General features: G+C 43.8%; 1 protein-coding gene across 1 annotated transcript; it reads left to right on the top strand.

Moving 5' to 3' along the window:
- The first annotated feature begins 49,465 nt into the window (after positions 1-49,465).
- On the top strand, positions 49,466-65,059 carry LOC129339594 (vomeronasal type-2 receptor 26-like). The gene is made up of 4 exons (XM_054994176.1): positions 49,466-49,695; positions 49,850-50,044; positions 53,287-53,300; positions 64,149-65,059. The coding sequence occupies exons 1-4, from the start codon at positions 49,466-49,468 to the stop codon at positions 65,057-65,059; spliced, it is 1,350 nt and encodes a 449-aa protein (XP_054850151.1).
- The last annotated feature ends 7,030 nt before the right edge of the window (positions 65,060-72,089 follow it).

The raw sequence follows: 72,089 nt of genomic DNA, 5'->3' as shown, positions 1-72,089 counted from the left end.
AATCCTGAATAGTTTGAGTATCTTGCCTGGGGAGGGGGAGAGGAAGAGAGGACATGGCACCACTCAGTCAGTTCATGTGCCAACAAGGGCAAACAATCTAAGAACTAAAACTGACCTCTTTTGGAAACCATGTAGACTTGCACAAACACACTATTGGTAGCAACAATTCCTGTTTAAAAAGATAGATGAAAACTTGATGATTTGGATCAGTTGTTTAAGAAAATCATACTATATAAAAGGCTAAGCATGTTCAAGACAACTATGAGGCAGCCAGACCAGCGGAGAGTGTGCCACAGCAGGAAGCCCAGGCTGAAAACAGGAAGGGCCTTCACCCACCTGAGATCAGGAGCGGAGCAGGTGGCAATGCCCATCTCCCACTTTCACCCAGCTAAGATCAGGCAAAGAGCAGGTGGCAATGCCTGCCCTCCTTTTTCTAGACCCCGTTGTATTTTCCCCCACAATGGGCTTTTCCCCCACAATGGGCTTTGTTTCTAGTCAACCCTAGCCCACTAATCATTGCTTAATGTATCCATTTAGGGGTACTGGTACTAAAGAGAAATATCCTCAGAATATAAGTATTGAAGAACTAAGAATGGCCATTTGTTTTCCTAACAAGTTGCTCTCTGGTGTTCAGCTGACGCCTCACTAAAATAATGTAGCATTTGGGGAAGAAGATGCAGCCCAACAGCCCAGCACTGGAGGCCAAGATGGAGAAGATCTCCATGGCCACCATGAATTTCCCTTTGGTGCTCAGATATGATGGGACAAAAGACACCCAAACACTGCAAAAGACAAGCATGCTGAAGGTGATCAGCTTGGCTTCATTGAAACTGTCAGGCAACTTTCGGGCATAGAAAGCCACAGTGAAGCTGAGGATGGCCAGAAAGCCCATGTAGCCCAGGACAAGATAGAACATGATCTCTGAGCCTTCGTTGCACTGCACTGTGATCTGGCTGATCTGGGAGTGCATGTCCAACTCCGGGAAGGGGGGAGAGGTGGCTATCCAGGTGGTGCAGATGCCAGTTTGAAAGAGGGAACAGAAAATAATTACAGATGTCGCGAGGCTCTTCCCTGCCCATTTCATGATGCTGTTTCCTGGTTTGGTGGCCATGAAGACCAGAACCACGGTGATGGTTTTGGCCAATATGCAGGAAACTGAGACAGAGAAAGTGATGCTGAACACGGTTTGCCTCAGAAGACAGGTCACCTTCCCAGGCTGGCCAATGAACAGGAAAGAGCAAAGGAAGCTGAACAGCAGAGAGGCCAGGAGGGTGCAGGTGATGCCCCTGTTGTTGGCTTTGACGATGGGAGTGTCCCATTGTGTTTTTTCCCCTTCATCTTGAACTGTTTGCCAAGATTTTATTTTCTTTGTTTATCTGTCATCTTATACTTATAGGTTATATGGTCTATGTTCTTTCTTATACTGTTATCAAAATAAACATCAACTGAGGATGTCAATAGTGAGATGGGACCAGCCAGTTTGGTGTAGTGGTTAAGAGCACAGACCTTTAATCTGGAGAACTGCGTTTGATTCTCCACTCCTCCACTTGAAGCCAGCTGAGTGACCTTGGGTCAGTCACAGCTTCTAGGAGCTCTCTCAGCCCCACCCACCTCACACGGTGTTTATTGTGGGGAAATAATTCTATAATTGTTTCCGATGCGCTAATATCAAACTCTGCTACCTTATCTCTTTTATAATCTCACCCACCAACAAAGAGTCTTCCCTTTAAAACATATGCACATGTTGGCTTGGATCCCACCTACAATGCCCATGAGCATAAAGGGGGAGAGCAATTTTGGGCTCTTCTGCCTTCCTGCACAAGACATCTGATTCCCCTCACGCTATTTGTTGGGTCTCCTGTCTTCCAAGATGAAGAATTCAGAGGGCCTTTTGGGCTACTGTGGGAAAGAGAAATCAATGAAAATCACCACTATACCATCCCACAAAAATAGAAACACATAAACAGAAATTTCAGATGGGATCCAAGATATTATTCTGTTGTCTGACTTGGTGTTACCTTTTTCAGCTCAGTTGCAGGCACCGTGGGTTCTCTCATATCACGAGTATGCAGGCTGCTTTGACACTCTACTGACCCCTGGGTCTTCCTGCATGCTTTAGCCTTATGAGAACATCTAGGGTGTTAACTAGGGTGCCACCTCAGTAGCGCCTGTATCTTCTCTTCAAGATATCAGGGTAGTCATCTTAGCCAACTCTAGTCTTCTTTTACTGGAATTACAGTTTCTGCTTCTTGATATACTTCAAAACCATCAACAATGGGAACACACATACAAATACCTCCTACTTGTTTTATGAATGAATTTGTGAGTTGGTTTAACTAGTTTTTAAGAATGGGTGTTAATCTGTATATTTTTAATTTGTTAGGTACCCTAGTGGCTTTAACAGGGAAGAAAGGTACGGTTAACAAGCTCACTTCGGGTCAAAATGCAGTTCAAAAGTATCAGTTCTTATAGTCACCCATTGCTAGATTGTTTTGGTTAACTGCAGGCTATGAGGAACAAGAGGATTAAAATGTTGCTGAAATCACACCAGGAAGATGCTGTTATCCTGGTGCGATTTCGCATGAGAAGACCCTCTCTTCTGGGTCTCTCATGTGATTTTCCAGAGGGAGATAAGAAGCGTGGAAACGGCCAGTGTCAAAACATTGCCTGTTGACCTCAGCAGTTCTTCAGTCATTGCTTCTCAACAGAGAAATGTCAGGTAAATGAAAGTTTTTCACACAGAAATGTTGGGTTTTTTTTCAATATGGCTGGCCCAGCTGGGCTAAACTCAAGGTACATGAACCTTCTCATTCTAGAAATCACAGCACCAAATTAACAGTCAGGACACGCTTTCATCCTCAGAGAATTAACTGAACCCTCTTACTGTTGTGATGAAGAAATAAAATGGTCACATTGGAACTAGACATGGGCACGAACAGGGGGAAAAATCCGAACGGGCTGTTCAGTGTTCATTCCAGACGATGAACACAAACAGATGAACAGAACAGAACATGGTTGTTGTGGATTTTTCGGGCTGTATAGCCGTGGTCTTGGCATTGTAGTTCCTGACGTTTCGCCAGCAGCTGTGCCTGGCATCTTCAGAGCTGTAGCACCAAAAGATAGAGATCTCTCAGTGTCACAGTTTGGAAAAGATGTTGGCAGGTCATTTATATCTACTCAGGAGGGGTGGGGTCGGGCTGAGTCATCCTGTAAGAGTTTCCCAGGGTGTGGAATGCTAATGGAGGGAGGCTTCACTGTATCCTGAGGAGGTTCTTTTGCATATGGATTGGTGTTTGATGTGCTAATCTTCTCTGCAGGGCTATTGTCGGGTATAGAGTGTTTTGTTAGCCTGGTGTTTTTCAGGACTGGAAACCATGCTCTATTCATTCTTAAAGTCTCTTCTTTCCTTCTTTCAACAGGTCCCGATGTAAACTTGTCCACAGCTGCAGGGTATGCGGTATACTCCTGCAGAGGTGAGGGGGGTCTCTACTGTCTTCTGCTGATCGTAGCACCTGTTGTATTTTCCTGGTGGGTCTGAATACTCTTTGTAGGCTGTGCTTTTTCATAAGCTCTTCCATCTGATCAGTGATTCCTTTGATATATGGCAAAAACACTTTTCCTGTGGGAGAAATTCACATTGAAATTCATAAACATAAGCACAATTTCAACAGGAAAGAACAGGAAGCAGACAGAGTGTCTGATTATGCAGCAAGTTGGGTGATGACTGCGGCTGCCAGGCCTGGTGAGCACGGGGAGGCAGTGGAGTTTCACTTCCCCTCAGGGGGCAGGGGGTCTGGCCACTCGCCAGTGGCACCCCCCATGTGCCCACCCACAAGTCCTCCAGGTCGGAGGGGGACACATTATCCACTTATGCAGCAAGGTGGTTAATGATTGCAGCCGCTGGGTCGTTAGATAGAGGAAGACCAAGGGGTCTGGGCACAGCAATGAGCCTCACCTGGAAGATCCTGCAAGGGGGGCAGGAAGAACCCGAATCCGTGGCTGCAGGCATCACCCACCACCCTGCCATCACGGAAAGGAGGGGACGGGGTGATGCAAGTGGTGGGGAAGGGACTTGTGGCAGTACTCAAGAGAGAGAGGAGGAAAGAGGGAACACGAAATGGTCGAGGGAGAAAGGGGGACCAAGGGCTTCCGGCCACAGCGACAAGCCGTACCTGAAAAATCCTGTGACATTGCTTGGACAGGTCAGAGTGGTTCCAGAGAGGGAGAGAAAGAAGTGAGGCGGAGGCAGCAGCTGGCATTGGCCACCTTTCTGCCTTTGCGGAAAGGACATGAGTCGAGGTACTCATTCCCTCCTGCTCAGAGGGCACAGTGTTTGCAATGGATAGGGCCACTGTGTGGCTCAATTACATGTGCAACAGCTCCTGAGCTGTTGCACAAGTGCCCAAAGGAGGCTGCCACCAGCATCACCCACTTTCCTGCCTTTGCAGAAAGGAGGTGTCATGATGATCTGGCTATGCCAGGAAGGCCTAGCAAAGCCTCAGAAGCCTGTTAGCAGTGGGTGTAGGCCTGCCTAAACCTGAGCCAAACGTGCCAGCCCTCATTCAAGATACCCGCTGAACTCAACGGTCAAGGGTGTGCAGTGACAGCATGGAAAACCAGGGGGCAAAATGTTTTAGTATCCTGAGGAAGCCCACACACTCCATGATGGATAGGGGCAAGCCATATAGGGTAATCGTCTCTGCCAAGATGCGAAGGCCTGCCTCCTGAGCCCTCAAACTCACAGTTCTAAGCTGCACTGTCCTAGACCCCGAGGGAACAACCTCCGTGAGTGCAGCCGGCCTGAGCGCTCCGTTCCCACCAGCGTCACCCTCAGGGCAAGGATTCTTGCTTGGGGTGGCTTCTGGTGACCCTCCCACTTATCCCCGCTAAGAAGAGATGGTTGCCTCCTTTTTCACTCCAATGGATGTTTCGCTGGGCAAGGATGGAGACCACAGACTCGGGTGGTGCATCTTCAGGTGCCAAGTCAGGGCCATCGATGACAGATGTTTCAGCGTTTTGCCCCTGTGCACCAGGACATCAGAGGCACCACTCTGCACCACACAGGGGTCATTAGGAAGGGCCCGAAAATGCCTCCATATGGAGGCATTGAAACATGGACCGCTAACTATCCCAGGGGAAGGAGGACGAACAGTTACAGGCTGCACAGCGGAGCTGGCTATGGATGATGGAGTGAGGGGTGGACTGCAGGCAGGGACACCACCGAGAGTTTGGGATAGGGACGGGAGGGATGTTTCATAAAACACGAACCATTCATCCAGGGATCCGTCACCCACCCCCTCCTCAAAATGATGAGAGAGATCCTCTCCTCCCAACAGAAAGACCTCTTTGGCCTCCTGCACAGCCCCCACAGGTGAATTTGGGGGAAGTGGGAGGACTCTCTGCTGCCCCTGGGACATACCCAGTACTGCTTTCAACAAGTAAATCAGGAGGACTGCCTTTGAACTTCACCCCACGACCACCCATGGCGGCCACCACAACATGAAGACTCATTGTGCCACCAAACTAGAATTAAGGAGGACAGAAAAGACGAGAACACTGTGAGTCCTCAGCCATGGTGCCCACAGAGCCTGGCCCTGTAATTATCAAAATCACTATGACCAAAACTCTGCTTCCCATGTGGAGCCTGATGTCACCTGCAAAATTAATTACAAAGAAGAGTCAAATTAACTTCCACATACTGTGAAAAATCAAACTAATCTCTGGGTCACATTGCTCCAGCAGAGTATCTTGAGGAAGACACAGCTCTGTACGATTGAATCTTGATATTAGGTCTTACATGGAAATCCAGAAGGAAACATTAACCCTTGATAAGAACTTGATTTTCCTTAAACTCTGTGAATAGCCACCAGTCAGCATGTTGGTCACAATGCAGGTGGTTAGCATGAACTGGAGTAGAAAACTGCAAACATTCAAAAGGCTTTTTTCTACACTATTCCTCCTTTTGCTTCCTTCTCATGCTTTCAGCAGAAATTTGAGTTCCGAGTGTGGTAAACATACATTGGAGTCACATATGACCAATTATAGTATCATTGGTATGTTAGGATTCTTATTCACTTGCAGTTGTAGAAATACTCAACTTTACAGAGCAGAAAAAATATGTTGGACAGTACAGATAAGAGCACCTTCATTGATTAATCCATATGCAATATTTCTGAATTATTAGAGAATTCAGGGTTAACCCTTTTCTAAGACAGTGACAACGAAAAAGGCTTCTTCACAGATGCATTTCCATGCCAGTCAAAAATAGTTGGGATGGGTATAGTTTATCTGGGTGCAGAAAAATTTGAACACCTGGCAGATTTATTTACTATCAGTCTTGATCATGTACCTTTTAGAGGACAGGTATGAAAATTTGCCCTATTCTGTGGGGAAGGATTGATAATGCCTGTAAATAAGGCATCACAGCTCTAACATAGCAATTAAAACTTCCCTAACATCTCGGGCACAAGGCTTTTCCATAGGGCCAATTCAAACCTTAAGGCATCATGACAGAGTAAAGGGAAAATGTATTTATTTATAATATGAACCCATATTAATACTCCAGATATTTCAGGTTTTTTAACGGCAGTATAGAGTGTCAAATAAACTGGGTAACCTCTGTTTTCCACTGGATAAATCTAAAGTCCAATTATCTAGCCTCCATTTTGGAAAATGTGTTTGTACTTTTCTTTGAACTCTTAAGTCACACCACAGTTTTGAGTGGCTTGTAAGGCACAGGGTTTCCCCTCTTTCTGAGCAAAATCAGAGCAGATCAGCATCCAAACAATGAAAAATCAATTTTTCTCTTCCCAAGGAAAAGCCCCAAGTCTCTCAAAAAAGCTGTGAGAAATTTGGTTCTAGGGTGTATGGAGAGAGAGGAGGCTAGAATATAAATCGTCCTGAAGCAGAACACAGTGTAGAAGCACAAAGCAAACAATGTTTGGAAATTGCAACTATCATAGGCATAGACTGGACAGATACGAAGGATATTCAGAGTAGACATGGGCACGATCCCCCCCTGCCCCCTGCCAGCTGGTAGTTTAAAGGGACCTACCGCTTGCAAGAGGCAGGAAAAGTTTAAATGCCCCTTTAATACGAACCAAATGAACCAGTAGTCCAGCTCGTGGAAGTTCATGGAAATGAGCTTCCATGAACCAATGGTTTGCAAACCCAAACCGGGCTGGTTCATGTTTTTGGGGGGTTCGTATTTAGGTTCAACCAACAGGGAGACTGCAATGAAGAAATCAGAAGAAGATTGAGACTTGGAAGAGCAGCTGTGAAGGAGCTAGATAAGATCCTTAAAGATGTCTCTCTGGGAACCAAGATCAAGATGATCCAAACTATGGTATTCCCTGTTAACGATGTATGGATGGGACAGTTGGACAGCGAAGAAAGCTGACAGGAAAAAAATTGATTCATTTGAAATGTGGTGCTGGAGGAGAGTTTTGCGGATATCATGGACAGCCAAAAAGACAAATAAATGGGTACTAGATCAAATCAAACCTGAATTCTCCTTAGAAGCTAAAATGACAAGACTAAGGCTATTGTACTTTGGTCACATCATGAGAAGACAAGATTCTCTGGAAAAGTCAATAATGCTAGGAAAAGTGGAAGGCAGCAGGAAAAGAGGAAGACCTAAAATGAGATGGCTTGAGTCAATAAAAGAAGCCACGTCCTCCAGTTTGCAGGATCTGAGTAGGTCTGTTAGAGATACAACGTTTTGGAGATCTTTCATTCATAGGGTCGCCATAGGTAGGAGACGACTTGCCGGCACATAACATACACACATACATTTAGGTTCGTACCCATCTCTAATTCTCAGATTATGCAGAAAGTGGCTCTGATGTGGTCCCTTTGGGACAATTTAAACCAGAGTGAAAATTTGAAGCTGGAGATTGATTGACTGTCTGAGATGGTATCACACTTAGACACCCAGTCAGGGATACTAGAGCCTACCATAGGGACACCCCCACATAACATCAGAGATGCAGTAGTGATATAGAATATTATAGTTACAAGCTACCAGGCAGCCTCTTACAGAATTGTCGTGGGACACTAGACTAAATATCAGACTGTCATTTAAAAGTAAGGTTCAAAATGGATGCTGATGCCGCAATGTCTGCAGCTAGAACTACTTGGTAATAACACTATTTTTATTCACTGTTACGCATGAAAATCTGTTTGTAGGGTAATCCCTAAATACTTCCAGCATTTCCTGGCCTTTGTTTTTGCTATGAATGAGATCAACCGGAATATCCAGCTCTTACCCAACATCTCATTGGAATACTTGGTGGGTGACAATCAGTTCAATGCCATCTCAACAAGTCTGAACACTTTAAGATTTCTGTTTAGGCTGCAGCGGAATCCCACCAATTACAATTGTAACAGCAAGAAGGACATGTTGAGCATCATAGGTACTCTCTCCTCTGAAAACTCAATTCTGATGGCCAGCATGTTAACAAATTACAAGATACCACAGGTATGTGTCCTCAGAGGAATGCATAGTAGTGATTTGTAGCATAGAAACTCAAGTGATCCTCTAAAACTATGCTTTTGTCCTCATTAGAAGTTGTAATGTTCCATACGCAGAACTTAAAATTTAATTTACTTTTCGTCCTGCAACGACTTTTGAGGACTACAGCCCACATCTTCTCGTGTTCTACAGTGTGTGCTAACTAGGCAAACTACCAAAGCTGAAGTTGGTTCCCAGTTCCCAGTTCCTTGTTGGCAGTTCCTAGTTTCTTACTGGCAAACTATGACTCCTCTTTGGTATATTGGAAGTCCCCTTTTGGGAACTTCAAGCACACAAATCTCACAAGATCACATTCTTCCAATCGGACTTTACCTAAGCCCCATATTTCATATTAATATCAATAGTGTTGAATTGTTCCTGCTGATATAATCAGATATGGATAACAGTATTTGTTCAAGGATTAAATTCATTCCCTCTAACATGTAAATATTAGTTGTGAAAACCAAGTGATGCATTTCTTGATAACAGAAAATAATGTGTGCCACATCTGTAAAGTCAGGGCAGTAGAGGCATTCCAGCAAAAGGCTATGGAGATTTTGGCTGCTATGGGATCAGTATGTCTTAGCAAGGCTTACTTTTAATTTGAACCAGACGACATCAACTAAAGCCCTCTCTAATTTCAAGAAAATTTGGTTGCCAATTTTAACTTATCTTTCTGAACAGAAGGAGATTCCAAAGGAACTATATTATAGTTATGTTTAGTATATGTTGTTACACACTGGCTGCTTCCACACACGTTGGATAATCCACTTTCAATACTCTTTAGTGAACATTTGAAACTGATTTTCCATGTGCGGAACAAAAAATCCACTTCAAAAGGATTGTGAAAGTGCATTGAAAGTGCATTATTCAACGTGTGTGGAAATGGCCAAAGTGTAATTAATTGATACATTCACAATTTATCGTCATCGTCTCTATGCTTTTAATTTTAATAAGAGCTGTATACATTTGTTTAAATTTATTGGTGTTTTAAGAGGTATAGATATATATTTTATGTATTGTTGTTTCTTTTATGCTCTGTATTCAAATATTTTTTTAAAAAAGAAGAAGAAAATAATTTATTTTTTCCTCCTTCTATCAGCTCAATTATGGCTCCTTTGATCCAGTGTTGTGTGATAAAATTCAATTCCCCTCTTTGTACCGGAAGGTTCCAAATGAAAATGTTCAGTATGTGGGGATAGTACAGCTGCTTAAGCATTTTGGGTGGACGTGGGTTGGCCTCATCACATCAGACGATGAGAATGGAGAATTGTTTCTGGAGACCCTGAGACCCAGGCTCCTCCAGAATAACATTTGTCTCGCTTTCACACAAATGATGCCAATTTTATATAATAAGAGACAAAATGATATCTGGACAGTCCTGACAGGCATATATTCTTCTCTCTGGTTGAAGAAAGTGAATGTTTTCCTTGTCCATGGGAATTTTCTGTCTATGGATGGGTTACAAATAGTTCTATATTGGTATGAAGTTAAGGACCTGCATCCGATGGAGGGAGTATGGATCATCACTGCTAAGTGGGATTTCACAACTGTGTTTAGAAAGGACATATTCACACCACAGTCCCTCAACGGTACCTTGTCCTTCATCCAGCACAGAAAAGTGGTGCCGGGATTTGAGGACTTCCTAGACAGCATCAATCCAGTCACATGGCCCATGATCCACAAGTTCTGAGGAGAGGCATTTAATTGTTCTTTTCCATCTGTGAAGCACTTATTGCCAGGCCTTCCTCTCTGCACTGGGAAGGAGAAGCTGAGGAGCCTTCCTGGACACTTTTTTGAAATGAGCATGTCTGACCACAGCTACAACATCTATAATGCTGCTTATGCCTTTGCGCATGCTCTCCATGTGCTTCATTTGTCAATTGTCAAGCAGGCAAAAAAGAGGTGTGGAGGCAGGAGGGAACTTGGGAACACGCAGCCGTGGCAGGTGAGGCTCAGTGCCTCTCAGTCATACCTCGTTCTACTTTTCACAACACAGAAGTGACAGGTCAATCTGGGGTCCGATTTAGTAGAAACTGGCCCAAAATGTAGTGTTGGGGCTGATTTTTACCAAATAAGTTAGCTACGTAATTTATGAGAAAAGTTAACATGACTGCACTTCTCCATCCCCCATTTTGACGCTGAGGGGCCTGGTAACTCAAGTCACACCTCATCCTATTTTTTCCTTCAGAAAATAGTTTCATTAAGGATTTTTTTTTCAAAAGCAAGTTTGCTTCATTTGATACATTTCTCTGAATTTACTTTGTTTAGGTGTGCACTGCATACGTATTTCCTTTTGTGTTCAATCCGTATGGTATCTGAACATCCATAGGACTTTGTTAATGAAACTCCTTGCCCAATTGTGTGCCCTGTGCATGCCTAAAGGGGGAATTTGGGATGCGTTACCAGAAAGTACACTAAGAGAATTTTGAAGCTGTTCTGTCTGGTGACATTGAGAATGTACTTTGGAAGGACTTTTTCCTAAGAATGATTGTTTGGGAGAGGCATTCTGAAACATACTCAAGTGAAATTTTGTGTGGGATCTCTTTGTTCCATCCTACTCTTAGGATATGAATACATGTGGAAATTTAATGTGATTAATATACTGTGCATTTACAAATCAAGAATCAGGTCATCTTTCTTGGGTTAATCCCCTTCGCAACATTTTCTTCATTTAATTTCAAAGGGAATGAATTGGGGATGTAATAGCTTTCTCCTCGAACCCCAAGGAGGGGGGCATAATCAGGTAGGCCTTCTTTTGACTGGTCAGGAGGCTCTTCCAAGCTCATGCCCTTTTATGCTGTCATTCTCTCATGTTGCTGCCCAAATCCATCCAATCTTCTGCCGGCCCCAGGCCCTAACACTGTGTTGTGTTTTCAGAAGGGAGCATTCTGGGTTAGGTGTTTTCTCAAGTTTCTCTTGTTGGTCCAGTTCTGATCAGGACCATGCTGCCTGGAGAAACAGGATTTGGAACAGCCACTGATGATATTTCCCCAACTACAAACAGCTTGGGGTGGGGGGAGGATTGCAAGCAACATAAAAATGTCTTCAGTGGCCCCCAACAGAGAAATTATATTTTCCTTGGGCCATGCCAGGAAAAGGATGTGGGCAGAGAGGCACTAGGACCATTTCACTGTGCACTGTGCTCCTGATCTGAATTGGGCCCCATGCGTCTTAGAAGTGCACAGCTTCAAAGCCCACCTCACCAACCAATCCAGGAGGTTCCCAGGGAAAACAACAGGCAGTCTGCAAAAGAATTCCTCCGGCTTGTGTAAAATACAAGAGAGTGATGAGCAGACTTTACAACACAGAGATCAGAATTCTGCACATTCTAGCCTTACGAAGTGCAATCAATGTGCCCCCTCTCTCCATGCATTTTTTTCTCCTTGCCTGTAAAATTTTCTCTCCCATCTAGCTGCACTCTTTTCTGAGGAAGGTTCGCTTTAACAATAGCGCTGGGGATGAAATTGTCTTTGATGAAAATGTAGAGTTGTGTGCTGGATACGACATCATCAACACAATTCCATTCCTTAATAAATCCATCTGGAGTGCCCAAGTTGGAAAGGTGGACCCCCGAGCTCCTGGAGGCCAAGAATTCACCATTAATGGAAGTGCGATTGTCTGGAATCCCAAGTATAAGCAGGTTTGAATTCTTTGAACTGAAATTTAAATATTAAGGTCTGAGAAATGTTCTGTAGAATCCATTTTAACTTTATTTCTCCATGAAAAGACACCAAGCAACTTACAAAAATTACTTACTTTAAATAAACAGAGAACCCAACTGTATCTTGCAGCCCGTCCTGAGTCCAATGGTTCAGTTTGTCCAAGACCACAGGGCAGAAGCCATAGGCTAAGAGCCAAGAGCCCTTGAGACAAAAGGCAAGAGCCTTTTGACTCATGCTTAATCTTTACTGCTGAAGTTAGGAAACCAAAAATTCTACTAAAAACAAAGCATGTGGCTTGGGGCTTCTCTTTGGACTCCTTAAGAATATAAGGTGAATGAGACCCATGCTAGGGGAGAAGTTGTGATCCCACCACCATATGGTGTGTGGTGTCCCGCAGGGGGCAGTACTCTCCTCATTGCTGTTTAACATCTATATGTGCCCCCTTGTCCTGCTGGTGTGAAGCTTCGGACTTGGGTGTCATCAATAAGCAGATGACACCCAGTTATATCTGATGATGGACGACCAGCCCAACTCAACCCCAGATGCCCTGGAGTGTGCTTTTGAAGCTGTGACTGGCTGACTGAAGCAGAGTCACTTGAAATTAAACTCTACAAAGATGGAGGTCCCATATTTGAGTCACGGGCATTTAGGTTCTAGACTCTGGTTCCTGACCCTCAATCGGCACTGCTTCCACCAGTTCCAATGGTTAGGAGCTTGGGGGTGATCCTAGATGCCTCCATGAAAATGGGGGCACAGGTCGCAGTGGTTGCCAAGTCCTCTTTTTTCCATCTTTGACGGACCAGGCAGCTTGTCCCTTACCTTTCGACCCATGACTTAACTACAGTGATCCAAGCAATGGTCACCTCTATAGATTTGGGCCGAGTTGCCATAAATATGCAGATGGAATGCATCTCTATCCTACATTAACAACAGTTCCCAGGGAGGCTATGGAAACCACAAACAGGTGCCTGGAGGTAGTTCTGGGATGGATAAAGGCTATGAGGTTGAGCCAAAACACACGTTAAGAAAAACCTAGGTTCAGCACGTGTTCTCTTACCTCAAGGTTTGCCGGGATCTGTAGGAGTCCTGGAAGCTTAAAGATCTGTAGGGGTCCTGGAAGCTTAAAGTCCTGGAAGCTTAAAGGATCTGTAAGCGTCCTGGAAGCTTAAAGGCGTCCTGGAAGCTTAAAGGATCTGTAAGCGTCCTGGAAGCTTAAAGGCGTCCTGGAAGCTTAAAGCTTAAAATACAGGCGCCTGTATTTCCCTTTCCCTTTTTGCTGCTCTGTAAATGCTAAACTTTAAGCTTCCAGGACGCCTACAGATCCCAGCAAACCTTGAGGTAAGAGAACACGTGCTGAACCTAGGTTTTTCTTAACGTGTGTTTTGGCTCGTTGAAACAAAACCAAACAGACAAAATAGAGGTGCTGCTGGTGGGGGGAAGGTTTGACCTCCTAAAACAACAGCTTCATAGCATGGAGGTGCTGCTGGACCCAGGCCTCCTATTGGAGAAACAGTTGGCAGTTACACCCAGGTGTTCCTTTCACCGTCCCGAAGCTACAGGTCATACGGAATGTTGAATGGAGTGGGTTGCAGGAACCATATAAGAACATAAGAGAAGCCATGTTGGATCATTCTTGTTTTCTTCCCATCTATACCGAGTCCCTATTTATGGCAGTTCAAGTTGTTGGTATTTACCTTTGGAGCCTTATCAAGTTGGGACCAGTATGATTTAATGACCCCCCCCCCCCAATATAATCCTATGCATACACTTTTCTCATGTTTGGAGGGGATGCTTCTGGTGCCCCCATCATCTGAGCCCAGGTGGTTGGAAACCCAAGAAAGGGCCTTCTTGGTTATGGCACCCAAACTGAAATTTACTCCTCAGGGAGATCTGACTGTTTCCCTCTGTCATTCTTTTCCACCAACGGGTGAAGAATTCTTTGTTTCATTTGGCATACCTCCAGTAAACACCTACTGGCTCTCTCTTAGATTGTGGTTGTTTTATGAATGTTGTTATTGCAGGATCCTCTGTTTTGACATTGGTTCTGTTGTCCTGTGAGGGTTCTGTTTGCATAAAGGGTCTTTTGGTCATTGGATGCTCTGTTGGCAAAGCCTTCCTGTGTCCTAGAGAAAGCCCTGGAAACAATGGAGACAGGAGGCAACTTATTCAGGAGCTTGTAGAAGTGGACCCTTTAGTCCAATTACATTGAAATGCTGAAGATCCTTAGTGGACATGAAGAACTAGGTTTTCACTAATGTTAGTGTAGTTTGTCTATAGATGACCTGCCCCCCCCCCCCCGCAAAATATTTTCCTTTACGTAATAATGAAGTCAAATATATTTGGAGTTCCAAATAAAACCTGAACCCCATTACTATACATATCTTTGGATCAGAAAATCAGGAATACCAAATATATGCAGTATTCAACATATCAAAATCTGAATAATACTTTGTGTGTGCGTGTGTGTGTGTGCACCCCACATGATGCTGGGAGTTGCAGTGCCCAAAATGAACTGAATTAGGGCACCCTGGCCCAGATTCTCTCCCGTAGCCTCCCAATTCTATATGCATTGGAAGCAATGTTCGTTTGGGGCAGGCAGATTTCATCCGAAAATAAAGCTAGGAGCCTCAATATGGATCCTTAATGGCCAAGTTCTTTATGTTACGATATTGCACAAGTGTGCTCTCTTAGCATTTAATAAATAATCTTGCAACTGAGTAGCAAAAATGTATTCAGGTCATTGTTATCCTACCTTTCACCCACAGATTAGGGTGGAGTGCATAGTCAGCGCAAGATAGCAGTTACCACGTAGGATAGCAGGAGGAAATGGAGGAGAATGATGAAAGATCCTTTGGGTCCCGTTTAGGGAGAATGGCAGGATATAAATGAAGTAAATGAAAAAAACACAGTTGCCAAACTTCAGGAGAGGTGAGGAGTTCTCTTGGAATTATAACCGATTGACTACAGAGATAGTTCTCTTCCATAGGATATATAGAGTCTAGCAGAAAAGTAACTCATAGACTCATTAAAGTGATGGATACTCTAGGATTGAAAGGGGCTGGCTTGAGTTCTCCTATGGGTCTTCACGTTGGATTTCTCCCCCCTCCATTTAAAACTGTGAAAAAAATTGAAGGCAATTTTTTAAGGTATTTGGTTGAGTCATACAAGGCAGGACATGTAAATTTAAGAGTGGAAATGACCTCACAGAAGGGTGAGGAGTTGGAGGAGCTAATCTTTGATGGGGATGTGATATCAAATAATATGACATCACAAGATGTAAAATCATACATGAACAGAGCTGCCTCCCATGCACAAACCTTATTTGTGCCTGCTGTTAGGTGGTGCCAACTTCAACCTGTGTCAAGAGCTGCCAACCTGGATCCAGCAAGACTGTTGTGGAAGGGAAAGAAGTCTGTTGCTATGGTTGTTCTCGGTGCCCTGAAGGGAGGATTTCAGTGCAAATCGGTAAGGAAACAATAAACGAATGATTGTTGTTGTGGGTTTTCCGGGCTGTATTGCCGTGGTCTTGGCATTGTAGTTCCTGACGTTTCGCCAGCAGCTGTGGCTGGCATCTTCAGAGGTGTAGCACCAAAAGATAGAGATCTCTCAGTGTCACAGTATGGAAAAGATGTGGTGCTACACCTCTGAAGCATCATTCTCCAGCCGTGAAAGCCTTCGACAATACAAATGAATGATTATTTGAGAAAAGAAGACAGAGCTTTATATTTGGGCTGAGACTATGGTCATTTCCACATGCTGTTAAAGAGATGGGCTACTTACTGAATGCAGGCATTTTTTTCAGAGATTCCAGGCACCTCGGATTTCAAAGTGTTAGCAGGCAGTTTCACTTTCATTTGTTCAGCGTCTTTTGTGAGAACGGGATTTCCCACTCTTTCCTGTGCCGGGTAAAGGATGCTGAACAAACAAAAGCCAAACTGCCTGCTTCCGCTTTGAAATCAGAGGCGGCTGGAATCAGTGAGAAAAAACGCCAGCATTCAGTAAGTAGCCTGTCTCTTTAACAGCATGTGGAAATGGCCTACCTTGGCAACAGTTGTACAAATGGACATTCTAAAATGTTATTTTTTGAACCAAGAATGAAAGTAGGAAGCCCGTGGGTCACATCAGATCTAACAAAGCCTCCCCCCGCCATGCCATTTTCTTCCTCTTCTTTCTGTACTTATTGCACATTCATGCAAGATCTTTTGAGCATAGCTGTGATGGTTTGCACATGTTTAAGGAAGCTTGGTAGGACTGGTTATGCACACATTTGCAGTCCTGTTAAAAGTTAATCCTTCTCAGAATCAGAGAGCTGTGAGTGGCAGGTTGATCCAAGGCTTCTGATTGGGTAGCTTAGCTGAGAAAGGAGGGTTTTGAGTCCTGACTCCTGGCAGAGAGAGATCTGAGGGCCAAGCTATAAGTGACAAATGACACTTGAACAGCAAGTGGATCGAGTGGAGGGCAAGTGAACAGGGAGAAATACACTTGCCGTACAAGTGTCATTCGTCACTTGTAGCTTGGCCCTGAGTGAGTGGGAAGTTGAGAGATGGAGTAAATAAATACTTTAGTTATTTTTGAGTTTTAAACATGCCTCTGGTGTCACTTCTGTGGTTTAAGGACAAGGGAATGTTGTAATAAAACTAGAATAAAGGAAAGTAGCAAATGAAATTCCTATAACAAGTTAACCTCTCCACCTGAATTCTACACACAGTGTCAAAATCTATGACCACATTAAAGTTGTAAGGATTTTGTTTAGGACTAAGCATCCAGAATATCTTTGTCACTAAGATCTTTCTTGTTAATTTCAGATGCTGACCAATGCCAGAAGTGCCCAGAGGATCAGTATCCAAATGAAAAGCAAGATGGATGCATTCCACGAAGCATCACTTCCTTATCCTATGGAGAGCTCTTGGGAGCAGCCTTGGCTTCCTTGGCCCTTTTGTCTTCCTTGGCCACCGTCATGGTGATGGGGCTCTTTGTTCTGCACAGGGACACTCCCATAGTCAAGGCCAACAACAGGAGCATCACCTGCACCCTCCTGGCCTCTCTGCTGCTCGGCTTCCTTTGCTCTTTCCCGTTTATTGGCCAGCCTGGGGAGCTGACCTGTCTTCTGCGGCAAACCGTGTTTGGCATCACCTTCTCCATCTCCGTTTCATGTGTGTTAGCCAAAACCATCACTGTGGTTCTGGTTTTTTTGGCCACCAAGCCAGGAAACAGCATCATGAAATGGGCAGGGAAGAGGCTGGCAACATCTGTAATAATTCTCTCTTCTCCCATTCAAACCATTATCTGTACCCTCTGGATAGCAACCTCTCCTCCCTTCCCAGAACTTGACATGCACTCCCAGGTCAGCCAGATCACAGTGCAGTGCAATGAAGGCTCAGAGGACATGTTCTACACTGTCCTGGGCTACATGGGCATTCTGACTCTTCTCAGCTTCACTGTGGCTTTCTTTGCCCGGAAGTTGCCCGACAGTTTCAATGAAGCCAAGCTGATCACCTTCAGCATGTTTGTGTTCTGCAGTGTTTGGGTGTCCTTTGTCCCAACATATCTGAGCACCAAAGGGAAATCCATGGTGGCTGTGGAGATCTTCTCCATCTTGGCCTCTGGTGCTGGGCTGTTGGGTTGCATCTTCTTCCCCAAATGCTACATTATTTTAGTCAAACCTCAGCTCAACACCAGAGAGCAACTCATTAGGAAAAGGAATGCCCTCATTTAGCGGGATTCTCTGTGATAGCAGTCGACCTTAAATTTAGACCCATAGTGTGCTTTCTGGAATTCCTGAGATGAAAATATACATGAAAAATATATTTTTTCCTGGATAATTACCTTAATTTTCTGGAATGGTTACAGGAATACAGGATTCTTAGGCATTCTGAACCTTACACCCCCTCCCCCCTGTGTAGTTTTTTCCCTCTTAGGATGCTTCCCATCTGCAGGTACAGCTATTTTGTTTTTATCTGATTCTCCAAATTTCCCTGGCCATGGCCCAGGGAAGATGGATCTGCCGGGTCTATGTCAAGGACAAGGTCCAACAGATCTGTGGTTCTATCTCACTCTTTGTTTTTTTCTGCAAAATGTATGCAGGCATAAATAGAATGCAAAACCTTGGTCCAGTTTACTTGATCTTTAAGTGATCTTCAGTAGACAGCATTAGCTTCCCTGAAATTTTGGTGCTGTTTCGTTCTTAAAAAGGTATTCCAGACACTGCTAATAAAAGCTCTCCATGGGTTATGTTTGTGGTACTGCTTTTTTAGCTTGCTCTTTCTTGCTCGTTTTGTGAAAGGAAACAGAGACCACAATAAGAAAGGATGGCAAGCGTAGAAGTTTCTTTTTTTAAAAAAAAAAAAAAATTTATTGGGTTAGAATCCATTATTTCCACATTTACATTCAATTTTCCCCAATTTTTTCATCTCTAACCCCCTCCCTTTCCCCCCCCCCTTTTTGTTGACTTCCAACAGCTTTCCAACCCTTTGTCCCCTTTCCCTTACTTTTATTAGCTTCCTCTATCTAAAACAAATATATATTCTCCATTATTCTAAGCAGTACATCCTTAACTATTTTTAACATTATATGCCCAAACTGTAAGCCTTTGTTTCCATCTTAGATAAACAATTTATCCCAATTTTTCAATTTCAGGTATTTCTATATATCATAAACCATATAGATCATACATTCGTTTATATCAAACAAATTGACTTATTCTCTATATATATTACTCATTCTATCTTTTTATAATAGTTCTATATATCTCTCCTCACGTAGTCAATCAATTTGACCCATCTATATCTTCAGACATTCAGTTTGGTACAAAACTTGTCAGAAAAAAAAGAAAATATTGTTAGTTAATCGCTCCTTATATTTAGTCCTTATAATTAATTATTTTCTCTATGTTCTGTTTGTTAACCTATATATATCTATATATATGTCAATCTATTAATCTGACTGCTTATTAATTCACATTTATCTCTTCTCCCCCCGGTAAAGTCTCCCCCCTCTACTTCAATACTTCAGTAGTTCTCAAACTGCCACAGTTTTCCTCCCACCTCCCATTTCTTCTCCAGGTATTGTTTCAGCTTCTCCCAGTCTGTGTTGAACTGCCCTGAGTCCAGATCTCTCAATTTTCTTGTCATCTTGTCCATTTCAGCCATATACAGCAATTTGTAAGTCCAATCTTCAATAGTTGGCACTTCTTGTACTTTCCATTTTTGCGCATACAAAAGTCTAGCTGCTGCTGTCATATAAAATATCAACGTCCTGTGTTGGGCTGGAATTCCCTCCATTCCCAAGTTCAGTAGCAGGAGTTCTGGGTTCTTATTAATTTGAAATTGTAAAATTTCACTCATTTCTCTTATTATTTCCCCCCAGTACTGCCTGGCTACCTCACACGACCACCACATATGATAGAGGGAGCCCTCATGCTTCTTACATTTCCAGCATTTATTAGAAGTATTCAAATTCCCTAGCGCAATCTTCTTTGGTGTCATGTACCAACGATAGATCATTTTATAAATGTTCTCTTTGATATTAATACATGTCGTTGTCTTCATTGTAGTTTTCCACAAGTATTCCCATGCCTCCATTGTTATTTCTTTATTAAAGTTTATAGCCCATTTCACCATTTGTGTTTTAACTATCTCATCCTCGGTATACCACTTCAACAGTACTTGGTATACCTTGGATATTCTTTTCTTATCTTCTTTAAGAAGGGTCTGCTCTAGTTCCGAATTCTCTATTCGTATACCTCCCTTTACAGAGTCCGAATTATATAAGTCTCTGATCTGTCCATACTGGAACCAATCGTAGTTAGGTGATAGTTCCTCTTGTGTCTTTATTCTAAGTTTGGATGCTTCAGTTTTAGTTATTTCTTTATACGTTAAACATTGTTGTTCATTATCAACAGCTCTCGGGTCTATCACCTCATATGGAACCACCCACAAAGGGGTTCCTTCTTGTAGATAAATTCTGTACTTCTTCCAGATTATGTATAGACTTCTCCGAACAAAGTGATGCAGGAACATCGAGTTGACCTTTACTTTGTCATGCCATAAATATGCGTGCCATCCAAATATTTTTTTATATCCCTCTAGGGCTAATAGTTTCTTGTTCTTTAATGTCATCCATTCTTTCAACCAAACTAGGCAGATTGCATCATGATAAAGTCTCAGATTGGGCAGTTGCATTCCGCCTCTTTCCTTTGCATCTTGTAAAACTTTCACTTTCACTCGAGGCTTCTTGCCTGCCCAAACAAAATCTGATATTTTCCTCTGCCATTTTTCAAATTGTTTGGAGTCTCTGATGATTGGTATTGTCTGTAGCAAAAACATTACTCTTGGTAACACATTCATCTTAACTGCTGCAATCCTGCCCAACCATGACAAATTCAATCTATTCCATTTAATCAAGTCTCTCTCTATCTGAGTCCATAGTTTTTCATAATTGTTTTTGAATAGATCTATGTTCTTTGCAGTTAATTCGACTCCCAAATATTTCACTTTACTTGTTACTTCACAATCCGTTGTTTCCATTAACAATTGTTGTTTCTGCTTAGTCATATTTTTGCATAATATCTTTGACTTCTTTTTGTTAATGAAGAAACCTGCCAAGTCTCCAAACTCCTTGATCTTATCTATCACTCTTGGCATGTTCTCCAATGGGTCCTCTACAATTAACATTATGTCATCCGCAAATGCTCTGACCTTGTATGAATAGTCCTTTATTTTTATTCCACGAATTTCATCATCTTGACGTATTTGTATCATCAGAATCTCCAATACTAAAATGAACAACAATGGAGATAACGGGCAACCTTGTCTTGTTCCTTTACTTATCGTCAATTTCTTGGTCAATTCATCATTCACCACAATTGCTGCAGTCTGGTCTCTATAAATTTCCTTAATTGCTCTGATGAATCTTTCTCCCAATTGCAGCTTTTCCATAGTGGCAAACATAAAGTCCCAGTTTAAATTGTCAAACGCTTTTTCAGCGTCAACAAAGAAGAAACCAACCTCTTTGTCACAACGCTTGTCATAATATTCAATAGCATTGATCACTATCCTTAAGTTGTCTCTTATTTGTCTGTCTGGCAAAAAGCCTGCTTGTTCCTCCTCTATGACTTCCGAGAGCCACCCCTTCAATCTCTCCGCCAATATCTTCGCAAAAATTTTATAGTCATTGTTGAGTAGCGATATAGGTCTATAATTTTTCACATTAGTCAGGTCTTGGCCCTCTTTTGGGATCAATGATATATTCGCTTCACTCCAAGTTTCTGGAATCCTTTGATCCCTTAAAACCCCATTCATCACCTCTTTTAGGAATGGTGCCAGTTCATTAGCCATTGTCTTATAGAATTTAGCCGTAAGTCCATCTGGCCCTGGCGCCTTTCCTAGATTTGCAGATTGTATTGCCTTACTTATTTCCTCGTCAGTTACTTCACTATTCAACTTATTTCTCCAAGCTTCCGAGATTTCTGGAAGTTTGGTTTTCTCCAAATATGACGCTATTGATTCTTTGTTTACTTCTTTTTTATTATACAGCTTAGCGTAAAATTTATAAAAGGCTCTACTAATGGTAGCCTGCTCCAAATACGTTTTGTTATCTTCGCAAATTTTATTTATTATCTTCTTTTCCCTTTTCTTCTTCAATTGCCATGCCAGGTACTTCCCAGGTTTATTAGCACCCTCAAACGCTTTTTGATTCAGTCTTTTGAGATTCCACTCCAATTCTTTATTGCTCATTGCTGTTAGCTGTTCTTGAAGTATTTTAATTTCCTGGTATACCTTCTTTTTCCCTGGTCTCTTTTTTAGCTGTATTTCTTTGGCTTTTATTTTCTCCTCAATCTCTTGTCTTTTCTCCTCTTTCTTCTTTCTTGCTCTACCATTTAAGTCCATTAGTATGCCCCTTACAACCGCCTTGTAAGCATCCCAAACTTTATTGGTTGGTACTTCTTTATTCACGTTGTATTGTATAAAAAACTTTGTCTCTCTTCTCAGTATTTCCATATTCTCTCTTTCCTGTAACAAGTCCTCATTTATTCTCCATGCTTTCCTTTTTCTCTTTTTTCCAAATTTCCACATAATTGGGTTGTGATCTGAGCCTACCATAGGCATTATTTCTACCTCCTTAGTCCATAATGCTAAGTCTTTTGAGGCCCAGATCATATCAATTCTTGATAATGTAGAATGCCTTGCAGAATAAAAAGTAAACTGTCTGCTTTTAGGATATTCTCTCCTCCATACATCTTCAAGAGTCTCTTGTTGAATCAACTCAAAAAAAAGCTTTGGTAATAGTCCTCTTTTCTTTTGTGCCGTTGTAGTCTTTTTGTCTAGTTCCAAGTCTGTCACTCCATTGAAGTCTCCAGCAAGAATTATCTGGTCGTATGCAAGATCGTCTAAATGCTTCCTTAAATCCTCAAAGAAGCTTTCTTTTGCACCGTTAGGTGCATAAAGTCCGACTACCAACACTCTCTTTAAATTCCAAATACATTCCACTGCTACAAATCTAGCTTCCACATCTCTCATAACAAATTTTGGCTGTAGCTCCTCTTTTATGTACAACACCACTCCTCTTTTTTTCTTGTTGGAGGCCGCTACATATTCTTTGCCCAATTTTCCAGATTTTAAATATTTTACATCCTGCTTTCTGATATGGGTCTCTTGCAAACAAACAATGTCACATTTTTGTTTTAGTAGCCAGTGAAAAGTATTTTTCCTCTTATTTGGTGAGTTTAGTCCATTTACATTCCAAGATAATACTTTACACTCCATACTCATGATCTTGTTGGTAAGTCTTTTTCATTGTCCTTAATAAATCGCTCCATCTCTCGCTCAGATCTGATGCGTTTTTTGGCCCCTCCAAACTCAAAGGACACTCCTTCCGGTAACTCCCACCTGTACCTGATTTTCATGTCCTTCAAAATCTGAATTAGCACTTTATATTTTTTTCCGGTCCAGTAACACTGATCTGGGCAGTTCCTTCATTATAATAATCGTCTTGCCATCAATCTCCAATGGATCTTGAAACTGTTTTGTCACAATCCTCTCTTTCATATTTCGTGTTGTAAACTGCACAATCACATCTCTTGGTAGTTTCCTCTGGGTTGCTATTCTCGAATTCACACGGTATGCCACATCTAGGATAGCCACAACTTCCTCCTCCTCCTTCCCCAGGTACTCAGCCAACACCTCAGTCATCTGTTCTTGCGCTGACTTTCCTTCCACTTCTGGCAAGCCACGAAAACGTAGCTGCTTCTCCATATGTTTAGTTTCTGCAACTGACATTCTCCCCTTCACCAATCTCATCTCTGTTTGTTGCGTGTCTGCTAAATTCTCCATCGCGTCTTCTACTGTTTTAACTCTCTGCTGCGTTCCTTGTAATTCACTTCGTATTGTTTCCATACCTTTTTTCACTTCTGACAGCTCCGATTATACTGTCTGTGTAACCTCTTTAACCTCTTTTATCAGCTCCAATTTCGTGTCCTTAAGTTCTTTAATCATATCTAAAAGTTTTTTGTCCAGGTTTTTATCCAGGTTTTCTATTGCCGATTGCCACTCTTTTTTTGACATCGTGGGGCTTGCTTTAGCTCGCTCCCACGAATCCGCTCTCTTCCTTAACTCCGTGACGTAAAATTTAACGTTTTTCTATTTTAAATGTCCCGGTCTTCTTATAGAAATTAAATTTTAAAGAGTCCAAAATGTCGGGCGTCTTTTCTCTATGGTTTCTCTATGATTTTGTAATCCAAGATGGCCTACTTCCTCTTCTGCTGAAGCCGCGACCCTTCCCCTTTCAAAAATGGCGATTCCCTACTTCCTGCCCTCCAGCAAGGGCCGCTTCTCTCCAGCCACTCTATTGTTATTACGCACTTCCTGTCTCCCGTCTTCCCACAGCAGATCTCGCGATGGTGTCTTTTTCTCACAGCTCCAAAGCCACAGGTATTCAAAACAATAGTCCCATTTCTTTAATAACTTCTTTAAACTTAGTCTCTTTTTAAATTCGATTCCTGCCGAGTCTTCCCCTCCTTTTCACTAGTCTGTTGCAGTTTAAAAATCTACTTTTTTTCCTCTCTGTTTTTATCAATCTGTCCCGTCTCAGAAGATAATGATCTTTACCTTCTCTTCACTTTTCTCGGGTTGTAATCGCTGTTTCGATTTTAAGTTCCCCTCTCAGCTTCTTCCCCCAATCGATGCTTGGGTATGTAGGTCTTATGCCAGCCGAATTGGCCCCAAAACTGCCGCAGAGATTATAGCCGACCCGTCGCAAGGTGGGACCTCAAGGATCGGGGGGAGACTCGTTGTATAGAGCCCCCCCTCGTCCGAGATCTAGCTCACCCTAGGGTCTTGAGCGTTCTTTGCCTGCTCCCCGCCTGAGAGCAGTCGGCCGCGGGCTATTTTCACCCCGCCGGCCGGTTAAAACGGCAGTCCGGTCAGCTCCGCAAGTGGAGCTGCGTTAGACCTCCATGGATCCCAAACAGGAAGTCGGCAAGCGTAGAAGTTTCAGTGCAGAGGGAAACATTTTTTATTGCCAGTCATTGTAAGAGCAGAAAAGTGAAATGAATGCATGCAGGGTGTAAAACAATAACACTGTTGTCAGGTGCCATGTTTCCTAACAAGAATCAATGGGGATGCCTGACAATATTCTCAATAAAGCACCTCCCACTTTCCGTAGCCCCTAATTGAGACATCAGACAATCACTGTGGGTTGCTGCTAATGGCAGTGCACTGAGTCTCCAACAGGGGGCAATATTAACTCTGACTTTCTTTACACTTGTTTACACACAAACTGACCAGAGAGGTGCCAAACCTCCAACCCCTCTAGCCCCCAGCAAGCTGCTCAAGGATTTAAGGGTTTTGTTGATGCTGTTCAGGGGGGTCATGGCATGGGGATAATTCTTCATTTTTAGATTGCTCCAGGTGTTTCCCCTTTGCCCTACCGGTATTCTTTTACCCCAGACTGGTTATGGCCTAAGCAGAAGATTCCAGGCTGATTTATATCCCCACCTCCAAGAACAACATGAAGTAGGTGTCAAAATAACTTGCCCATTGGCCAATTTTATTAGATCATGAAACATTTTGTAGCAAGAGGCCATGTTTTTGAATGCGTTCAATACAAGGAAGATGGTATAAGCTCTCTAGGAGGAGGCACCATTGAATTTTTTTATTCCTTGAGTTGGAAATCAATTGCGGTTAAAAATCAAGCAGGCAAAAGTTGCCCTTTTCATGTCTCTGAGAGGAAAGGTGGACACATCCCTTTTCCAGATGTTTAATCAAAGTGTGTCATAAAACGCTAGCCCTGGAGAAACTCGAGTGTGTTAGCTCAACTCTAACATGCTCTAAACATATGCCCCACCCCACCCTCATTCAGTGACAAGGTGTGCTTTTGATATTTTCATCTTTCATTAGTCTAGGGGACATGAATGAATCAGTATCATCTTCTACACTAGCAGAAAAACATATTCTTGAAATCGTTCTAATATTTCTTTTCCTGCTTTCCTGTGTTTTCCCATAAACTACGTAACTAGATTAAAAGGATCTATAAAATTTGGAATGTTTTCCTTCCTGAATCCAACGTCAATCTAATTTCCCCATAAATCTGCCACTTATTGACATTTGTCCATGTTGCTGTCATGAAACATTTACCCTGACACTTACTAACCTTCATCAAATCCCCCTCCTCCTTCTCAGGGTGGTGTGGAGGGTGGCAATCTGCAGTTGCAATGCGACCAGCGCATGAGTGAGTTGCAGCACCTGGTCTTGTAGTGCAGTGAGGCTCTCTGGAGTTGCCACATATGTATCTATGCCGTGGAGATTTGCGGTGGAAGCAAACTGGGGGTTTCCAGGCCAGGGGCAGCATGGGCTGTGTTGCCAAGAGTATGGAAGAGACAGGAGGGCTAGTTCTAGCAGCGTGGTAAAAGTCCAGTCCTAAATCAAAAGTACAGAGTCTAGTCCAAGGGTCAATCCACAAAGCAAGGTCAGGTGTGCCAAGAGTCGTCTGTAGTCAAGTTCTAGGATTAGGAAACAGCAGAGTCAGGGCTGGTCCAAGAAGTTGGAGGAAACAAGGCAGGATCCAATGCAGGAGTCAAGGGGTGGCAACTAGACACGGGCACAAACCGCATTATGAACGCTAAAAACCCACGAACAGCCTGATTGTCTGGTCGCGATCCGGCAGTTCATGAGTGTCCACGGCCAACGAACCAGCATTCGTAAGAAGCCTGGTGGGTTGCATCTGTCTGCGGTTTGTGAAGCCAGACAGGTGCCATCAAACAATTCCCTTGGAAACGGAGCTGGGGGAATGCCTGAACTCTGTCTGTACTCCTTCTGTCACCCTGGAAACCTGAATCAAAGCCCAGCTTACCTTGATCAGCAGGTCTTCCTTCCAACCATGGAGCTGCAAAGTGGTTACAGCTTGGGAGAAGACACCCAGGGGAGGGATGGGGGTGTTCTGTAGCTGTGGGCACTCCAATCTCATCCCTACAAACTCTGATAGGCAGCTCTGATGGCAGCTCCTGTGTTGCTCTATGGGACCTGTGCTTATAAAAAGCACTGGGCTCCCAGGCTGGGTTTCACTTTCAGCGAGCAGTGGAGTGTGACAGAGCTGTTGCTTGCTACTTGCTAGACTTTGGGGAGAGAGACAGAGAGAGTATAATTGAGCTTGGATATTTGAGATAGGGCTCTATCTCCTCTGGTTCCAGGGCTGCTGCCAGGCCCTGGGGCCAAGCTCAGTGGGCACCTCAGCTGAGGGCTCACACGCTATTATTAGTGCCTGATCGGGTCAGGTCTGTGGGAGTGGTAGGCTCGGGCTGTACCCCCCTCCCCCCCTCTGGTTCCAGGGCTGCTGCCAGGCCCTGAGGCCAAGCTCAATGGGCACCTTGGCGGAGGGCTTACATTATTATCAGTGCCTCATCTGATCAGGCTTCTGGGAGTGCTGCTGGGCTAGGGTTCTAGACCCAGCCTATGGTTCAAGGGCTGCTTCCAGGCCCTGGGGCCAAGCTCAGTGGGCACCTCAGCTGAGGGCTCACATTATTATCAGTGCCTGCTCTGATCAGGCTTCTGGGAGTGCTGCTGGGCTAAGGCTCTGCTCCCTTCCTCCCTCTTGTTCCAGGGCTGCAGCCAGGCTCTGGGGCCAAGCTCACTGGGCATGTCGGCTGAGGTCTCACAGTGTTCTCTCCTTTTCTGTCCTCCTTAATTCTAGTTTGGTGGCACAATGAATCTTCCTCTTGTGTTGGCCGCCAAGGGTGGTCGTGAGGTGAAGTGCAAAGGCAGTTCTCCTGGTTTACGTGCGGAAAGCAGTACTGGGTGTGGCCCAGGGGCAGCAGAGAGTACTCCCGCTCCCCCAAATTCACCCGTGGGGGCTGTGCAGGAGGAAAAAGAGGTCTTTCCGCTGGGGGGGAGAGGATCTCTCTCAACATTTTGAGGGGGTGGGCAATGGATCCCTGGAGGAATGGTTTGTGTGTTATGAAAGATCCCCCCAGTCCCCATCCCAAACTCTCAGTGGTGTCCCCTCCTGCAGTCCACCCCTCACCCCATTGTCCATGGCCAGCTCCGCAGCACAGGCCCTGAGGCCAAGCTCACATATAGTTGAGCCATACAGTGCCCCTATCCATTGTAAACACTGTGCCCTCTGAGCAGGGGGGAATGGGTTCCTTCGACTCATGTCCTCCCCGCAAAGGCAGGAAGGTGGCCGATGTCAGCTGCTGCTGCTGCTGCTGTCCCGTTTCTTTCTCCCCCTCTCAGGAACCACTCTGAACCATCCAAGCAATGCCTCCTGTCCTGCCCATCCCCTACTTTCCACAAAGGCAGGACTGTGGGTCATGTTACCCGCTGCTTCATGAGAGACTATCCTGTTACTGCTCCCTCCTTGGTTACACAGCTCGGTTGCAATCACACAGCTGATTGTACCATATCAGGATACAGTCAGTTGCACAGAGTGGCAGCTCCCCTGTCAACGGGACTGACGGGACCCCTTTCAGCCGGGTGGGAATGTGTTCCGCGACTCCCATCCTTTCCACAAAGGCAGGAAGGTGGGCAATGGCAGCTGCTGCCCCTGTCTTATTTCTTCCTCTCCCTCTCTGGGACCACTCTGACCCCTCCCAACTACCTCTTGCTTGGGAACTTTCCAGTTCCCAATCCATACCTCTCCCTCCCAGGTACTGCCATGAGCCCCTTCCCCACCACTTGCACCACCCCGTCCCCTCCTTTCTGTGATGGCAGGGAGGTGGCTAATGCTAGCAGCTGCTGAAAGATCGGGGTCTTCCAGTCCTGTTGCAGGATCTTCCAGGTGTGGCTGGTCACCGTGGATGGAACCTCTGGGTCCCCCTCTCCCACCCTGACCACTTCATGTCCCCTCTTTCTTCCTCTCCCTCTAGGGTACTGCCACGAGTCCCTTCCCCAACACTTGCACCAACCCATCCCCTCATTTCTGTGATGGCAGGAAGATGGGTGAAGCCAGCAGCTGCTGATGGATTGGGATCTTCCCATCCCCCTCACAGGATTTTCCAGCTGCAGCACATCACCATGGCTGGAATCCCTGAGTCCCCTGTGGGTGAGGCCCCGCAGTTGCTGGGGGATCTTTCCACTTCCCCTCCAAATGACATCTCCTCTCCCTCCCTTCCTTTCCACTAAGGCAGGAAGGTGGGTGATGTTGGCTGCCTCCAGAGAATTCCTCAGTGGGACCCTCGGGTGAGGTCTCGCGGTTGCTGGGGGTCTTGCCACTTCCCCTCCAAATGACACGCAAACACTACAAATAGATACAGTTAGACAGAAAAAGGTAGACAGATAGAAAGATGGATTGAAAAACAAAAACAAAAACAGTAGGAAAAGATCGATACACAAACATACATATAGATGAAGATAAAGGTATGTAGAAAATGATATAGTTATGGAAAGAGAAAAAGACAGCTAAGGATAGAAAGAAAAAGGAGTGGGCAGATATACATAGAAAGATATAGATTCAGATAAATAGTAGTGGAAAAACATAGAAAGAAACAGATAGAGATAGAAAGTTATGAACAGACAGTGAGAGAGAGATACAGAGAAACAGATAGAAAAGGGTTCACAGATATCAACTGTTCTAGATCTAGAAACAGAATGTGAAAGCAACAAATAGATAAAGAATCGAACAGAACACGATACATACATAGATAAAAGGATTGAAAATCAAAAACACAGAAAGATACAGACAGAGAATGTATAAGTATAATGAACATACACTAGAATATATGTACATACATTAGAGAATGTATGTTAACAGTTAGAGAATGGTATATAGTTAGAGAATTGTATGTAGAAAATGATAGAGATAGAAATAGAAAGAGAAAGAGAAGGGGCATCAGCCGCCTTCCGGCCTGCACCGGGAATAAATGCGTGCTCCTCTGAGGCCCTGTGATAGCTGGGGGATCTTTCCACTTCCCCGCCAAATGACATGTCCTCTCCCTCCCATCCTTTCCACCAAGGCAGGAAAGTGGGTGATATTGGTTGCTGCCGGAGAATTCCTCAGTGGGACCCTTGGGTGAGGCCCCGCAGTTGCTGGGAGATCTTGCCACTTCCCCTCCAAATGACATGTCCTTTCCCTCCCATCCTTTCTGCCAAGGCAGGAAGGTGGGTGATGTTGGCTTCCGCCAGAGAATTCCTCAGTGGGACCCTTGGGTGAGGTCTCGCGGTTGCTGGGGGATCTTGCCACTTCCCCTCCAAATGATATGCGAATGCTTCAAATAAATACAGTCGGGCAGAACAAGACAGACAGACAGAAAGATGGACTGAAAAACAAAAACTGTAGAAAAAATCGATACACAAACATATATATGGATAAAGATAAAGGTATGTAGAAAACGATATAGTTATAGAAAGAGAGAAAAAGACAGCTAGAGATAGAAAGAAATAGGAAAGGGCAGATATATACAGAAAGATATAGATTCAGATAGATAGTGGTGGAAACACATAGAAAGAAACAGATATAGAAAGTAACGAATAGACAGTGAGAAAGAGATACAGAGAAAGATAGAAAAGGGTTCACAGATATCAACTGTTCTAGATCCAGAAACAGAATGCAAATGCAACAAATAGATATAGAATCAAACAGAACACAATACATACATAGATAAAAGGACTGAAAAACAAAAATAGAGAAAGATACAAACATTACAGAATGTATAATGTACATACACTAGAATGTACGTGCATACATTAGAGGATGTATGTTGACAGTTAGAGAATGGTATATAGATAGAGAATTGTATGTAGAAAATGATAGAGATAGAAAGAGAAAGAGAAAGAGAAAGAGAGGGGACATCACCCGCCTTCCGGCCCTTGCCGGGAATAAATGCGCGCTTCTGTGAGGCCTGGCGGGTGGGCACATGGGGGGTGCTGCTGGCGAGCAGCCAGACCCCCTGCCCCCTGAAGGGAGGCGGCATGCCTTCGAGTACACCTCTTGTACACTGGGCCAACGTCAACTGGTGGCTCTAATTGTATCGAGTGCGAGTTTCCTGGGGGCCTCAATTCAGAGAGGGTATAACTCCAAGATCCCTATTGCAATCTTGACCAAACTGGGGTGCTGGCTAGAGGAGAGCCTCCTAAACACTCCCTGTGAATATGGGCTAAGTCCAATGGGGGCCGTTCTGACCCCCACAAACCATGAACCCCAAACAGGTTCATCAGCGGGAAATGTTCGTTGTGGTTCACGAGTTCGGTTTCATCACCAGAACCGAACTACGAACCACGAGTTGGTTATTTTTTTCAGTTTGTGTCCATGTCTAGTGGCAACTTATTGCTTCCATGCTTGATAGTCTGTCCTGGCTGGGTTTTATAGCTAGGTTCCAGGGGGATGGGCTTGCTTGCCTGTTTGGGGCTACTCATCATCACTATCAGTAAGCAGCTGGCATCAGGCCAGAAGGCATGCGCTTTACCATCTCTCCTGCATGTTTGCTCTTTGCCTTCGTCTCTGGTGCCCCAAGAGTGTGGGTGAAGCTGCAGGGCAAGGAAGACCAACTGGGGTTCACCTGCTGCCTCAGGGCTGGAGGGCCTCGGTGGCTCTGCCTCAACTGTGGGCTGTGGGTTCTAATGAGCCTGTGGCTCACCAGCTTGCTTGCTGGTTCCTGGTTCAAGGCTAGCTACCCAGGGCTCCCCTTCTCCTGAGGAGTCTTCTTCTCCCAAGGAACCCTCAACACTGCTGTGCCCTGACTGGCCCATGACGAATAGTTTAAAACACTGGATTTTAATCTGTATATTTTAACTCATTAGTCTCCATGGTGGCTTTATGAGGAAAGAAAGGTGTGGTCACAATCTTGTTAATAAATAAATAATAACATGCTTTTTATCACAACAGTGTTTTAAGAGGCTACTTCAGGTCACAATTCAATTCAAAATATGAACAGGCCTCTCTGACTTGTTACACACATCCATGATGACTAGATTGTTTTGCTTAAGTGCCGGTTAGGAGGAACAAGACCTGTCGACCTGAAGAAATTATCATTCTGAACTTCTCAAGACTTCTTACAGAAATGGGATGCAGACAACGTTTTTCGCACAGAAGCTTACGTTTGTTCAATGTGGCTGCTCAGGGTAAAGTAACGTTCTCATTCTAGGACCCAAAGCCCCAGATTAGCAATCAGGGATGCACTTTGTGAGGAAGGAAAGAAATTGGCTGTGTTGGAGCCCCCCAGAGATATCTTTTCTGCTTCTGGAACGATCTGGGGCATCTGGGAAAATGTGTTCTATCTCTGCCCTGTAGTTATCAAAATCACTATGATCAGACTCTGCTTCACACACACAGCCTGATGTCAACTGCAAAATTAATTATAAAAAACTGTCAAATTAAACAGCACAGACCTTGAAAGGTCAAATCACAGAGATCTGTGGGGTTACCTTGAGAAAGGCAGAGTTCTGCCAGACTGAATCTTGAAATTATATCTTACATGGAAACATAGGGAGGAATATTATCCTTTGAAAAGAACTTGATTTTCAGTAACCTCTTTTAATAGCCACTGGCTGGCATGTGGGTCATAATGCAGGAGGTCAGCAAGGACTGGAGCAGAAAACTGCAGACATGCAAAAGGCTTTTGTTAATGCTATTCTTCCTCTTGCTCAGTCCTCACGCTTTCAGCATAAAGTTGAGTTCTGTGTGCAGTCCAGATAAATGTGAGTTCCATAGAACGAATTCTACTATCGTCATATTGGGATCCTATTCATCTGCAATTGTAGAAATACTCAACTTTACAAAGAAGGAAAACTTTGTGAAAGATTTTTGGTAAGAGATCCTTCATTGATTAATCCATCTGCAATATTTCTTAGAAGAACTCTAATCTCTAGTAGAGAATTCTGGACTAAACAATTTATGAGATATTGCCAACAAAGAAGGCATCTTCAGAGATGCATTTCCACAGAGGTCCAAAAAACTAGGGATGCATATAGTTTACCTTGGTGCAGATAACTTTTATTTGAAATCTTAAATCACATCACACTTTTGAGTTGCTGTAAAACACACAATGCCCTCTCTTTCTGATTGAAACAATTGCATCTGTATGTACATGTGCTAGTTATCACTGTTCTCAGTCCTGGTAAGGAATTCAGAACTAAACCATTTCCAAGACTCTGAAAACAATGAAGAAATTTTTAAAGTATTTTCATGGAGATCCAAAAAAGTGGGGATGTATATAGTATGTTTAAACACATAGCACACTTATTTGCCCTCAGCATTATCATGTAGCTTTTTAGATAAAGACCTGCAATTTATATCATTCTAAGGGGAAAGATTTCTGTAAAGGAGCCATCACAGCTCTACAGTTACAGCTAAAAGTTCGATACCAACTCGGGCACCAGGCTTTTCCACATGTCCAATTCACATATTTAGGCATCATGGAAGACTGAAAGGAAAAACAAATCATGTATAAATCTAAACTCCTATTAATTCTCAGGATATTTCAGGGTTTCCCCTGCTCGGACAGTTAAATAAACTGAGCACTTCAATTTTCCATTTGACAGCTCTGAAGATGGAAATCTTGCCTCCATTCTAGAAAATGTTTTTGAAGTTTTCTTAGTTTTCAATTGCTGTAAAACAGAGAAGTCCCTCTCTTGCTGAGAGAAATCATGGTATTTTTTATGATGTGCAAATATCATGGTTCACTGCCCTGCAACCCATGTTTGTAGAGAGCAGGAAAAGAATTCCCATTTCTGCTGAAGACTTCCTTCCCCGGCCCTGCAGAGTTGCCAAAACATGGCCTGTGTCCAGCCTGTACTTTAATGTATCCAGGCAATTCACACCAAGAGGATGGTTCTCTCCCCCACCCCTTCCCAAAATCTCCACTTGGATTCTTCCCAAGGCATATTTCATTTTTGTATCCCTCAAATGAGCTGCAAGATATTTAATTTTAGGCTATGAGCAGAGTAGAATATAATGGAGTAAACCCAGCAAAACCAGAGCACTGCATATACCGAAGCACAAAGCAAATGGTGTTTGGAAATAGAAACCATCAAGGAAAGCTGTTGGCATTGACTGAAGAGATAGAAAGGTTATTCTGAGATAATTGAGCTAGAAAGCTCTGATGTGGCCACTTTTGTATAGTTTAAATGGGAGTGAAAATTTGGAGCCGGAGATGGATTGTCTGTCTATGATGGCAACATATTTGAACATGTAGTCATGGGATATTGGTGCCCACCATAAGGGCACCCTGCTTAACATCCGAGGTGGAGTAGCTGCGTAAGATATTCTTACAAGCTACCAGGAAGCATCTTTGTGCCTCATGATTAGAGATTGCCTATAGAGTAGACTTTACATCTGACTGTAATTTAAAATAAGGGTTTCAACTGCTGATGCTAGAAGTGGGTGGTAACAACACACTTGTTTCTCTGTAACACATGGAAATCTCTTTGCAGGGAAGTCACTAAATACTTCCAGCACTTCCTGTTCTTTGTTTTTGCTATAAATGAGATCAACCAGAATAACCATCTCTTGCCCAATGTCTCATTGAAATATATAGCGGAAGGCAAGGAGCTCAGTGCAATGACAACTAGTTTGAACACTTTAAGACTCCTGTACTGTTTGTTACGGAATCCCACCAATTTCAACTGCAACAAGAACTGCAAGATGTTTGATTTTAGGAAATGAGCAAATCAGGGTCAGAGTAGATCAGGGTCAGTTAAGAATATAATGGGGTAAACCCAGCGGAACCAGAGCACCGCATATACAGAAGCACAAAGCAAATGGTGTTTGGAAATAGAATCCATGAAGGAAAGCTGTTAGCATTGACTGGAGAGATAGAAAGGCTGTTTTGAGATGATGGAGCTAGGAGGTTTTGATATGGTCACTTTTGAGCTGTTTAAATGGGAGTGAAAATGTGGAGCCGGAAGTGGATTCTCTGTCTATGATGGCATCATATTTGAACATCTAGTCATGGATACTGGTGCCCACCAGAAGGACCCCCTGCATAACATCTGAGGCAGAGTAGCTGTGTAAGATATTCTTACAAGCTACCAGGAAGCAACTTTGTGACTTGTGATTAGAGATTGCCTGAAGAGTCAACACTACATCTAATTGTAATTTAAAATAAGAGTTTCAACTGCTGATACAGTCTCTTCAGCTAGAAGTAGGTGGTAACAACTCTTTTGTTTCTCTGTTACACATGGAAATCTCTCTACAGGGTAGCCCCTAAATACTTCCAGAACTTCTTGTCCCTCGTTTTTGCTGTAAATGAGATCAACCGCAATAACCATCTCTTGCCCAACGTCTCATTGAAATATATGGTGGAGGACAATCAGCTCAATGCAATGACAACTAGTTTGAACACTTTAAGACTCCTGTACTTTTTGTTGAGGAATCCCACCAATTACAACTGCAACAGGAAGAAGGACATTCTGGCAGTCATAGGTGGAGTCTGCTCTAAAAACTCAATTCAGATGGCCAACATGTTAACAAACTACATGATACCACAAGTATTTATTTATTTGTTTATTTATTTGTATATTTATTTGTATATTTATTTCTGTATTTATTAGACTTTAGTCCATTCACCCTGCAAGCAGGCTTTGAGCAGATTACAGCCATATAAAAGTTAAAATATGGTAGCATAATGTTAACTTTTCAATAAATAAAAGCAACAGTGTACAATTATTGCAAAAACCCTCCGATCTTGACAGCCCTCATGGGGCAGATTGACTAGTTATCATACAGTAGAAGCTGAGGGGACTTGCATCCCCGTATGACAGGAGGCCGGTATGTGTCCTCAGGTGAATGCATAGCAGGTTTCAGAGCTTCAAAGTGGAGATGCTCAACCCATTTTCCAAAAATATTTTCTCCACATCAGCAGTTGTAAATTTCAGTAAACGGACCTAAAAATCTAACCTGCTTTTATTCCTGCAAACCCCTTTGAGGACCGCAGACCTCTTCTTCTCATGCAATGTGACAGGAGCTAACTAGGCAGAATACGAATGGGAGATTGGAAGGTCATAAATTATAACACCGGGGCCCTTCCCTGAACTCCAGGCACAAATATCTCCCCAGATGACATTATTACACACTAGAATTTAGCTCATTCCCAGATTTCCTAATAAGGTCTATGAACCTGAATTGTATCTGCAGAAATAGTAAGATTTAGATTACAATATGTGTTGAAGGATTAAATTAATTCCATTTAAGATTTAAATCTTGGCTTGGAAAGCACAGCGATGCATTTCCCAATGCCCAAACATAACTTTTTTACCCCTTTTATATTAGCTCACTTATGGCCCTTTTGATCCAGTGCTGAGTGATCAAGTTCAGCTCCCGTCTTTGTACCAGATGTTTCCCAATGAAAATATTCAGTATGTCGGGATAGTTCAGCTGCTTCAGCATTTTGGATGGACGTGGGTTGGTCTCATCACTTCCGATGATGAGAGTGGAGAAACCTTTCTGCAGACCCTGAGAACCAGGCTGCTCCAGAACAATATTTGTCTCGCTTTCACACAACTGATGCCAATTGTATTCAATAAAGCAGAAAATACTATCAGGACAGTCGTGAAAGGCTTCTTATCTTCTCTCTCATTGAAGAAAGGGAATGTCATTCTTGTCCATGGGGATTTTATGTCTATGGCAGGATTACGACTAATTCTACATACATACGAAGGTCGTTACTTCAATCCAATGGAGCGGGTGTGGATCATAACTGCTAAGCTGGATTTAACAGCTCTGTTTCAGAAGAACGCATTCACAGCAAAATCCCTCAACGGTACTTTGTCTTTCCGTCAGCACACAAACGTGGGACCAGGATTTGAGGATTTCCTCGATAGCATCAATCCGCTTGATTTTTATACGGATTTCCGTGTTTACTGGTCATCGATATTTCAGTGTTCTTTTACTGAGTTAAAGCAACTCAGCTTTCCTCTCTGCACTGGAAAGCAGAAGTTGAGAAGCCTCCCTGAACGCAGATTTGAAATGAGAATGTCTGGCCATAGCTACAGCGTCTATAATGCTGTTTACTCCTTAGCACATGCTCTCCATGCCCTGCATTTGTCAACTTTCAAGCGAAGAGCAAAGGGATTTGCAGAGAGGAGAAAACTTGAGAACATTCAGCCGTGGCAGGTGAGTCTCAGCTCCTATCAGTCACACCTCATCCTACTTTTGGGTTCAGAAAATAGATTAATGAAGGGGGGGGGTTCTTAAAGCAAGATATATGCATTTTAGGCATTTCTCTGCAATTGGTCTGTGTAGGCTCACACAATTCATATTTCTTTTTGATTTCAATCCATATTGAATCTAAACATCCAAAGGACTTTACTAACTATACTTGTTATCCAATTGCGGGTCCTGTGCTTGTCTCAAAGGAGGGTTTGGGATGGATAAGCAGAAAGTGCACAAAGAAAGTGTTGCAGCAGTTCTGTCCTGTGACAGAGAATTTACTTTGGAGGACCTTTATCATGAGAATTTGATTGGGGGAAGTATGCTGAAACATACTTAAGTGGAATTCTGTGAGGAATCTATTAGTTCCCTTCTGCTCTTTCAACATGAATACATGCACAATTTAATGTGATTAATTCTTTGTACATGTATAAATGTACATGTAAGGGTGGGCCAGTGAATGATGCCATCCCGGACCACCTTTGTTCTGTTAGGTACACATCCTTTGACCAAGCGGTCAGGGTCATGAGAAGGTGCGGTGTAGGTGCAGAGCTGGCTAAATGCGACATCAAGTTGGCATTTCGCCTTTTGCCAGTTCATCCTGAGGACTTTGAACTGTTAGGCTTCTCCTTTGATGGCCAATACTACATGGATAGGGCCCTTCCTATGGGGTGCTCTATCTCCTGTGCAGCCTTTGAACATTTCAGTTCATTCCTCAAATGGGCATTGCAGTCTAGGCTTAATTGCCAGGACACTGCCCACTATTTAGATGACTTCTTTTTTCTGGCACCTGTGGGCAGCGGGCAATGTGCCCGGCTCTTACAGGGATTTATCACGTTAGCTGGTGATTTAGGTGTCCCATTGGCTCACAAGAAGACAGAGGACCCGCACCAGTTCTCACTTTCTTAGGCATCGAGCTAGATATGGTGCGGCAGACTTCACAGTTGCCGGCCAAAAAACTCGAGGAGCTATGGGCCCGGTTGTCTGCCTTCAGGCAGAAATGGTGGGTTACTTTAGTGGAGCTTAAGCAACTGGTGGGGCATTTAAATTTTGCCTGCCGGGTTGTGGCACCAGGTAGAGCTTTTCTGCAGCATCTATGTGACGCGATGGGGGGCCTCCGACTGCCCCACCATTGGCTCAAGGTTAGTGCGGGTATGAAAGCAGACCTGCAAGTGTGGGAAGAGTTTCTCAGGGATTTTAACGGGGTCTCCTTTTGGAGGGACGATTTACTGTTGAAAGTGGATATGTAGGTAGCCTCTGACTCATCTGGATCTGTGGGTTTGGGGGTTTATTTCCGGGGTCACTTGTGCGCAGAATGCTGGCCTGCCAATTGGATCAAGTGGGGTCTGACCAAGAACTTCACCTTTTTATTGTTGTTTACAATCCTTGTGGTGGTGTGTTTGTGGGGGAATGAACTGGCTAACCACTCGGTACATTTCTGGTGCAATAACCAGGTGGTGGTTCATGTCTTTTGCTCCCTTTCATCCAGGTCCAATAGGGTCATGAGGCTGGTCAGGGAATTCATGCTACAGTGTTTGAAGTTAAATGTGCTGTTTACAGCCAAGCATGTCCCTGGAGTAAACAATAGCATGGCAGATGCTCTGTCTCGCTTTCAGATGAGTTGGTTCCACCAGTTTGCTCCCAAGGCCGACGCTTTGCTGGCTGAGATGCCAAGGGACCTGTGGAGGCTTGGATGCTAGAGGCTGAGAGGGCAATACAGTTAGCTATTGCCTCCAGCACGCAGCGGTCTTACGATTGGGCTGTGTGACAGTTCTCGGGCTTTAGGAGGGATTCAGGACTGCAGCAAGTATGGTCTATCCTGGTGAGGCACCTTATACAATTTTGTGTGGTGCAAAGAGGTAAGAGTTTGTCAGTAAAATCTATCCGGAGGTAGCTAGCGGCATTAGCATTTGCTAGTAAGGCCAAGAGATTTGGGGATGATATGGGTGGTTTCCATCTTTGGAAAATGCTTGAGGGTTGGTCCTGTGAAGGGGGCTCACGAAGGGACAATCAACAACCCATTTCACAGTCAGTGCTTCGAGGCCTGGGGCAGGCCTGGTCCAAGGTGTGCACCTCAAAGTTTGAGGCTTCTTTGTTCCATGTGGCCACTCTTACAGTGTTTTTTGGAGCACTAAGAGTCAGTGAGTTGGTGGCCCAATCAAAGGTGGATAGGTCGGATAGGGCCCTTATGGCACATGACTTGAAGTTTGTGGGAAATACAGTTATCCTTTCTGTATAGTGGTCTAAGACTGACCAGAAGGGTAAGGGGTCATCCATTTGCTTAGGCAAATGTACAGAACCAGACTTGTGCCCCGTGGCTGCCCTTCAGCGATATGTAGCCAAGCGCGGTGAGGCTGCTGGACTACTTTTCTGGCATGCGGATGGCTCCACTCTCACCAAATATCAATTCTGGGCCATCACTGGTAAGGCCCTCACCAGCCTGGGCTTGGCTGGTGTGAAATTTGGTACTCACTCATTTCGTATTGGGGCAGCCTCTACTGCTGCCACCGCAGGGTATTCGGGACCTGTCATCCAAAGAGTGGGGCGGTGGCGGTCCACCGCATTTCGGATGTACATTTGGCCTTTGGACAGTTTTGAAAGCAAGCACTGATTCTAATTTCTTTGCAGGGGCTGTGGTTCGCCAAGGGATGATGAGGATGAGTATCCTTATTTGCGGCCATAGCATGATCTTTTGGGCGGCCCACCAAGCAAAGAAGACTTTGATCGGGTCCCAGATCGGCCTGGGCCAATGGGCCACAGTTGAATGGCAGGGCCAGTGTGGCTTGCAATGGCCAGGTCTTCTGCCATTGCTCTTTGAGGGCAGGAGTGGCCCGCAACCTGATATATTGGTTATACAACTCGGGGGCAATGATCTCGGTTTGGTCAAGGGCAAGGCCCTTTCATTGCAGGCTGAGGCCTTATTGGGGAGCAATGACCCGGCACCCTGATCATGTGGTCCTCAATCCTCCCACGCCGTGTGTGGTGGGAGGCATTGGACCCGATGGGGATTGAAAGGGCAAGGCACCGGGCCAACTAAGCCCTGGAGAAGGCTTTGGGTACTGGTCTGGGAATTTACCTGTCACATCCTAATATTCAGGCTGAAACGCCTGAGTTACATCGTAGTGATGGGGTCCATTTGTCAGTGGCTGGTAATACCATTTTCCTGAGTGATTTGCAGCAAGGGCTCAGGTTGGCCATAAGCCACCTGGGGTGCAAGGGCCTAAGCAGAGGCTTGGCCCTGGCGTTGGAAGGATAGGATTTGGAAGAGCGGGCCAGTGACCCCCTTGGCACATTCCCAGTAGGCGGGAATTGGGGTCTGCCAGGAGCAGTTGGTGAGGCTGTACAGCTGCCAGCTGTGAGGGCAGACTACCAGGTGGGGAACCTGGACAAGGCCACCCCCAGGCTCCACGGATGTGGAGGTTGGAGTTTGGCAGGGGAACCACTAGTCTGGCCACCAGGAACACCCCCAGGGCAGAGGGGGTTCACCCAGACAGGTCAAGGCAGAGGTCCAAGTGGACCCCAGGGCTTGACCTGTACTGCAGTTAGATCCCTTGCCTCAATGACAGGTTGTGTTATTTTATAGTTAATAAAGTGGCCCTTGTTATACCCAAACTTGGTATCTGCCTTTTATGTCGACTGGGGGGCAGGGGGCAATCAGTCATGCCTCATTTTGACTGGTCAGTGGCTCTTCCAAGCTCATGTCCCTTTACACTGTCAGTCTCTGATATTGCTGCCCAAATCCATCCAACTTCTTGCCACTCCCATGGCCTAACAGAAGGGACCATGTTGTGAATGCTGGACAAGTATTTTGTGAATTTCTCAGTCATGCAGGATCCAATTTGGTTCAATATCATGGTTTTGGAGAAAGAGATCTTATACCTGCCAATCATGGTATTTTCTCAGCATGAAAGGGAGGAAGGGTTTGGGGGACTGTACGAATGACAAAAGGCTGTTTGGTACATATATGGCCCCCTATTGTTTTGTGCTCCTGATCTAAATTCAATTACACCACTCTAAACTATCCTTGATGTTTCCTGGGGAAAAGGTAACACACACAGTCATAGGGAACAATCAAATATCTAGATGGTTTCCAATTGCTCTCAGTGCTGACAAATTATTTTCTCCTTTATCATTTCCAATTTTAATAAATGCTTGTTCCATGGGATGGGTTTTGCTTACTACATTGTTCTCTAATGCATGTCTTACATCAGATATTTCCCAACACATTCCAACACTTGCAGAGGCAGCAGAGATGGAAGCAAGGTCCAGATTGGTGGCAGTAGGGGAGAGTCTCCCTTATGTTATCCAAATAGGTTCTCTCTTAATTAGCTGGGAGAATTAGCTTCAAGAGAAAGAGTGAGAAGAGGTAACTGGGAATCAACACCCATGTTTATTGGGAATATTGCCTTAAGAGAACTGGCAAATAAATCATGGAGATGTTCAACTAGAAAGGTTTTTATTTAAAGGAAGTAAAAGGTAAGCAAACAAGCACAGAGTACATGGCACACATACAGAGCTAATTAAAAGGAAGTTATGGAGGAAAGGGGAAGCAGCAGTTTAGGGAAGGGTAATAATTACTAGTCTTGAAGCTGAAATTCAGCAGAGGAGCAGCAAAACAACCAGCATTTCATGGAAAGAAGCAGACCCAAATGAACAAACTGGTATCTCAGGAGTCCAGATATAGGGCCTGAGGCTAGCTGACATCTATGACCCTCAAATAATAATTTATTGGATGTCTCCCAAGGTAGACAAAGCATTGGGAGCTTTGATGAGTTTATCTTAGGTGGACTCTGGGTGTAAAAAGGTGTTTGATGACCATGTAAGTACCAGATGGGAAAAGCTCCCAGGTTTTCGGTTCTTATTCAAAGTAAATAAGTGAAAGGGAGGGGAGTGAGCCAGGTGTGGATAAGATGATAATTTTCCAGGCTCCTGCCTGACTGGTATCCGCTTCGTGCCATGCAGTTCCTTGCATTTATGATATATGAGGAAAGGGGATTATGATATTCTATTTCTTACAGCGAGGATAGATCTGACTGCTAAAACTTAAAGGATCCCATCTCAGGACACAACAAAGTCCTGGAAAGACAACCTGTCCAATAGCTTCTAGCAAACACAGTGAATGTCAGGGAAGGGTGAGAGGACAGTCTTGATGTGGCACAGTCTCAAACAGCGAGGGAAGATCTCACACAAGATGCCACACTTGAGCTGCACCTGGAGAGAGATTGCTAAAGAATTCCTCTGGGTAGAAAATACAAGAGAGAGGAGAATAGACTTTGCAATGCAGAGATCAGGATTCTGCCCATTCTAACCTCACATGGTCACTCAATGTGCCCCTCCTCTCCATGCATTATTTCTCCCTATTTATAACCTTTTCTCTCCCATCTAGCTGAACTCTTTTCTAAGAAAGGTTCGCTATAACAATAGCGCTGGGGATGAGATCTTCATTGATAGAAATGGAGGACAACTCATTGGGTACGACATCATCAACACAATCACATTCCTCAATAGATCCTTTCAGAGTGTTCAAGTTGGAAAGATGGATCCCCGGGCTCCTGGAGGCCAAGAATTCACCATTAATGGAAGTGCAATTGTATGGAATCACAAATATAATCAGGTGTGAATTCTTTACATTGAACATGAAATGTTACAGTCTGAGAAAATGTCTGTAGTAAGAGTCCCTTTTCAATACATTTCTCCCTGAAAAGACACCAAACTGCTTACAAGAATTAAACTACAGTCTAAACACAATAAAACACACCCATCATTTAAATGAACAAAGAAGAATATTCAGCTGTATCTCCAGGCCCATTCTGAGTCCAATGGTTCAACCACAATTATTTAATTACTCATTGAGAAAATAAGGATTTCCTTTTGTCTGTCCTAATCTGTTGGTCATTGACTTGAAAGATGCTGTGAAATTCTAGTATAAGGGCAGAAAATTTGCTCTTTATTATCCATTTTCTCCACCAATTTCAAAGTTTCATAAAATCAAAAATGAGGTATTCCTAATGAGGTCAGTGATCATCCATCTTTTCTTGTCTCATAAACTTTGAAGAATAGTATAAGGCCTTTACTCATGCAAAAAGGAAAAGGGGGAAATCAATCACAGCTCCAAAAGTTTCTCCACTGGCTAAGTTGTTGAGGTTTTGGAGATTCCACAAATCTTTAGGGATGTTCAAACAGCTTTTGAACCTCCCATTTTCCTAAAAGATTCCCCCCCCCCTTCATTCTGGCTCTCTGTTTCACCATGACACCTTTTAAAGTCCACATTCTATGCAAATAGTCTTTTCAATTCAGTACTTTGAGAGAATTTCCAAAACCTCTTGGTCTGCTGCTTTGTTCTTTGGTGAGCAATTTGAAGTTTTGTGGTGAGCTAGACGGTGGAAGAAGCGGGAGCTGAGACAGCTGGCGCACGTGTGGTGGCAATCTCATGATGTATTGAATTCGGCCATTAGCTGTGAGGCCTTTGCGAGCTTTTTTGCTGACAAAGTCCTGTCTCTCTGCCACGATCTGCTGGCCACAGTTGATATGGTATGTAAACTAGACGCCCCTTGGCCGTTTTCGGGGTTAATTTTCAATCATCTCAGCCCTCTCTCAGGGGAGGAGGTGGACAGGATTCTGCAAGTGTTGAGGCCTACCACTCTTCTCCTGGACCCATATCCACTGTGGCTGGTGAAAGCCAGTGTCGATGGACTATGGGATTCTTTTGGAGGCTATCATTAACAAGTCCTTGGGCTCCAGGGTTTTTCCCAGGGCGCTTAAGGAGGCAGTGCCAGTTCGGTTCGGAAGACCCACTAGGAGGGGCAGACGATCCGGTTTCAGATAGCATGTGGCGCTGGTTCGAGAAAAGAAAAGAGCTCCCCGTACAAGCCCAGGAACAAAACCAGAAAGCGGAGCCACTCCTTTCCCCCTCCTTTCTTAAGGAGGCAGTGGTGAGGTCCCTTTTAAAGAAGCCATCTTCGGATCCCGCCGACCCACTCAGTCACCAGTCTTCCATTCCTGGGCAAGGTGATTGAGCAGGTGGTAGAGAAACAGCTTCTTGAAGGAGACCTCAGCCCTGGATCCCTTCCAGTCCAGCTTCTGCCCGAGCCATGACATTGCTGGTTGCCCTCACAGACGATCTTCACAAACACCTGGATCGAGGTGGATCAGCGCTGCTGATTTTACAAGATCTTTTGGCAGCATTCGATACGGTCGATTATGACCTTTTGACCCACCGCCTTGCTGACACGGGAATACAGGGGACAGCACTACAGTGGCTTGTCTCCTTTCTCCATGGTCAGGGACAGAGGGTGGTGCTTGGGGAGGAGTTGTCATCCTGCCACCCACTAGTATGTGGTGTACCGCAGGGGGCAATACTCTCCTCTCTATTGTTCAACATCTATATGCGCCCCCTCGCCCAGCTGGTGTGAAGTTTCAGGCTTGGGTGCCATCAGTATGCTGACAACACCCAGCTATATCTGCTGATGGACAGCCAGCCTGGATCGGCCCCGGATGCCTTGGAGCATGCTTTTGAAGCCGTGGCTGGATGGCTGTGGCAGAGTAGGCTGAAGTTAAACCCCTCGAAGACAGAGATCCTGTACTTGAGTCATGGGAACGTGGATTCAGGACTCCGGCTCCCTGTACTCGATGGGGCGGTACTTACACCAGCCCCAAGAGCTAGGAGCCTGGGGGTGATTCTGGATGCCTCCTTGAAAATGGAGGCCCAGATCATGGCAGTTGCCAGATCATAATTTTTCCATCTCCGACAGACCAGGCAACTCGCCCCCCTACCTCTCAACTCGTGACTTAACTACAGTGCTCCAAGCAATGGTCACCTCTGTCAGACTGTGGCTTAGTAAAAGTTGCAATTCAGACTATCTCTTGCAATTAGACATGAGTCCATTGTTTTCAAAAGAATTTACTGAACAAAGGCAACCATTGTAATCCACTGACCAAAATATAGTATCTTGGCTGGTACATAGGAATTGTTGCGAATGAAGGTACAAAGTCAGGTAAAGAACAGCATAGCCCAGCATTTCCCATCCTCCCCCCACAGTTCCCAAAACAAGCAGCTTGAAGCTGTAAAAACGAAACTTTCTCAGGGTTGGAAAAGTAGTAGACAAAACATTCCTCTTTGAGATAACTGCTGCTGAATAGTGTGTCACCTGCAAGAGAGAAGCTTGAGACATACACAAAGTTAAAATGGAGTTTCTCTGGCCATACACAGAATCAATGTCAGACCTGACATTTCTGCCCCCTCTAAAATGCCCTTCCCCCTGGTTTGAGAGGGATACAGGTTGTGAAAGTTTTTGATTAATCTAGGGGCATGAACGTGAACATCCTCCACCCACTCATCAAACCCAGAATCAAAGTCTTTCCAACGAATAAGGTAAAACAACCGGTTACGTTTGAGCTTAGAGTCCCAAATTTGTTGTACTTCATAGTGCACTTGGTCATCAATCAAAGTTGGTCGGGGGGGAGCATGAGCGTGCCATTGGTTTGTGGGTGGAACTCTTTTTAACAAACTGATGTGGAACGTTGGATGTACGTGACATAGGTTTTTTGGTAGCTCGAGAGTTACAGTTGCTTTGTTAATGACCTTGCAAACTAGGAATGGTCCCAAGTATTTGTATGCCAGTTTTCGGCTGCTTTGGGCAAGTTTTAAATTCTTTGCGGAAAGATACACTAAATCCCCAGGGTGTAGTTCCCAATCGGCCGCACGGTGGCGATCAGCATATTTTTTTGTAATCCAGTTTGGCTTTGGAAAGATGTTGTTGAATCAGTGTCCATTGCTGAGCTGCTTCCCCCCACCATTCTGAAACATTGCTGGATGTTGTTTTGGGGGGAATAGCTTTGAAAGGGAAGGGGTTGAAGTGATAGCCATAGACTACTTTAAACGGAGTTTCTCCTGTGGACGCATGAACACTGTTGTTGTACGAAAACTCTGCTAAAGGCAATAAATCAACCCAATTGTCTTGCTGAAAATTAATATAACAACGGAGAAATTGTTCCAATAATTGATTAGTTTTTTCGGATTGTCCGTCAGTTTGAGGATGATGTGCTGAACTCAAACCTTGTTCAATGCCCATTAGGTGCACGAGCTCCCGCCAGAAGGTGGCAACGAACTGTCCGCCGCGATCGGAAATCACCTTTGATGGAAAAAAATGTAGTTTTACAATATGTTTCAGGAAAATATCCGCTAGCTTTCTTGCTGAAGGTATGGTGGTGCAGGGAATAAAATGTGCTTGTTTAGAAAATAAATCCACCACTACGAGAATGCAGGTGTGATTTTTTGAAGGGGGAAGGTCGGTGATAAAGTCCATGGAAATAACTTCCCAAGGTCTAGATGGTGTTTCAAGGAGTTGCAATAGTCCTGGAGGTTTACCCTTTCGTGTTTTAGCGCTGAGCAAAATAGGGCAAGAGGCTACATATTGCGAAATGTCTTTACGCATGCCCGGCCACCAAAACTGTCTCTGGACCAAATGAAGCGTTTTTAAGTATCCATAGTGTCCAGCTGTGGGGGCATCATGACAGCACTGTAAAACTTCTTTTCGTAAGGTTTCAGGTACATAAAAACGATTTCCCCACAGCCATTCCCCTTGTTCTGATTGAGTTAATTTTTCTTTGGGCATTTTATCCCCCTCCTTTTCAACTTCGGTTTTCAGTTTCAATCTCCATTCACTGTCTGGTTTTGACTGTGGTGCTGTGCGACTGCGCATAGTGACCACACCTCCTAGTTGGGTAGGCAAAAATACTGTGTCTATCGTCTCCTCCCGTTTGCTTTTATGTTGGGGCATGCGCGACAGAGCATCAGCCAGGAAGTTGGTTTTGCCCGACAAGAATTGTAGAGTGAAGTTAAATTTAGAAAAGTATTCAGCCCATCTTAATTGTTTAGCGTTTAGATGTCTAGGACTGCGTAGTGCTTCTAAATTCTTGTGATCAGTCCAGACCTCAAACGGGTGGCGTGCCCCTTCTAGCCAATGCCGCCAAGTGGAGAGCGCCGCTTTTACTGCAAATGCCTCCTTCTCCCAAACATTCCAATTTCTTTCTGCTTCAGAAAATTTTCGGGATAAGTATGCACAAGGTTTGATTGTTCCATTGGAGTCTCTTTGGAGTAGTACGCCCCCAATTGCAGCATCACTGGCGTCTACTTGTACAATAAAAGGGCGATTTTCATCTGGATGTTGCAGCACTGGTTCAGATATGAATTGCTGCTTCAGTTGGTCAAAGGCTGTTTGGCATTGTGGTGTCCAATCAATTTTGGCTTTTGGTTTTTTCACCTGTTCCCCTTTATCTTTGGTTTTTAAAAGTTCAGTAAGGGGTAAAGCGATTTGGGCAAAGTTTTGAATAAATTCTCTATAAAAATTGGCAAACCCTAGGAATGATTGTAGTTCTTTGCGATTAGTGGGGGTTTGCCAGTCCTGCACAGCTTTTACTTTGCCTGGATCCATCTTTAATCCATCTTTGGATATGCAGTAACCTAAATAGGTGAGTTCAGTTTTGTGGAAGTCACATTTTGATAATTTGATGGGCAATTTGTTACACATGAGAGTAGTTCGGACTTGTTGTACTAGTTGAATATGTTCTTCCTCAGAATCTGAATAAATCAACACGTCATCTAGGTACTCCACTACTCCTTTATACAAAAATTGGTGTAGTACTTCATTAATCATGGACATGAAGATGGAGGGGGCTCCAGCCAAGCCAAAAGGCATGACTAAGTATTCATATTGTCCTAGGGGCGTGTTGAACGCGGTTTTCCATTCATCCCCCTCCCTTATACAAACGTGGAAGTAGGCATCTTTTAAATCCAATTTTGTAAAGATCTTACCTTGCGCCACGACGTTGAGTAGGTCTCTGATGAGCAGTATGGGGTAGGCGTTCGTGGAGGAAACTGCATTGAGTCCTCTGAAGTCTGTGCACAGTCTTAGTCCCCCATCCTTTTTCTTGACAAAGAGAACTGGTGCTGCATGAGGGCTGTTCGCTGGTCGAATAAATCCTCTTTTTAGATTGGTGTCAATAAATTTTCGGAGTTCCTCCCTTTCATTTGGGCTCATTGGATAAAGTCTGCCTTTTGGTAAGGTAGCTCCAGGTAAAATTTCAACGGCGCAATCTGTTCTCCAATGAGGAGGCAAAGTATTGGCTTCTACTTCAGTAAAAGCTTGTAAATATGCTTTGTATGGTTTGGGAATTTGATTAATTTCTTCTCGTGTTAATAATGCTTGCTCTACCAGAGTAGGGTTATTACCCCAATTTTGATCCCAGTGATGATTTTTGCAGGAGTCGTTTTTAAAAGTGGTGCTCCCTGCAGCCCAGTTTATGTCCGGGTTATGATCCCATAACCATCTACTCCCCAAAATTAATGGGTATTTGGCTGTGGAGCTGATTATGAATGATCTTGTCTCCCAATGTTGGCCCATGCCAGTAATGACCGGCACAGTTTCGGTAGTGACCGGATTCATATTAGATCCATCCATTTGTTCAAAAATAACTGGATTCTCTAATTCTCTTATTGGTATTACTAGTCCATGTACTAGAGCTGGTGCAATTATATCTCTAGAGCATCCAGAATCGATGAGTGCTTGCACCCGAACGTGGGTTTTCCGCTCGGGGTTGACTAACGTAACAGGTATGAACAATATGGACCCTTGAGGTCTATCCACAACGGGAATTGACGAGGGCTTGATCTGTCGTTTGGGTCCACTTATGACAGATCCATCTCGTTTCCCGAGTTCGGACTTTTGGGTGCCTCATCCCCTACGTATGCTGTGGGATCAAGGTCCATTACTTCTTCCAACTCCAGGCCTTTCTCAGGAGGGCTTCTTCGGAAAGCGCCTCTTCCCCTTGCTGTACGCGAAGTGGGGGTAGGTCTGGATTGTGGAATGGGGGTGGTAGGAGCGGGGCGTCTTGGTGGGAACGGAGCTCTTTGCACAGGCCGGAACGGACATTGCGCAGCGAAGTGGCCGCTTTGGCCGCATTGCAAACATAGTCCCTGTTGCCATCTAGCATCTCTCGTTCCTCTTGTTGCATATCCTGCCCCTCTGCCCCCTCTCACGATTGCGGGAGTTCACCTTTGGCTGGCTGATTGTTGTTGCTCAACCAGACATACTTCTTGCATACGGTTTTCCACTTCGCAAGTTAATTGAATCCATCCCAAGAGCATGGGAGTATTATCTTGCATAAGGGCCCGATCTAACAGTTTAGGATTCATGCCTTGCTTAAACGATTATTTTGGATGATTCCTCACACCTTGGACATTTGGCAGCAAGCTGTCGGAATTTTGTAACATAGTCTCTAGCCAACATGTTGCCTTGCCTGATGGATTGCAACTCTGTTCGGGCTCTACTTTCTTCCGGTGGGTCTTCGTATTGCGCTCGAAGTGCATCTACCAACCCCTGCAGGGTATCTAATTCAGGGTCCCCCAAACCGTACAAGGCTACATACCATTCCGCTGCTTTCCCTTGTAGGTGCGACGCCAGATGCTCAATTTGGCTTGCCTCATCTCCAAACAAGTGCCCCCAGCGATTGAAGAATTGTAATGCTTGCACTAGGAAAAATCCCAACTTAGAGGAATCTCCGTCGAAAGTAGCTTCCAATTTTACCCAACCCATGGGTAATTCTTGCTGTCTGGGCGCTGGTGCTGGAACTGGATAATATTGGATAGGGAACGGTTCCTGCCTGGGTGGCCAATCTGGTTGGTACAGTTGTACAGGGGGCTGCTGGGTCCTTGGTCATGGTATTCTCTGGAGTCTTGGTACCGGAGGTCCTTGTGGTTGCGGAACCGGTGGACCCCGGGGTGGGGGAATTGGCACTGGGAGTCTCCGAGCGGGAAGTCTCGGGTGTATTGGCGGCCCTTGTGGCTGCGGTGGTAAGTGTGGTGGCAGCGGTGGCGGCAATTGTGGCGGCGGTGGCCGGACCGGTTGCCCCGGAGGTGGTGGTATTGGGCGCTCTCCTTGTCTTGGCGTTAGAATTGGTTGCTCCAGCGGTTGTGGTGGTGTCGGGCGCTCTTCTTGTCCCAGAATTTGATTTGGAGGCTGCTCCGGAGTTACACCATGTGGTGGAGCCGGTGGCGTTTCTTTATCTTCTTCTTCTTCTTCTTCTTTTTCTTCTTCCTCAGATTCGTCCGGTTGTCCGTGGGGACTCCCTCCTCCATCTGGACCAGTCAGTTGATTCTGAGGCACAACTTCTTTTTGCTCATTATTAGGTCCTACCGACTGTCCCTTCGGGACCAAAGCTTGCAGAGCGGCCAGTTGTTGTCCAACATCCTGGCCGGTCACCCCCTCTCCTCAAGGAGCACCTTCACCCACCACAAGTACGGAGAGTAAATGAACCACATGGGCTAGACTCTCTTCCATACTGCTTAGTCTCCCTTCTAGGACTTGCACACATTCCGGAGCTGCCGTGGTCCCCGGCTCAGCATACTCATGAGGAGTTTCCTTGGGTAGCTGCGTTGTTTCCATATATTCTGCATAGGACGCCATCACTCGAGGCCACGGCCTAATCTCTCCCATACTTTGAGCTCCTTGCTCTTGGTCCATAGCCGATCTCCCCGCCAAAATCCCTTTAGCTAATCCGGTCACCGCCGAAATCCCAGCATCGACAGCCAATGTGCGACTCTGCAATTGAACCCAATTCTGTTCGGTCTGCTGTCGTTGCCCCATCCATGGGGTACTTTCCACATAATCCCAAGCCAATGCATCACGACGGGACGTTTCCCACACTTGGGTGTTCTCCGACACTCTCCGGTTCCACTCGAGTTGGTCAGCCTCTTGATTCCAGTGATACCAAGGCCGACTGTCGGGATGCTCAGGTATTGAACTGAAGCTTCACTTTCCATCCATCTGTGATCTAGAGAACACCGCACTCACTCTCTTTTCTCTCGTCTCTTGCGGCCTGGAGCCCCACTCCCTCGGTGTAGGAAGCAATATCAACGGTTCCGTTCGAGGCCGAACCTCAGTGGTGTCAGGCGCAAGATTAATCAGCTGCCCTGTTCCTCCCTGAATGGGCGCTGTTGGTTCCAGTCCTTCCAAACCAGGGGAAGCATAGGGATCAAACAAAGGGTCTCTAGCAGGACCGACCTTGGAATCCGGCTGCCCCGGTTTAGGCATTGGAACGATTTTGATTCGCAACAAAATGTCAGACTGTGGCTTAGTAAAAGTTGCAATTCAGACTATCTCTTGCAATTAGACATGAGTCCATTGTTTTCAAAAGAATTTACTGAACAAAGGCAACCATTGTAATCCACTGACCAAATATAGTATCTTGGCTAGTACATAGGAATTGTTGCGAATGAAGGCACAAAGTCAGGTACAGAACAGCATAGCCCAGCATTTCCCATCCTCTCCCCACAGTTCCCAAAACAAGCGGCTTGAAGCTGTGAAAACGAAACTTTCTCAGGGTTGGAAAAGTAGTAGACAAAACATTCCTCTTTGAGATAACTGCTGCTGAATAGTGTCACCTGCAAGAGAGAAGCTTGAGACATACACAAAGTTAAAATGGAGTTTCTCTGGCCATACACAGAATCAATGTCAGACCTGACAACCTCTTGGCTAGACTACTGTAATGTGCTCTACACAGGGCTTCCCCTGAACCTGATCCAGTGGTTACAACTGGTCCAAAATGGGGCAGTACAGGTCATCACCAGAGTGCCTTGCACAGCACATATAACACTGGTATTGCGCCAACTGCATTGGTTACCGGTGGAGTACCAGATCAGATTCAAGGTTTTGGTACTAACCTATAAAGCCCTATGCGGACTGGGACCAGCGTATCTACGTGGCCGTCTCTCCCCATATGAGCCCCGGAGGATGCTCTGATCCAGCGATAAACAGCTGCTACTGGTCTCTGGCCCCAGGGAGGCCCATTTAATATTTACCAGAGCCAGGGCCTTTTCGGTCCTGCCTCCAACCTGTTGAAATGCTCTGTCTAAAGAGATCAGGGCCTGGCCGGATTTGCCATCCTTCTGCCGGGCCTGTAAGGCAGAGCTGTTCTGCCAGACAAATAGTTGATGCTCTGGGCCTCCCTACCAGCCACCTGAAGGTAACTGTGCCCCTACAAAGGGTATCTATCACCCAGCCTTTGCCATATATTGCTGGAGGTGGTTGGGTGGTGGTTGCTGGTGAAATCTGCTGCCATACAGTATGTTTTTTAAAATCTGCTGCTGTATTGCTTGTTGCGTGTGTTCTTTTTAAATATTTAAGATGTTTTATTGGTTTTAAGGTATTTGTATTTTATATTTTATATTAATTGGAATCTGTCTTGAGCCTGCTGATGGGGTGAGGGAGAAATACAAATCAAATCAAATAAATAAATAATAGACAGAAGAGCCTTGTCCAAACGATTAAAAATGTTGGATTTTATTCATGATATTACATAACTGACCCTATAGATAGGGTGGCCCCAAACTTACCATCAAATCACATACACAGACAGGTCTGCAGAGTGTACCCCAACACCCCAAAGCTTTGCAAAGTAAAAGTTAGTTGCAGAAAGCATGAGCCGGGTCTCTACCCCAAGGACTTTGCAGTTTAGTTTAGTTTAGTTTAGTTTAGTTTATAGTTTTAACCCACCCTCCCAGCAAGCGGGTTCAGGGCAAGGTACAATAAAAGTAAAAATACATAAGATAAACAACAATCTCGGAAGTATAACTTTCAGAATTAAAATCAAATGAATGCAAACATGCTAGTTGGCTAGATGGCTTGAGGTAGTAGAAAGCTGAAAAGAAGACCCTCCATGCCTAGGCAGTGCTTGTTAGAAGCAGAGAAATAGAGTATCTACTGTACCTTACTCTTAGTATCCTGTCAGTCCCAATGGACCCTTCTGCAGCTTTTGTTAATAATGATTATGGCATCCTTTTGGGCAGCCTTTTGGGGCTGTGACAGATGCTACTGGACCCACATCTTGCTCTTCTAGTATAGCCCAACTTGGCTACCCACCTGAAACTATTTCAAAGGACAGTGTGACGAGGAAAGCTAACATCTCTGTAAGGTTCTGCCAGGTGGATCTCAATGACTTCACTGCATGAGTCCAGAACTGCATGTGTTAAAGCTTTATTGATAATCCACTAGTTCAGCAGTGCATTACAGGGTCCTTGCCAGGATTGAAATTCTGCTCCAAGCCACAAGCCTATATTGAAATCTAAGTACAGCCCAGTTCCTTCCCCCTAGCTACCAGCCTAGCCTAGGTTCCTATTTCCCATCCCTCAACAGTTATGTGTAAGGCAAAAGCAAAGTGACTATGAGCGGAACTACAAGTGACAAATGACACAGGTTGGACACTAGTCAGCTTCCCTCAAGTTTTGATGGGAAGTCTAGGCATCCTGGTCTTGCAGCTTGACTCTCTGACTGCTGTCCAATGGACTTTTCAACTGTCACTTGTCTAACATTCCGCCAAGCTGCCTACATTTCCCATCAAAACTTGAGGGAAGCTGGCAAGTGTCCAACCTGTGTCAGGCGTCACTTGTGGTCCCGCTCTATGAAGGAAAGCGGAGAGAATGTTTTAGAAAGTCCAGAAGTTCCAAGGCTATGTATCCACGACAACGGTTTTTCTTCCTAGGCTGAACGCTGGAGGTAAGCCGATAAGTTGGAAACAGATAAGCTCAGGAGGGGCCCCACTCCTCTGCACGCTTTCACAGGACAGCCACAGCTGTCTCAATCCTAACAGCACAATTTCCTTTAGAGTCCAGACCTTGGCCCAGGCCTTTATACAGCAGTCCAGGGGTTTGTCATGCCCCTGAGGTATGGCTGGGGGTGCGAAGACCCTGACAGTCTATTCCATTGGTTATCATGTGCCCTTGAAGTGAGTAAGCCTACCTCCTAGGGAGCCATGGAGGATGATGAAAATTGTTTATCACTCTTTTCCCCCCTTTGCTCTGCTTATGCAGCCATGCAAATGTGCCAAGCATCCCAAGTGAGTAAGTTGGCCAGAAACATTTGTGATTTATAGCAGAACTTAAAAGTGGCCACAAAACACAAAGATTACACCTTTCCTTCATTCTTGGAGTTCAATCTTTATTTTTTCCTCAGTCTCATTCAGTTTGTGGATGCTACAAATTTTTAAGTATGCCCAGAGATCAACATCTGCCTGCTCTCACTGCAAATTTCAGCATGGTGCAATGGGGGAAGGGTAGCAATGGGGGGTGATCAGTATCAATACCCATATCATGACATCATTTGTATTACAAATAAGAAGTGATGTCACTGTGTCAGGTAATGCTCTAGCATTCATCCCAAACTCTATGATTAAACCATACATTTTTGAGTAAATGTTGGAGCATTGCCCTTGTGCAATGGTGTCACTTCTTTTTTTTATTATTGTATTGAGGTCTTTGTTTACATAGCCATACATAGTCACTTCGATTACATTAACATAATCCTACCTCAATACAACCTTTTCCCCTTTATGTTGCCCTCCCCCCCTTCCCGTGAGCAACCAATTGGAAAAAAAACTTTATACTTGCAACCATAAGCACACCCTTTGGATTTTGTCAAATGTATTTTTGTTGCCCCCCCTTCCCTTACCCAACTTATATACCCAAGCCATTTCTTCCTTATCTCCAATATATTATCCTCCCATGTCTTTTCCTGTTTTAATATAGACAGAATGTCTGATTGGATCATTTGATATAGATACAAGTGCCATCTACCCATAATCCACTTTGCTGCATCCTTCCAGCCATAAGCTATGACTGCAAGTGCAGCAATAATCATTGTTTTAAACAACTCCTGTTTAGACTTATCTACTTTATTATTCCCCAGAACTCCCATAAACAATACTTTCGCTGTCAATTCTAATTTAACTTACATAAATCCTTCACCTTTTCCAGGACCATTTGCCAAAATTCAGTTACTTTGGGACATTCCCACCAAAGATGAACATAATATCCCTTTATCCTCTTACAATGCCAACAATTTGAATTCATTCCCTTAATCATATAGGACAACTGGAAAGGTGTCCTATACCATTTCAATATTAATTTCATCTCCAGTTCTCTAAATTTTTCTATTTTTATTTCCAATATTCCTTTCATTAGTCTATCTATCTCCTGTACTGTTAAATTCACCTCTCTTTTCCACTTAGTTTGTATTATCCCAGTCATGTAGTCTTTGTCTTTATTCATTAAGTTATATAACTTCCTTGCAATACCCTTCTTATTACCCTCTTTAATACAATATATTTTTTCGAACGGAGTAGCCTCCTTATTTAGTATTCTACAATGCCTTCTGTGTTTCAAAATATTATATAAAGCCATGATCCTTAACCAATATTGGTCTCCCACTTTCCCTAATACTTCTTGCACTGGAATCAATATCCCCTGAGTGTTGTATAAATCCTTCACTCTAAAATAACCCTTTTCCTGTAACTTCTTCCAGAATGTTTTCTCAGCATTTTTAAATTCCTCACTTAAGGATTCTAGTGGGGTCCATTTGGAAAGTCTTGGCATCCAATTAGTTTGCAATTTCCCCCAAACTTTTAGTGCTGTTTGTCTTGGGCCTATTGTATTTTTAATTTCATTCTTCACCTCCTGTGTAAATATTCCAAATTTGCCTGCTCCTCTATTTATAATATCCTCCCATCTCACCCATTTATCCAAGCATTTTCCATCAGTTTCCATCAACATCTTTATTTGGAATGCTTCATAGTAGCTTTCCAATTGTGGCATACCCCATCCTAAATCTTCTTGTGGTATGTCACCTTTCTCAAGATTCTAGCTCTTTTCTTCCCAAACACCCAATTTTTTATTTCTTGATCCCATGTAACTAATTGGTTTTTGGGGATCCACTCTGGCACTACCTGAAATAAATATAACATCTTAGGTATTATAAACATTTTAATTGCCCTTATCTTTCCTAAAATATTTAAATATCTTTTGTTCCAGTGGTTTAAATTTCTTTGTATCTTTCTCCATGTTATTTTATAATTTGTCCCCACCAAACTTTTAATGTTCTTTGTTATTATTATTCCCAAATATTTTAATCTCTTAATTCCTAATTTCATACCTGTTAATTTTGCTATTTCTTTTTGTTCCTTCAAATCTATCTTTTTAAACATTATTTCTGATTTCTTAATGTTTATCCCTAAACCTGAATATTCTTTAAAATCCTCTAAAATTATCATTAATTCTCTCAAAGCTTCCAGAGGGTTCCCTAACACGAATAATATGTCGTCTGCATATAAATTTAGTTTGATTTCCTCCTTCCCTACCCTATACCCTTTAATTCTAATACTATTCCTAATTCTATCAGCTAAGGGCTCCATAGCTAAAACAAACAACCTTGGGGATAGAGGACATCCCTGTTTCACTCCTCTCTGTATCAGTACTTCCTTAGTATGATCATCATTAACTTTAATCATAGCTTTCCCTTCCCTATACATTTTCTTTAATGCATTCAAAAAAGGGCCTTCAAAAACATATTTATTTAATACTTGAAATAAATACCCATGATTTAAAGTATCAAATGCCTTGTAAACATCCAATTTCAACAGGGCAAACCTTCCCTCAGTATTTCCATGATATAAAGTATTAATCACATTCCTTCAATTGTTTCCGAATGGTCATAATTTCAGACTTCCTCCAGGAATCTGGGGCTTTCCCTCCCCTCAGTATCCTATTAAACAGACTCTGCAGTTCCGGAGCTATTAATGAACCAACCATTTTATAAAATTCTGCTGTAAGTCCGTCTAAACCTGGTGACTTCCCATTTTTTAAAATTCTTTATAACACTCAAAATTTCTTGCTGTCATTTAAAGCTGCCAAATCCTCATTCTTAATTTTGTTAATTATAACTTCATCAAATTGTTTCCCTTCCTCAGCTTTAAATAACTTACTATAAAACTTTTCATAAATCTCTCTTATCTGTTTGTCTTTAAAGACCTTATTTCCCATTTCATTTTTCATGCTCACTATCTTTTGTCTTTCCCTTCTTTTCTTCAGATAGTTTGCCAATCTCTTCATCAAATTTATATTTCTTCTCTGATACTCATTTTTCACTAATATATCCTTTCTCCACAAGGTAAGATTGTCTAAATCCTGCAATTCATCTTTCAATTTATTCAACTGTTCCTGAGTTTGCCTTTCCATCTTCCTTTATAATATTCTCTGTAGTCCTATTATCTCCTTTAATTTTTGCTTTTTTTAATATTCATTTTCCTCCCAAAATGAATTTCTTTAGTAATACATATTCCTCTGATAACTGCCTTTGCAGCATCCCAAATTATATCTTCCTCTGCAGACCATTTATTTTCCTTAAAATACTGTTGCATCCCTTTTATTAACTCTTCCCTATCCTTCTGTTGCAAAAATATTTTGGGATTAAACCTCCACCTTTTAACCTTTTGTTCTTCCTCCAAACCAATCTCTATACTAAGTGGTGCATGATCTGAAATCCAAATTGCCCCTGTTTCCACTCTGTTAACTTCCATATCATTAGTTGCTTTCACTAAGATATGATCAATACGAGAGAATTTTTTATACCTTTTTGAGAAAAAAGTAGGCTGTCTTTCTTCCTGCAAGAGACTAAATACCTCTTTAAATTTCCATTTGTTTAACTTTACTTTCTTATTCCTCATAATATCAGTATTAAAGTCCCCTGCAATTAACAAATCACCTTCATAAAAAGATTGCAGCCTTTGAAAAACATTGTTCAAAAAAAAGGGTTGACCTTTGTTAGGTGCATATATATTTACCAAAATATACTTCTTCCCATTCATACTAAATTTGAAAAAAATAAATCTTCCCTCCCTATCTTTATATTGCTCCAAAATATTTATATTCAATCTAGAATGTAGAGGAATAGCCACTCCCCTTGCTTTTTTGGTTCCACGTGATTCTATCTGCAAACTCCAATTAGGGGAATTCAGCACTGGTCTTAAATCTCTCTTACTTTTGTGGGTTTCTTGAATGCACAAAATATCAATCCCTAGGTCCTTTGCCATTTTATTTATTCTGTAACGTTTAAGATCCGAGGCCAATCCATTTACATTCAAGGAGAGTATTTTAATCACCCTCCCCAGTTTTTATTTGTATCCAGCCCCCCTGGTGTGCTTTCTGGTCTATCATGTATTATCTTTTGCTGGTCGCTTCCTCCCCCATAGCCCAAAAAAAAACCCTTCTCAAGGGGTTGGGTAAGGATTCTAGATCCCCCCCTTTTTGTCCCTAGCAAAGAAATTCTGCGTATCCACTTAGCTCACCCCCTCCATATTCCATTTCTTTCAACCAACACAAACAAGAAAAAAGATATTTTAACACCAAGTGTACATTATATTCCTGAAGAAAGCTTTATCATTATTCCTTATTTATTTATTTATTTTATTTATTCAATTTATATACCTCCCATCCCCAGGGGCTCTGGGTGGTGAACAGTTAAAATTGATCAAAACAAAACTAAAATCAATATACAAATAATAAAACAAATTAACAAGGTGCAGTGGTGGGGAGAACCTTCCCCACCCCAAAGGTGGGAGGCCGACATGGCACTGCCCCCTTCAATCACCAAACGCCTGGTGGAACAGCTCTGTCTTACAGGCCCGGCGGAACGATAATATGTCCCGCTGGGCCCGGGTTTCCATTGACAGAGCGTTCCACCAGGCTGGGGCCAGGACTGAAAAGGCCCTGGCCCTGGTTGAAGCGAGGCGGGCTTCCTTAGGGCCGGGGACCACAAGTAAATATTTATTCGCTGATCGGAGCGATCTCCGGGGAACGTACAGGGAGAGGCGGTCCCAAAGATATGCCGGTCCCAACCCACTCAGGGCTTTAAAGGTAAGAACCAACACTTTGAACCTGATTCGGAATTCAACCGGAAGCCAGTGCAGCTGGCGCAGGACAGGTGTGATGTGTGACTGGTAAGGTATACCAGTCAGGACCCGTGCCGCCGCATTCTGGACCAGTTGTACTTTCCGGATCAGGCCCAGGGGTAGCCCAGCGTAGAGTGGGTTACAGTAATCTAGCCTGGAGGTGACCGTTGCATGGATCACTGTAGCCAGGTCCTGGGGCGTCAGGTAGGGGGCAAGTTGCCTGATCTGACGAAGATGGAAAAATGCAGACTGGCAACCGCCGTGACCTGGGCCTCCATCGATAGGGAGGCATCCAGGAGCACACCCAGACTCTTTACCACTGGCAAAGTTGCCAGTGGTGTCCCATCCAGGGCAGGGAGCTGGATCCCAACATCTGGCAGCCCCCATCCCAGCTGCAGGACCTCCGTCTTCACTGGGTTCAATTTCAGCCTGCTCTGTTTCAACCATGCCATCACAGCCTCCAAAGCTCTGGCCAGATTGTCTGGGGCCGTGTCTGGCCGGCCGTCCATCAACAGAAAAAGTTGGGTGTCATCCACGTATTGATGACAACCCAGCCCAAACCTCCGCACCAACTGGGCGAGGGGGCGCATATAGATGTTAAATAACATCGGGGAGAGTATCGCCCCTTGGGGAACCCTGCACACCAAAGGGTGACGGGGCGATAGATCTCCCCCGAGCGCCACCCTCTGTCCCCGACCCTGGAGAAAGGAGACCAGCCACTGTAAGACTGTCCCCCTAATCCCCACGTCGGCAAGGCGGCTGGCCAACAAATCATTGTCAACCATGTCAAACGCTGCTGTGAGATCAAGTAACACAAGCAGCGCTGACCCGCCTCGATCCAGATGCCTGCGAAGGTCGTCTGTGAGGGCAAACAAGGCTGTCTCCGTCCCATGGCCAGGACGGAAGCCAGACTGGAATGGGTCCAGGACTAGAGCATCATTCAGGAATTCCTGCAGTTGTACCGCCACCGCCCGCTCAATCACCTTGCCCAGGAACGGGAGGTTCGACACTGGGCGGTAACTGGACGGGTTGGTGGGGTCCAAAGATGTTTTTTTCAGGAGGGGCCGCACTACCACCTCCTTTAACACTCCTGGAAAAACCCCAGAGCTCAGGGAGATGTTGGCCTCCAAATGGTCCCGTAGCCTCTCTGAGCTGGCCTTCACCAGCCAGGATGGGCAGGGGTCCAGAGGACAGGTGGTTGGCCTCATCCCCTACAGGATCCTGTCAACATCGTCCTGAGAGAGCAGCCTGAAATGGTCTAATACCATTAGACCACTGATACAGTTTCTCACTCCATTTCTTGCTCTCCTTCTTCTTGCTCTTCCTCTTCATCAACCTCCTGAGCTGTATATTCTATTTTAAGTCTTTGGAGTAGTTTCTCAGCTTCGGGTGGATTCCTGGCTCTCAGAAGTTTGCCATCTCTAAAGATCAGAATAGTAGCTAGATATCCTCAGGAAAATAGAATGCCATTCTCATGTAATTTCTGGTTAAATGGCCTCATTAACCTTCTTTCTCTGTTGATAAGTCAGGTCGACAATTATTCTTTGACCCTGAAACTGAAAATCTTTTTCTTTCCTGAGCTTTTAAAAAACAAAGTCCTGCATTTTTCTCTTGAGAAGGCTATTACAATGTCTCTTGGCTTAAAGCCAATCTTGGGCTTTAGCTGTAAAGTTCTGTGAGCGCGTTCAAGGTCTTCTGCTGTTATAGAGATTCCATTCTGCCAAAAGAATCCAATTAAAGTTATTTCCAGGTCTTTAGCTGTAATATCTTCTGTTATTCCTGATAATCTCAAATTCCTTTGCCGTTGACGGTCTGATAATGAGGTAACTCTTTTTTTTTAATTGTTGTATTTCTTTCTGATTGTTTTCTGATCTTTCAACTGCTTTATCTGCAGCTGTCTGTTTTAATATCGACTGATAGTTGTTCAAACTTATTTTGCAGCTCTTTAATGTTTTATTTTTTAATGTTTTATTGTTTAATGTTTTTTTCCATATTGGTTATCAGTTCAGACAGTTCTTTCATCTCACACTTTGTCACCATTTTGCTTCCAATTATTTGTTGTCTTGAGAGAAAGCTTTAAATATAATAATAGGCAGAGCACTCACCGAGCTTAAAAAAATAACAGCTGCTGCTTCAGACTTTATCTTCTCTGGATTAGTTACTTCCAAGCTTATCTTCCAGTTTTCTTGGTTGTAGTTTAATTTTATCTAAATTATTTCCAGGAGGGCAGCGTGAAAGCGTCTAGCCTCATTGATGCATGCGCAGAACTCCCAATGGCACTGAAAGAGTCATCATGGAGTTTGAATGATGATGAAAATTTAAGTCCCTGTTCCTAACAATCCCCCACCGGTTTTCAGACAATTGTAGCCAACTACAGCTCTAATTCTACCTCATTGTACGTAGCTATGTTGTGCCTATTTTTAACTTATGCAAAACTTGCTACTTTTTTTAACCTGAATTTTGTCCTCAAACTGCCACTTTTTTAAAAAAAGTGGTATTTTGGCTTCACTTTCCAATATTTGGATGATGGAACCAGGCTTTGATATATTATGCTCAAAATCAATTCAGCTGCTAATCCTCTTCCAGAAAATATTTACTTTAAAACTATTTTCTGATGCTTATTAGTTATGATTGAAAAGAGTGAGAGAAATATATTTTGTAAATATCTTTGCATCCCAGTTTCTTCCTACCATCACAATTCTTTTAGACTTATCTAATCGGCTTCCTTTTTAAAAAAATCATCCTTGAAAACTTTCCAACTACGTTTGAATATGTAATTTCCATAGCTCTTCCATTCTGTAGCTTTCTCGAATCTACTTAGGCTCTACTGAAGAGAAATGGAAAGTGGGTGATGGTCTTACTGAGTTCCTTCTTCCTCCCAGGAAGTAAATCTTGTTTTTCTCCAGTATTCTACACATATCTAAGTAGTATATTAGGTATGAGATCTGTACTACTTCCCCACCTTTTAAAATAGATTTTCTTCCCCGGTCTACAGAAACAAAGGATTATTTTCAGGGCAGCATACCAGCACACAGATAGAAGATTTAAATCACCTTCTAGGAGTGTTGCAATAGTAATTGATCATTAGGGAAATTATGGGTCAAGATGGGCATGAACAGAAAAACAAACAAACATGTTCGTTGTTCATTACCATCCACAAACAGGGACTCATGAACAACCACAACCATGGCCCTGTTCATGAACATGTTCATGGTTGGCTGTTTGTGGGGGCCAGCAGGCTCTCCTCCAGCCATCATCCAAGTGGGGTCAAGATCCCTACTGCACCACTCCCAGAAACCTTACCTGAGCAAGCACCAGGAAAGGTACCAATAATAAATAATAGCTTGGCCCCAGAGCCTGGCAGCAGCCCTGGAACTTGAAGAGGTAGATTCCTACCACACCACTCCCAGAAACCTTACCTGAGCAGGCACCAGGAAAGGTGCCAATAATAAATAATAGCTTGGCCCCAGAGCCTGGCAGCAGCCCTGGAACTTGAAGGGGTAGATTCCTACCACACCACTCCCAGAAACCGGACCTGAGCAGGCACCAGGAAAGGTACCAATAATAAATAATAGCTTGGCCCAGAGCCTGGCAGCAGCCCTGGAACTTGAAGGGGTAGATCTCTATCCCACCACACACAAAGAAAATTCAAGCTCCAATGCACTCTCCCTGTCTTTCTATTAAAATGCCAACAGCAGCTGTCTCTCTCCCTCTCCACTGTCTGCAGACTAGCCAGAGCTGGGAGCCCCCTCCTCCCCCATGGTCTTTGGTTTCTTGTAACAAATTTGGAGCTCCACACTTAAAAGGAAGACCTGCCTATCAAGTGAAATTGAGCTTAGATTGGGGTTTCCAGGGCAACAGCAGGAGTTCAGACAGAGTTCAGACAATCCCTGTCTAAGTTGCCAAGGGAATTGATTGCAGGTACCAGACTGTCTGGCTTGACGAACAGCAATGAATGAGGCTTGCAATGACCACCTGTTCATTTAGAATAGGGCCTCATGAACAACTTGTTCATAAACAGCAGATTGGGCTATTCATGGCTTTTTTTGTTCGTATTGCTGTTTGTGCCCATCTCTAATTATGGGTCTTTAATGTTCAGGCATGTATCTATAGCAGAAATAATTTTATAATTGAGTAGCACAACTGTATTCAGTTCATCTTTATCCTGCCTTTCATGCACAGATAAAGATAGAGTACATATGTCTGAGATTGTAGCTAGCATGTCTGACTTCGATCTGGAAGGCTCAGGTTCAAATCCACACTGTCATGGAAACTTGCACACTTTGAGGCAATCACATATGCTCACAGGTCCAGAGGAGTTAGCCGTGTTAGTCTGTTGTAGCAAAATAGTAAAGAGTCCAGTAGCACCTTTAAAACTAACCAACTTTATTGTAGCATAAGCTTTTGAGAACCACAGCTCTCTTCATCAGATCTAACGAAGAGATCACAAGGACCCTCACAGGATTCTTGTGAGGAGGAATGGAGAACAATGAAAGCAAGTCAATTTGAGTCCTCATTGAGGAGAACGTATAAATGAAGTAAATAAAAAAGAAGAGTTGTCAAGCTTCAGGTGAGGTCAGGAGGTCTCTTGGAATCCTAAGTGATGTATAGACTACAGAGCCAGTTCTCCTGGAGGATGTATAGAGTCTTAGAAAAACAGAAGTCCAGGAGCCACTAAAAAGATGGATGCTCTAGGATTGAGAGAGGTTTCCTAGACTTCTCCAATAGGTCTTCAGATTGAATTAACATGAGAAAATCATGAACGGAATTTTGAAAGGTTTTTGATTGAGTATATGAAGCAAGGGGTTTAAATTTAAAATTGGAATTTTTGCACAGGGCAATGATATCACTAAAAGAGACATCATGGTGTTTGAATGATGATGAAAATGATATCACAGGAAGGGGAAGAGATGTAGGAGCAGATTTTTTTATTGTGATGTGACAGCACAAAATGTAAAATCATATACCAATTCAGCTGCCTACCCAAGTAAAACACCATGAATTTCCCAGTCTGTTGTTGGTAACCCTACAGGTACTTTATTTTCCTTTTAAAAAAACCTCTTTGTGGCTGCTATTAGGTGGTGCCGTCTTCAACATGTGTCATGAGCTGTCAACCTGGATCCAGTAAGATTGCTGTGGAGGGGAAAGAAGTCTGTTGCTATAGCTGTTCTCAGTGCCCTGAAGGCAGGATGTCAGAGCAAATTGGTAAGGAAAGAATGAATGATTGAGAAAAAAGAGCTTAACATCGGTGTCAGTTCTAATATTCATTCCTTATGTTTGCAAAAATTGCACAAATGGGTTAGTGAAAATCTTATTTCTTGAACTGGAGAAGAAAATAAGACACCCATAGAGCATTCCTGACCTGACAAAGGGTTTCCCCATCCAAATATACCATTTTCTTTCTCTTCTTTCAGTCCATATTACATTTTCATACAGGAACTGTTGAGTCTGAAAGTTGAGAATAAGGGAAAGTAGCAATGGGTATTCCTGTATCATATTAATGTCACCACCTGATTTCTACACACAAAGTCAAAATCTATGATGGCATTAAAGCGATAGAGATTTTGTGTAGGACTGAGCTTGCAGAATATCTTTCTCATTGAGATCTTCCCTGTTAATTTCAGATGCTGACCAGTGCCAGAAGTGTCCAGAGGATCAATATCCAAATGAAAAGCAAGATCACTGCATTCCCCGAAGCATCACTTTCTTATCCTATGGAAAACCATTGGGAGCAGCCTTGACTTCCTTGGCCCTTTTATCTTCCTTGGCCACCATCATGGTGATGGGGCTCTTTGTTCTGCACTGGGACACTCCCATCGTCAAGGCCAACAACAGGAGCATCACCTGCACCCTCCTGGCCTCTCTCCTATTCGGCTTCCTTTGTTCTTTTCTGTTCATTGGTCAGCCTGGGAAGGTGACCTGTCTTCTGCGGCAAACTGTGTTTGGCATCACCTTCTCCATCTCTGTTTCATGTGTACTGGCCAAAACCTTCACTGTGGTTCTGGTCTTCATGGCCACCAAGCCAGGAAACAGCATCATGAAATGGGCAGGGAAGAGGTTGTCAACATCTGTTATAATTCTGCCTTCTCTTATTCAAACCGGCATCTGCACCATTTGGATAGCAACCTCTCCCCCCTTCCCAGAGCTGGACATGCACTCCCAGGTCAGCCAGATCACAGTGCAGTGCAATGAAGGCTCAGAGACCATGTTCTACACTGTCCTGGGCTACATGGGCTTTCTGGCCATTGTCAGCTTCACTGTGGCTTTCTTTGCCCGGAAGTTGCCTGACAGTTTCAATGAAGCCAAGCTGATCACCTTCAGCATGCTCCTCTTCTGTAGTGTTTGGGTTTCTTTTGTCCCATCCTATCTGAGCACCAAAGGGAAATCCATGGTGGCCGTGGAGATCTTCTCCATCTTGGCCTCCAGTGCTGGCTTGTTGGGCTGCATCTTCTTCCCCAAATGCTACATTATGTTAATGAGGCCTCAGCTGAACACCAGGGAACAACTTGTTAGGAAAAAAAACAGTTTTACTTAAGCTTTTCATCTCTTTTCATGTGGGGGCATTTTTCTGTGGTAGCAGTAAATTGTAAATGGAAACTCGTCTTTTGCTTTGTGGAATTCCAGAGATGGAAACATACATGAAAAAATTCTTTATCCTGTATCAATACAATGGTTTTTCGGAATGTTCACACAATTCCAAGATTCTCAGGCATTCTGAACCCCTCTTCCCAACAGCTAATCTGTGTCATTTTTTTCTGTTTTGTGATCAGAATGAGCAGCTATCTTGTTTTTCTTTCTTTTTCTCTATTTCCCAGGTAGTGGCATGGGGAAAATGGTTCCTTGGTCATCCCAGGCAAAAGGCCCAGAAGACATGCAGTTTTGTCTCACTCTTACTTACTTCCCTCATTTGTTGGACTAGAGCTTGGTTTTTATCTGTCACTAAAATGGATGGGAGAGCCTTGTTCAGGGGCCCATAGAAGGGGACCTCTTGATCCAGGTCACTTGATCTTGGGATGTTGTTCAGCAGACAGGCAGCACCAGCATGTCTTCAATATTGGTGCCATTTGATTTAAAAGGAGCCAGCCCATTCAGCCATGAAGAAAAGTCCTCCATGGACTATGTTAAGACAACTGCTGTCCTAGCTTGTTCCTTCTTGCTCACTCTGTGGAAGGAAACGCAGACCATGAGAAGAAATGTTGGCAAAATAAAGTTCTTGGCGGAAAGGGAAACATTGTCAGTCAGTCACTGTAAGATTAGAAATATGAAATTAATACAGACAACATATCACGTGCTGTGCTTTTCTTTTTGCGTCCTAATAACGTCCTTTATCGTGTTTTTGCTCCTGTGGTCAAAAACATTTAAAGGGATTTAAATGGTCAGAAACATTTAAAGGGATAAACATTTTTATTATTACGTGACTGTTTTCATTTATTTATACCTTACTTTTATCTTCCGAAGCAGCCCAATGCAGGTTACAAGAATACAAAGATATGACATAAACAAAGCAACAAAGCATATCAATAGCCAACTCTAGATGTAGTGGAAAAGCTAAGAGCCACAAGCAAAGAGACAAAGCCAAGCGCCCTTGGCCTCTTGCCCTTCTGTTGCATGCCAAAACTTGATACCTGGAACAGGAAGAGAAAGTAAACCTGAGCGTGTTTTCCTTGAACTTCCCTTCCTTGAAGATGTATATACATTAATAATAATACTGCTGTATAATATTATGAGTGTTCAGCCCTGAGTCTGCCATGGCATAAAAACAACAGACAGTGGGTGTTGAGCAGGCAGAGCTTCACAGACATAAGGAAAGGGCCAGGGTGGTTGCGAAGGGCTTCTGTGGAGCTGATGAGTTGCCTCACTGGGGTTGGAGCTGGTTCTTTGACTGAGGTTCCCACTTTCAAAGGGCATCCGTCAGGATAGTAACCTGCTCCCGTGCAGTACCAGGAGACGTTGAATGTGTAGCACGAAGTCTTCTTCTTCAGAGTCAAGCAGAGGCAGGCTTCATCCAGGTATATTGGTTTGCCCTCCTTCCCAGGGAAGTCCCAGTTGAAAGGCAGCTTGCCTTTGACTTTCCAGCTACTTGTGGATTGGTAAGCACAACAGTATTAAAGCCTCTTTACCTTCATATAATCCTCACAAAAATCCTGTGACATAGGGTATGCTGAGGGGGAGTGACTGGCCCAAAGTTAGCCACAGAGTTTCGTGGCAGGGTAGGGACATAAGCCTTAGGTTGCCAACCTTCAGGTGGTGGTTGGTGAGCTCTTGGTATTTCATATGTTCTACAGACTACAGAGTAAGTATCCCTGGAGAAAATGGCTGCTTTAGTCGGACTCTGTGACGTTATACCCAGCTGAGACTCCCTCCCCAGTCTCCACCCCATATTTCCAGGAAACTTGTGCCAAGCTTGGAGGTGGCAACCCCAGTTGAAACAGATTGTCCTCTAACACTACACCATCCCGTGGGGGTTGGATTTGCATTCCTTTCTTGCCTGTCAGTCCCGGATGGATCTGCCATGGAGTTTTGATCCCTGTCTGAGAGGAGTCATGTGGTGTTGGGTCAGTTGCTTTCCTTCAGACTTGTGGCCCATATCAGATCTGTTTCTAGAGATGAGCAGCAAGGCCTAGGCCAGAAAAGCTTGTGAAATCTGGAGGGGAAATGTGAATAGAAAGCCCAAGGCACTAAGAGATGGATTTCATCAAACTCTCCACCTCTTCTTGCCCACTTCACCTCTTTATTACAGGCACCATTCCTGTAGAGCTTTGATCTATCTTGTTGGACTCATCATGACCCTCAGTGTAGCCATTGGGGGTGGTTAGAGGGGTCCCTTCCTCCTCTTTTCATCAGCAGAAAAGTTGGTTGGATTCATCCCCAATTTCAGAGAGAAAGCCCAGCTGTTCCATCTATTTCAAATAGAGGCATCAATACAGAAGAAAACAAAGGCCTTATTAATGACTTGTTCTTCAGTGGAAGAAATTAGTCTCGAAGGAAATCCTGTTTTGATGGGGGAAAGAACTACAATCCATAGACAAGTTCCCAAGGGTCCTTGATTTCTTGTATTTTTTTGAAGGAAGGCTAAAATGGATTGTAAACCTTTTAAAACCAGATTCAAGCATCATATGCAATCGAGAATTGAACAAGCCATGGTCATCTTTCCACGCAGTCTCTCATCTCTCCTCTACCAAGATTACATCTAAGGGCCAAGCTACACATGACGAATGACACTTGAACGGCAAGTGGATTGAGTGGAGGGCAAGTGAACAGGGAGAAATATATTTGCCATTCTAGTGTCATTCGTCATGTGTAGCTAGGCCCTAAGTCTGAGGAAAGATGCACCCAGCCCAGATTCTGTCACTGGGTCTCCATCATGTTCTCAGCAGGTTAGAGAGCTCTTCACCATGTACCACAGCAGCACAGAAATGTGGACAATTCCCAAAGAAAAGGAGGTTGTGAGAAGAAACTTAGAGAGAGGTTTCCAAAGGGGTCATTTCTGAAGAACAGATTGATAGGTCCTGCAGCATTCTGCATTCCCAGAAGACAAGAGAGTTCTTCAAACAAACGTAATCTGGTATCAACTTAAGTGAGGTTGCTTAACACTGATTGATTTTGACAGAATTTTACTCTTAATTTGGATCACATAGTTTCTAGTAAACTCAAGACGACGATACAAGATTAAATTCTGGTCAAAGCCATTCCATTTATTAGTAAAGATGCATGGGTTCCATCTACACCTCATTGGAAATCGTGCCATTGCAATTGTTCACAACTTGATTTCTACATAATCAGATAATCCAGTCATGAATTACTACTTTAATGCAGCAGTGGTGCAATATCCAGCAGTGAGGATGCAGTGAGGATGTAAACACACATAGACAATGGTTCTACTCCAAAGTCATCTTCCTTCATCTGCAAAAGCAGTTTTTACATACAGTGGTGCTTCCTTCAATGACAGTGGCATGCTCTGCATAGAGGATCAGCCACGCAACATCAGCCGATGTGTTATCCATTCCGAGCATCCAGTTTACCTTTGAACACTGGAAGACTAGCTCAGTGTCAATGAGTTCTGTGCTCCACATGTAGCCAGACACCCTGACCAGAAGATTATGGGCAGAGATACTGGACTCTAAGGGTTACTTACAAGTGGGAGAGCAATATTCAGGTCCATCAACACCTGAAAGACCAACGAGTGCTACTGGACCCAAATCTTGCTCTTCCGCTATAAATTAACACGGCCCCTCACAGATTTAACCTAGCCTACTTCACAGCATTGTTATGATATGAAGATAAAATGGAGAGGAGAATTCTGAGAGCCACACTGAGTTGCTTGGAGGAAGGGTGAGAGCCAAGCTACAAGTGCTGCAGTTCACACGAAGCACACTTGATTGGCACTGCAAGCTTATTTGGAGATTCCTTCCCATAGTAACAGCAGTGGTGGCTCTTTCCCTGTCCCCGCCTCCTCTGAGTGCTCCTTCTCATAGCTGCTGTGGCCATGGAGAAGCTTCAGCCACCCTTTATATGCCTGTGTGGCCTGGTGGGGGGTGATTGTGGTGACAGCAGGTGCACAGTAGCTTTGGATGAGTACTTGGCCATCTGCCACCCACTGCAATACCTGCAAATTATGTCCCAAGACTTCCGCTATGCTCTAGTGGCAGCTTGTTGCCTCCTTGGTTTCCTGTGGTACATTTTCCCAGTGATTTTGATGACCAATCTGTCCTTCTGTGGTCCCGATGTCATTGACCACTTTTTGTGTGATCTGGACCTCTTCTCTCCCTGGCCTGCCCCGCCCCCCCCACTAGGAGTTATCCCCAAAGTCTGTGAGGTTTTTATGAATGCTGTGGTTTTAGGCAATGTCTTCTTTGTCATGCTATCCTATAGCATTGTAACTCTGACCCTACTGAAAGCTTCTTTCCAAGGCAGCCGTAGGAAGGCCTTCTCCACCATATCATTCCACCTCGTGGTGGTGACACTTTTCTATGGATCTGTGGCAGCAATGTACTTAACTCCAGCTGGAGAAAATCAGTCAGCCCTGACTAAAGTTTTCTACACAGTCATTACATCCTTTCTCAGTCCCCTGATCTATTGTCTGAGAAATGATCAAGTGAAGGAGGCACTCCACAGAGTGCTAAACAGGCAGAGTAAAAGTGTCTTCCTGGCGTGTTTTCTGGCATCATGGTGCCACGATGCCGCTCTTGCGGTGTGATGACATCAGAAAACGCACCGGGAAGATGCCATCATTCTGCCTGCTTAGCACTGTACCAGTAAGTGTGGCTTTGGCCACAGTTAATGTATTCACGGGTGGTCAAGAGAGGCCTCCGTCTCTCACCTTTATTCTCTATTGCCCAATCAGGATGCAAAAAATTTCCATAGGGGGATCAGGGAAAAGTTCCGCTGTAGCTGGAAACCAACTGCCCCTACAAAAAAGTTTTCTTCTCACTTTCAAAAGGCGAATAAAAATTAAAACAAAAACAAAAAAATGAGTTTGAGTAAAAAAAACCCAAAAACCAGATAAGTATGATTTAAGGGATAAAAAGTAATTGTTTGCACTTTTATATGGCAACTTCAATTATTTGTTTGCTCCATGAAATGCAATAAACATAGTTAGATGAAAAAATCAAATATTGTTGATGTTTATGGTTGTAGACGAGCTTGTGTGTGTGTGTGTGTGTGTGTGTGTGTGTGTGTGTGTGTGTGTGTGTGTTAGATGCTTTGGTTGAATGCCTCTTGGCATTCTTTAGTCCAGTTTAATTGGGTTTCGTTCCTTGAGGCCCCCTCCTTTTTCTTTTCAACAGATCAGTTAAAGGTAAGCAGATTTCAGCAACATTCTTTATGAATGGTCTGTAGAAGTTAACAAAGCCCAGGAAGGATTGCAATTGCCTTCTAGTTTTAGCGGGATCCCATCCCACCCTAGTTCGTATTTTAGTCGGATCCACTTTTAGCCCATGCCCAAACACGCGGTAGTCCAAGAAGTCCAATTCCTCTTTGCGAAATTCACATTTAGACAGTTTTACTGGTAAGTGATTGTCTTTTAAGGCTTTAAGCACTTCTCTAACCAGTGTCGCATGTGACTCATAATCTTGTGAATAAATCAACACATCATCAAGACAAACCACCACACCACAAACAGGGAAATAACTGTCCCTTGTACTCTTTCAGCATGGAAAGCAACTGGAGGGGGGGGCCGCAGCAGCATTCCCAAGTCGCAAGGGCTCTGCTTTATTTTTTAGAACAGCCCCTCCCAGCAGCTGCTGTGTGGATGCAGGGAACCGAGCTCTTTAAAAAAAAATAGGAAATGTCTCGTTTGGTTTCCAGACACTATAATCTGAGATGTAGAAAGATGTGCTAGATAAATTAAGGGATTCGATGTGGCACAATCTCCCATAGGATTCATGGATTGTTTTCTCATGCTTCGGCCACATTAAAACCGCAACTCATTTGCATGGGGACAACCTTGCAAACATTGAATTATTATATTTCATGTTAATGTAAATTATTTTATAACCCTACCCACCCACCCCATTAAATTTTATGTTTTATCTGGTTGTCATATCCACAGGGAAAGAGATCATCTCAAAAAACATCCCAAAAATGGGGTTAATGGAAAAATTAACAAAGGTGCCATCTCCACAAAGGAATACAACTGATTGAGTGATAGGTAGTGTGGTGTAGTGGTCAAAGTGTTGGACTAAGAGAGAGGAGACTGACAGTGAAATCTTAAATAGTTACTCAAATCTAAACCCATTGAAAGCAATGAGGTTAAAACCGAGAGTTAGCATCAAGTTCCTACCCTGTATTGATATTCAGCGGAGGGCCTTGGATTAGCTCCCTCCTCTTGGCCCAATTTTCCTTACAGGGTTGTGGTGACAATAAAATGGAAAGATAAAACTTGTATGCCAATCCAAGCTTCTTTGGGGAAGGGTGGCTACAAACTGGGCAGATGGATGAAAAACACCTTGTTCACTTATCTTTGGTCATTTGGAATTCATGGGAAAGAAGGGGATGGCGAAACTTTTCTGAGGTGAAACCACTTTACACTTTTTCACACTGAAATTCTTGTTCTCTCCTACCGGACAGGCTAAAGATGATTATTTAATACTCAGAGCTATTCAGGTAAACTCCTTCAGGTCAAATTTGGCACTGTACCAAAATAACAATTGACAAGGCTCTTCCATGGCCATTTGTGATTTAAATATTCTATCATCTCAGCTCTTTCCCTCCAAAGGGAACCTGTGCAGGTTGGGATGACGGCTGCTTTTAAGGCATGGCAAACACCTGCTCTCTTCTAGGCATGTAGCCCTTTCAAAATAAGAAGAAAGTAACAGAAGACAGCCCTTTCTTCCGCATCAATGACTCAGCTTACCAAGAACTTTTTCTTATTTATCATATATTTTCCTTTGAAGGACGTTTGCACCCTATCACTAACATTAAAACACGCTTCTTTTCTGCTGTGCTTCTTTTCTAAAAATGAACTCCTCCACCTTGTGTGGTTACTCCTCCCCTCACAGAAACTGGAAGGGGCAGGGACAAGCTATTTGGTGTCAGACCTATGTTCAATGTCACTTCCAGCTGAA

Source organism: Eublepharis macularius, chromosome 12, assembly GCF_028583425.1.
Source record: "Eublepharis macularius isolate TG4126 chromosome 12, MPM_Emac_v1.0, whole genome shotgun sequence".
NCBI classification, from domain to species: Eukaryota; Metazoa; Chordata; class Lepidosauria; order Squamata; family Eublepharidae; genus Eublepharis; species Eublepharis macularius.
This window is presented reverse-complemented; position numbering and strand designations above follow the sequence as displayed.

What these genes read in the sequence shown, in the direction of transcription:
- LOC129339594 (XM_054994176.1), top strand. Translation starts at nt 49,466, where the DNA reads ATGGTATTCTCTGGAGTCTTGGTACCGGAGGTCCTTGTGGTTGCGGAA. An exon ending in GGCGCTCTCCTTGTCTTGGC is followed by an intron (nt 49,696 to 49,849) that starts GTTAGAATTGGT and finishes CTTCTTCCTCAG; the next exon opens with ATTCGTCCGGTTGTCCGTGG.